This window comes from Pempheris klunzingeri, chromosome 11 (genome assembly GCF_042242105.1).
Source record: "Pempheris klunzingeri isolate RE-2024b chromosome 11, fPemKlu1.hap1, whole genome shotgun sequence".
In the NCBI taxonomy this organism is placed as follows: Eukaryota; Metazoa; Chordata; class Actinopteri; order Acropomatiformes; family Pempheridae; genus Pempheris; species Pempheris klunzingeri.
In genome coordinates this window covers 11,854,564-11,926,346 of record NC_092022.1, presented here as the reverse complement: position 1 = coordinate 11,926,346, position 71,783 = coordinate 11,854,564, and the positions used below count along the sequence as shown (strand labels likewise).

The window sequence follows — 71,783 nt, the reverse complement described above, 5'->3', positions numbered from 1 at the left end:
ATCAGGATTTGTCCTTTAACTCCCACATTAAACAGATTTCTAGAACTGCCTTTTTCCATCTATGTAATATTGCTAAAATCAGGCCCATCATATCCATAGATGATGTAGAAAAATTAGTACACGCATTTGTCACTTCTGGTTGGACTATTGTAACTCATTATTATCAGGCTGCCCCAATAAGTCGTTAAAGACTCTCCAGCTGGTCCAGAACGCTGCTGCTCGTGTTCTGACGAGAACTAAAGGAAGAGACCACATTTCTCCTGTACTGGCTTCTCTTCATTGGCTTCCAGTAAAATCTAGAATAGAGTTTAAAATCCTTCTCCTCACTTACAAGGCTCTTAAGGGTCAGGCTCCATCATATCTTAAAGAGCCCATAGTACCGTACTACCCCACTAGAGCACTGCGCTCCCAGAATGCAGGCCTACTGGTGGTTCCCAAAGTCTCCAAAAGTAGTGCAGGAGGCAGAGCCTTCAGCTATCAGGCTCCTCTCCTGTGGAACATCCTTCCAGTTTGGGTTCGGGGGGCAGACACCCTCTCTACATTTAAGAGTAGACTAAAAACCTTCCTTTTTGACAAGGCATATAGTTAAGGGCTGGATCAGGCCTTAGACCAGCCCCTAGTTATGCTGCTATAGGCTCAGACTGCCGGGGGAATCCTATGGTGCACTGAGCTCCTCTATTCTCTATCCTCCTCTTCCTCTCCATCATTATGTCCCATGTCAGCCAAATGTCTGCCTCTAACTTGGTATCTTCCCCGGAGCCTTTCTGTGCTTTCTCATCTCTCAGGTTCCTGTGGATCCTGGTCCTGGTCCTGCTGATGTGGTTCTCTGGTTCATGAATCACTGCTGCGGATCGTCGGCCACTCGTCATGCTTTTCAATAATATCATACTGCTAATCTGTTAGTCACATTCCTATTGTTAGTGCTATAGTCACTGCTAGTATGTTGGTTGCTGTTTGTGTTGTCTCTCTCTGTCTGTCCAACCTCCACCCAACGTAGACCCCTACAGAAGCTGCCCACATTGAGCCTGGGTCTGTTCGAGGTTTCTTCCCGTTAAAGGGGAGTTTTTCCTTGCCACTGTTGTTCAATATAATAAATAAATGGTCTAGACCTGCTCTTCTTGAAATAATGTAGTGTCAGCCGCTATTAAAGGTGCCAAGAGTCTGATGTTTGGACAGATGCCAACTCTACAAGACTATAGTGGATCCAATGAAACTGGACCAAGGAGACATTATGACCTCAGATGTGGCCCAGAGACTAAAACACTCACAATGCCCATGATGGAAGTGGCAGGGAACAATGGGACTCAGCTGGTGTTCAGATGGTGGTCAGACAGACACTGAAGAAGCCATGTCCCATGTGACGCCACCAGTGGACACTCTGTTGCAACAACAGTCATACAATTCGGTGTAATGAAAACAGACCTACATTCCTAGAATGCAGAAGGCTGGCACAGATTTGCACAAGATCCCCAGAGTCTTCACCCAAGAGAGATGTATGTTAAGACCACATAATGTGGACCCTGACAATGATTCTAGCGCTCCATATCAAGCAGCAGTGGCAGCACTGACCCAAGAATGTAGAACAAAGTTTCCCACTAGAATGAAAACTTTTCACATCACTGCTGTTAAACAAAATGCCGGGCAGATGGTTGGGGCCTTCTTGGAACGCCTCAACTGTTATGTTCGACACTGGTTGCAGATTGGAAAACCACGATTTTATGGGGCAGCAGCTTCTCACTGCATAGGAGGTCCACCTGAAAGAACATTTTCTGATAACATTCAAATACCAGTAAAAAAAAAAAGAACTGCATTACATTTAAGAAAATACATCCCCGTTGTATTCTCTTTTGTTGATTTGGCAAATGCATTTTTCTCCATAACTGTGTATCCAAACTGCCATTACTGGTTTGCATTTTTGGTCAATGCCCAAGGCTACATGTTCACATGATGCCTACAAGGCTATGCTGAAAGTCCAGGTGTTTTTCCTCAAGCCTTACATCGAGACCTCATGAGTTTACCTGGGTGTTCCACCTTACTTTACTTATGTTGATGACCTCTTAATTTGCAGCCATCTGTAAGTCAGACAATGTTGCTTAACTCAGCCACTAAGCTGACGGAGGACAGAAGGTCACTGTCCAAATTACAGTATGCATCAACTGATGCTGCATCCTGTAAAGTTGCTACATGGGACATTGTTGTGCTTCTGCTTTCACATCCAGTTCCTCAAATCTTGCACACAGAGGAAACACCATACTCCAGGGACGGAACTACATTAAATTTCTTACCACAGGCTGCTGAGTTGGTTGCACTTACAGAAGCCTGCAAATTGGCTAAGGACAAGTCTGTCAACATCTACACCAATATGCATTTGACTCCATTGAAAAATAAAACAAAATGGCCATCATGTATTCCTTTTTTCTGTTTTTGATCAAAGCAACAGGGAGCCACTGCAGAGGCATGAAAGAGCCGCGGGTTGCAAGCCTCATCAGTTCTAACAAAGAACCAGTATTCGTAAGCAGCACTCTAACTTAAGTTTCCACCTATTTGGGATTTAACATCCACCACCACTGCTCTTACCACCCACAGACTGCAGGAGCAGTGGAACATGAAAATGGGACAATTATGGCTAAACTTGTGAAATGTTGTGATGAAACTGGTTTCACATGGATTAAAGCACCATTAGTGCTGTTTCACATGAGAAAATTACTCCGTCCTCAGCATGGATTGAACCCATTTGAAATACTGTTTAAATGTCCACCTAACGCTGGAATTGACAATAGGTCATCCACAATAGGTCTGTGATATAATCCTGAGATGTTGTGCCTACCTCTCTGCCAGTGTTGCATTCACACACACTGCCTCAGCTGGGCTACTTCTTAAAAGTACAGTAGTCTGTCAGCATATTAACAGGATGTAACATGATAAACTTAGCACACAGGAAAATTTAGCTGCTCACAGTAGTCTTTTCTTTTTCTTGTCAGAAATAAATCCTCTCATTTGAAGATTACTGGATTGTGCCCCCCCTTTTAAGAGAAATAGGGAGCAAAAGAATAAGTCAATTTAAAACAAATGACAGCATCTAGTTTGAGGACAGTAGGAACATAATCTGCATCTCACAAGTTTTAACCTTAACAACCTTATGGAGAAATAAGTAGACAAATGGTACAGGAGTAGGACTATGATTGAAGAACACTGATGTGACCTCAAGAGCAGATTATTTCAGACAAATAAAGATCAGTGCAGTGAGAGGAAAAAGCATCGTATGATCTTAAATCAAGATAGGACTGCGACAAGAAGAGGGCTATTTCTCACGAGCTGAATTTAAGAACTATAGGAAAATGGTCAAAATCTCGCACAGATGTTAAATTGAGCTCAGTTAGGTCTTGAAGAAATAGGCCGGACAAAAAAATTATTATTATTTTAGATTTTTACCTAATTTAGATTTTCCTTTCCTCTGGGCAGATCACATGCACACACACACAAAGAGAGATCATGAGACAGTATAAAACATTGATACAAACCACCAAACTGACCACATCTCTCACCACTGAATTGCAACCACAGACACTTTTAAGATAGACACTTTTAATTTGCAATTTGTCTTTTAAAAAGAGATGTGGGGAGGGCTGACAGTGGACCCCTTACCAGTGGGGAAATGGAAGTATGTTAATTAAATATAAATAGCAGCATGTGAGAAGCATCATTCTGAGTAAAAGAGGATGCTGGGAAAGCAGAAGTCAGGCACAAAAAAAAAGAAGTAATTCCAATGATAGAAAAACATCCAAGCCCGGCTAAATTTTGCAAAAACACATTTGAAGTCTCCCAAAAGCATGTGGGAAAATGTGTTATGGTCTGATGAAAGCAAGGTTGAACTTTTTGGCCATAATTCCAAAAGGTATGTTTGGCGCTAAAACAACACTGCACATCACCAAAGGAACACCATACCCACAGTGAAGCATGGTGGTGGCAGCATCATGCTTTGGGGCTATTATTCTTCAGCTGGAACTGGGGCCTTAGTCAAGGTGGAGGAAATTATGAACAATTTCAGTTACCAGTCAATGTTGGCACAAAACCTTCAGGCTTCTGCTAGAAAGCTGAAGATGAAGAGGAACTTCCCAAAGCATACTGTTACGACCCTTGCTCACGGGTTGCAACAAAGGAGAGATTCCACACCAAAAAATAGCAAGGAGATACTTCTTAACTCAACACAAGTCAACATAAATATGAACAAGGTAGCTTGTCAGTGGTGTAGGATGTGGATTGGTGAAAGAAATGAGTGTGGATGTGTGTAAACAAAGAACAAAACTAAACAGCAATGGTTTTCTGGCCATGTGGTCAGCGAGCAACTCAGCCCCAGAGAGAGAGCAGAAGAACTGAGAGGGCCTTTTATAAGGTGGGACCACACCTACAGGTGTAGCCAGGCAACTCCGACGCCAACTTCTCCAGACTCAGGACAGAGAACTGCAGGGTAGCAGACACCAATCAGCAAGGCCGTCACAATATATCCAAACCAACAAAAGAATGGCTTCATCAGAAGATGATTAAAGTTTTGGAATGGCCCAGCCAGAGCCCAGACCTGAATCCGAATTAAAATCTGTGGGGTGATCTGAAGAGGGCTGTAACTTTAGAACAAAAGGTACTTAAAATATCTGAATATTACTTTTTACACCCATTTAGCAAAAATGGCATTTCAGTCAAAGAATCAGTAAAGTAATAGAAAGTAAAATCTATGGCATAAGCTTTATTGATTGTGATTGTATTATCACTTGTATCACATACTGCAAAGTAAGAATTGTAAGTGACTAAATTAATCATTTTTAATAAAATATAATTGTTACAACATTGTAATACAAAGACTCAATTGCCAACTTTTAAATTCAGACATGCTCACACCACTGTGTACACTTTGCTCAAGAGTGCAAAGTGACAAATACAGTATCTGTCACAATACATTCAAAAACATTTCAACATAATTTAAGTAACAAACTACTTTTTTACTTTTACTTTTCTACTTTATTACAGAAATGTAACAATTGTGGTGTTTGAAAAATATCCATAGCCAAACCAATCAACTCAAAGGTGATTCCCAACAGAAGGTATAATAGCTAATGGAAATCATAATCTGATGACAGAAAAGGCAACATAGTCATACGGTTGCATATTGACGTGACACTAATCCTTAGTAAATTAAATGTGACCATAATCACTAATGATCCAGCCATGCAGCACAGGAGACACCCCAGTTTCCCACCAACTTGAGCCAGCTGTTGCACTTTAACACCAACTGTGCTTGACTTGACGTACTTGACTTTTGTGTACGTCAGACATCAATCACATCAATTATACTAGGCTGGATTATTAAAACCTATTTGAACTTCTCCAACATTGTACTGTATATCAAATAGAATAAGATTGTCTCTTTTTTTATCTTCTATTTTTTCTATCACAGTACATATGGGAATCAACATTGTGTATTTAACAATGAACAAAACCCCCTGAAAAAAATGAAAAACAACATATTGTGGAGGGTAAATACTGTATGTGGAGGTTTATGTCTGCTAGATAAAAGGAGTAGGATTATTTTTTCTTCCATACCAAAGTAATCTATTTACAGAACAAAACCTCCCCACTCAATATGTTTAACAAAGTGCTAAAGCAGTAAATACCCTACAACATATATCTTCATTTTATGCATTTTATTCACTTCCTTCTTTTTTCCTCAAATTGAGGAAGCATACAGACATGAGAACGCAGGTCTCACTGACTCGTCATGCACTTGAACCTGTTCCTGAAGTAGAAGATTTCGTTATGAAGGTTACCACCAGCAACGGAAGACGAATAGCGGAACTTGTCGTAGGCCTTTTGTGAGTCTGTTTTACTCCAGGGTAGTACGATCTTTGATGCGTGACTTACAATCACGTCACTACAGGAGCCAATGTGGAGGGAGCCCAGAGCGTCAATGAAGAACTCTGCAGTGTGAAAAGAAAATGACAGTTTTGAACAGCAGACAGTCAAAGGCTTTTGAAAGACTTTCAAAGACTCAAGAACATCTTTTCATGGCAAGCGGTCAGCAAGGTATTTTGTCCTACTTCACACTAATCATTAATCATTTAAAGTACTATGTACTGTATAATTAGCTGATGTATTTTGTACTTCGTTCATTCACAAGTATGATTTTCCCAGCGTAACTAAGATGTGGATGTATCAGAAAAATGAGACCTGCCCAGGTAATATACGGCCGTTTCAAAGACCAACCTGTGTCAGTGTTTTCATGAAGAGAATATTGCTAAAATAAACTGCTATGTTAATATATTTGATAGCAGATGTTACAGATAGACTCACCCAGATGAGCCTGCCGTGCCAAGCGGGGGTTAAATCCCACCTGCCGCACCTTGTCTGTCCTCCCCATGAAGAAGTTGATGACAGCATCAGCTACCACACATTTGGGAAATCCCTCGATGACATGGTGGTAGCCATTTCTGATGTGCAAACAGTCACCCTCCTCTCCTCCTTCTTCCACTGAAATGGTGTGACGATAGGTTGAAGTGTAACCTGTCACCTCTCTCACTGCACCACCAACCTGCAGTAATAAAAAAATCATGTTGAGTTATGTAATACACTTAAAGACATGGGAAATAAATGTGTGTGGACATATGCACATGCATAGTCGAGTCACACACTGGATAACAAAAACACCACATAATACAGAGGGGAACATAATTAAAACAAAAGCAAATTCAAAGAATTTGAAAGTGTTTTAAACACTAAAAAACTATTTCTGGAATGCTTCAGTTTAGTGACATATCTTCGTCGTCTATCGTCATATTCTTTCTGAAAAAAGGCACCAATATAAGGCAGTGACTCTCACTTTAGAAACTATGATGACCCACAACCTCATCATGTTTGATGAGGTTGATCTTTGCACATGCCATGCATGTGCAAAGATCAAAGAATAGATAACTCCTCAACTAGCACTACAGGAAGGACGTTGTTTACCACTTGCAAGAAGAGATTTACATCTCAAAAAACACGATAAAAGATGCACATGTGGCACAGGGTCCCCCACCCCTCCAACTAAAAGAAACACAATTCTTTTTGTAAAATGCAGGAAGCTAAGTTTATATGCCTTGTTTTTTTTTATTTATTTGAGTATGTGAACTGTGATTACCATCAGGTTTAATCAACTTTATTTTACAACTTCTTGCTTCTGGACATATATTCTTTTCATGGATAGAGGTCACTACAGTGTACAGCTCTTCAAAAGCTGTTTTCTTGTATATGCATGAGTTTTGATGTCATAGTTGCAAATTGCTACTGCATCATCTCATACGCTGCTACCCAGTGCCAAGCCATTACAAAGAAAGAGTGAAACCAAGATGGTCGACAGACAGCCAGAAACACCAAGTGGCTCATTTTTTTCTGTTCAAACCTTCTATAAAACCCTTGCAGGTAAGAAAAATATGGTGACATCAAGTAACACCTAAGGAGTCATGCAATTGCTAAATTTTCCAAGTATTGATTTTATATTGGGAGGAAATTATGATTAATCACATGTCCACTGAATTGTACATCATGCATCACTAGCTATATTTCAACTACTGGACATGAAAATATATCTTTATGTAAGTTCAAACCTTGTTTTTCATGCCTAAACATGAATAAAAACACTTTCTGAGGTTATCATAATTCATGCATGAAAGGGATATACTGAATACATGCTCTATGCTCCAAATTTACCAATCAGTATAAGGCTCAAGTGCAAAATTTCGGTCAGTCGATCAATGCAGCACATACTGCCACACACATTGTACTGTATCCAGGCATGCATCTCACCAGATCTAGAGTGGTCTTTTCCAGGATGTCCACCATTTTCTCTAGCTTGGTGTTTGCAGTGAAGATGAAATCATCATCCACCCAGAGCACATACTTAGTGGTCACTTGAGACACTGCCAGGTTTCTTCCCGCAAACCAACCCTGTATAGATAAAGGGGGATCAACACTCATGAGCTGCACTGTTTAATAATCACGATGCACAATACTTCAGAGACATAAACTTCCTCACCTTTCCAAATGGCATGATGTAACGTTCAATGTGAGGCCCAGTCACTGGCTGAGGGTGTTCATTATCATCTGCTATTACTATGGTGACGGTGGGATAATATTGGCGTATGCTGTCAATGAGATCTTTGAGTTTGTCATAGCGTAGAAAGGTCTTGGTGGCGATGGTAACAAGAGCACTAATGTTGTATTCTGTGTAGAAACAAAATGCACACACACGCACAAAGAGAAAAATAAAAAATGATCCCAGGTGACCTTCTGTGACATTTGATACTAAAACTGATAATGTAACTGCTCACAAACCTGTTTGGTATCCAGAGTTGTAAAGGTTGGGGATGGTTCTATGTCCAATTTTAATGGTGAAAAATGACTGGTGACCTTCAGTTGCAAACTGAACTGCAGAACAAAACAGTAACTGTGGTAAATCCAGGTTGGTGTGTGATTGGTGTCATAGCCATAACCATTACTAAATTTGTATCTCAACCTCATGCAAAAACTATGGCATCTCTTTCTGCTCAGACAGATTATGTTTTATGTTTTAACTGTCTGTTGCATTTAAACTTACTTCACCTTTGTCCCATCACTTCACTTGGCAGAGAATACAGTTAATTCAGAACAACAAAGTATATTTCACAGATTAAAAAAAGAAAAACCCTATATTGATTCATGCTTCCTTTATCACTCATTACTTATTGATCAACAGGATGAAACTCTGAGGCTGAATAGATAAACATGACATTTTAGTTTTAGCATCATGCTGGTATCCACATGCTAACTACACCTGTATCTGCTGTCTTGGGATGGAACACAGTGTTTGTATAGGTGACAAACTGCAGCTGCCTGTTCAGAGCGGAGAGTAGAGGACTCGACAGTATCATGTGCATCTCTCCCTCTCCTTTAACGGAGACCCCATCCACTGCAGCAGCAACAGCAAAAGTCCCCAAAGTTGCTGTCAAATGTACCTGTTACACCATTTGAATGGTTTTAGGGGAAAAAGAAACATAAAAGTTTAACATGTAGAAAAAGTGGGTAGGTCTGTGTGACTTAAATTTTCAAAATTAAGAATTTACCAGATAGCTTGATCTTGCATCTCCTTTCAGACCCAAGCCTATGAATAGAGAGACAAAATATTACTGGGGATATCAACATGGGACGATGGTGAAACATTTTAACTAACAGACTCAAATAGAAAACGCAGCACCAAAAATAGCTTGTGTCTTGTGTCATGTTAGATTTGTTGGTACCAGGAATGATGATGGTTTTGAGGGCTCGCACCTCCACTCCCTGGGTGGGATACTGAAGAGGACTGTTGGCCTCAGCTACAATAAGCACATCTGCAGGATTGTAGGACCTACAGAACATAATAGAAAGAACCTGTATTGCTTTATCACTACAATAAACACCATAGTCCTATTGATTTACTTTCACCTAAACCCGGTTCAATAGTTTAACCATATATGGCACACAGAAAGGGCATATTGCGAAATTGCTGTATTTGCTTTGTCTTGATGATGATCTTTGGTAGAGGCACTACATCAAAATCTACATTAAGCTGAACTGATGAAATGTCTATTTCAAGTCTTTGAATAATAAATCCAGTCGCCTAAGCTAGTACTATGAGATTTCCTGTGACTTGTATGAGAATTTCTGGAATGATGTGTAGATTAATCAATGAGTCAGCTGACATAGAATTTATTTTGTTGATTAATAAATACAATTTGATTATTCCAGATTGTTAAATGCAAAGATGTCATGCTTTTCTCTGTTTTATATCATCGCAAACTGAAGATCTTTAGGATTTGCTTGTCAGGCAAAGCAAGCAATTTGATGTTATTTGGGGAAATACCTCTGGGAATTTTTGGCAATTTGCACTATTTTCAGATATTTTAAAAATCAAATGATCAATTGGAAAACATCAATGATGAGAATAATTAACAAGCTCCACTAATACTGAGAATCTAGGGAGATTTATATGCAAACAGTAATATGAGTTGTTGTGCACTGGATGGAGCTAGTTTAGTTATTGGCAGTATTATCAATAAGATTTAGCACTTATCAGTGTACTTATCGATATCAGTAAAAATTAGTTATTAATTAATTATTAATTAATAATATCGGGGCACCACCCTGGTATCAGGGACCAATAACAAACTGGAATACAGTCTCAAAAGGGGTTATTCACTTCAAAATGTTGATATTTAAATCACTATCTCACATTTATAAGAGTGAATAAAAAGGGGCCTCACTTAAAAATGGCGATATTTAAGTTACTATCTTACATTTATAAAGTGAGTGGAAAGGCATGAATCCGAGCACTGACTATCTCAACCAGCTGTTACCACAACAAATATATGCACAGTAATCACAAACAACTACTCTTTAAATGCATAACAGAGTTTATTCAACAAGCACAATGATTTGTGATCAATAATACTAGTTCAAATAAACATCTGCTATTCAACTATCTAAAAGCAGCTATTGGTACAAATTGTTAACACTCAAAACAAGATATATATACAAGCATCCAGCATGTGTGTGTGTGTGTATTTGTGTGTGTGTGTGTGTGTGAAGGGAAAAGGGGGGGGGCAAGGAGGAGGCCGCAGAGTGGTGACGCAATCACGTGCGTGAATACGTCACCCCAATATGGCGGACGCTCGCGAGATGTGACTAGAGGGAACGAGAGTACAGTGGAGACTGAAATCCCTTCCCTGAGCACTAGAGTCAGGGCACTACTAAGTGTGTAATAGCTACTGTAATTACCGGCCTTAACACTAGGGGCAGGCTGCTGCCGGGTGTTGTAACGGCGGTAGTTAGGAGCTTAAACACTAGGGGCTGACTGCTAAAAGTGTAATGGCGGCTGTAATTACAAGTCTGAACTCTAGAGTTAGACTGTAATGGCGCCGATCGTGCCTGTAAGGGACGGTATGAACGCGTGTATGTATGTGAATGTAATGTGGGTTAGTAGGAAGAAAGAGGAAAGGAAAGCATTCAACACAAAACACTGAAAATCTGGTTTTTAACCGTCACAGGAGCGCACAATAACCGTATGTCTATCACTCAGCGGCTCGATCAGCAAACTCTGTTTACCGATGGTGGCGCTGGTCCTTTAACTGATAGACTCACGTTTACTGACTCTCCACGTGTTGGTTATAAACACAACAAAGTCCCTGCGTGGGCTTACGCACAAAACAACGCAGGAGACAAAACAACAGCAGCAAACACACAGCTGTAACACGGGACACGGCGGTCCGGCACTTTAGCTTATAAGCAAAGGTAGCACACTTAAATCCTATCTGTCTCTGCCCAGACACAATGCCTCTTACTTGAAATCGCTTCGCGAGCAATTAGTGTGTGCAAATCCTGCACGCCTGGCGGGTTTCGGTCCGGCTCGGGTGGCGGCGAGGAAAGGGTCCGTTGAGTCGCTGTGTTAGCGGGGAACGGCGCGCTGGTCCGCGTGTGGCAGCGTGGAGCAGCGGGAGTCGACTTAGAGGGAGAAGAACGTTCGTGATCTTTCCCTGGAGAGGACAGCGTACCGTCTCTCCCTTCTGCAGGTAAAAATTGAGGGAAAAGCTGCGGGTTGCTCGGCGTTTCTCCTCAGGATCCTAACGAGTCCGGTGAAGGACACAAAAACGAAACTGAAACCAAAAAAACAAAACGGTGCGAAAACAGCCGGTTGCTCGTCCAGCGAGTGTGGGGAAGGCTGTTACCTAGGTTTAAAGGGGAAAAGACGTCCAAACAGAAAACACCCCCTGTAGTAACTTTACGTTACAGTGGAAAGGCGGTGTGTCTTAGGTGTTCACTGCTTATAAACGTTTAGTGATGTCATGGCCGTACTGGGAGTTCCTTGTGGATTTGGGGAGTTTTCCCCCAATGAGAACTCCTGGTGTTGGATCCAGGCCACGCCCCCTACCTGAGTTTATTGGAGGCAATGCCGACAAGTTTTGGCGGCCGTTTATTTTATGGCCCTTTGTTCACCGTCTGTTCCTTTGTTAGGCTTTTCCAGGTACATGTAGGTCGCTCTTTGTCTGGCCATGCGGCAAGGCCCAACATCCCCCCTTTGGCCTGAAGAGTGGGGTGTCGGCCACAGTCTTTAGGGCAACCAAGAGGGCCAACAGTCCATGTGTCCATGTGTTCCTGAAACAGCTACAAGGATTAAACAGTCCATTGAGTTCATGAGGTTCATGAGGCAGTGGTGTCTGGGCAGACATTGAGGCATTGTCTGGGCAGACATCATCTAACTGACTATCCTATTCAATCACAACACATTCACAAGTCAACATTACAATCTTTTGCTGCTTCTTTGCAATTTCTCAAAAATGAATTTAAAAGAATTGAGGAAAGAAGGACAGGATAGATTGTTAGAGGTTAGTGGCTTGTTCTTGTGATGGTTTGGAGCAAGTCTGTGGGATGGTGACAGACTGGTTGCCAAATTGTGGTGTGACGATCAGTAGGAAGTCTAGCCTGCAATTTCTGGGTGTAGGTTCTACCTCCAGGAATGGAGGCCGCTCCCCCCTTTCGGGTGTAGAGTTTCTCTCTTCTCCTTGGATTGAGGCGGGTCCCTAAGACTTAATCTGATTTGCATGGAGGCAGTTGTAACACTGACGTCCTCTGGCTGGTACCGGAGGTGCAGCGGAAGGGTCATCTCTCTCCCAGTCATCATTTCACGGGGAGTGACTCCCATGGAGCAGTGCGGTGTGATGGCCACTAGCACCAAGGGGAGTTTCACATCCCAATCCTTGCCACTACTACTAACATACGTCTTATATATGTTAACTATGGTGCGGTTAGCACGTTCTACTTGGCTGAATGACTGGGGGAGGCCTGGGATATAGAATTTTACTTCCTTGTTACAGTCACTTTTCATGTCATTCTCCTTCCACATGGTGATGTGTAGGATGAAACTGTGATGGGCATAGTTTGGATAATCAATTGAGTAGACAGCCAGTTGCACCATAGCCTGCTTGGTGGCTTGTTGGAGGGTGCTAATGACTGAATGCCCCTGACGGACAAGATTGCCCAAGAAAATCACAAAGTGGGAGTCTGGGAGATGCGGAGTGGTGATTTCTGGCGCCCCCCTGTATTCCCTCTCCCATCCTACCACGTAGCCTTTGGCAGTGGGGAAAAGGGGCGCCTGGCCTAGTCATGTTAATGGAGGCTCTGTGTCAGATCCCTCTGCGGGATCAGACAATGCCGGCTGGCTATGCGGCATCTGCTGTTTTATTGCCTCAGTCACCCATCTCCTAATACAGTTTTCCATTTCCTGTTGGTGAAATGGCTCTTCGGAATATTCTGAATTTCTCCCTGTATACCTGCCCTCTTGTGTGGTGTATCGTTCGAATTGAACTTTCCGCTTTGGCTGGAAAGTATTTCGTTTAAATTTACTCTGGTCTCGGGAGTATGTCTGGTTTTCAAACCTATGATGCTGTCGGTTGCTCTACTGGCGGAAAGGTTGATGTCCCTGGGTTCTATTTCTAGGATCGGCCATGGCATGAGGCATTTTGTTGCCTTCAAGTGCCAGCTCGTCTCCTGATGTTTGGATCCCCAGGACTCTGGCATCGTCCTCGTGTTTTCTCACAGGACGTGTGTGCGTCTCCCACGCCAGTTGGGCATACTGTCTAATTTCCTGCATGCTAAGATCACGGGTTCTACACTGCATTGTGACATCGTATCTTAGACTGTCATGGAGGTTGTGCAGGAACAGGGATTTGAAAACCTGCTCCTCCTCCAGGCCAGGGGCATTACGTCCCTGAAAGTATGCAGCTCTGAGGCGCCTATAGTACTCTCTTGGGGGTTCTCGCCTCCCTTGCATGATTGCAAAAGCACTGAGAGTAGCAGATGCTTGGTCAGCATGCAAAGAGTACTCTTCCTGCAGGGCCTGACAGAGGGCTGAGTAGCGATCACGAGTGGCAGGCGGGAGTGTCTCCATGAAGACGTGGACACTCCTCGCTGTGGTCTTCCAGACCAGCTTGAGCTTCTCACGTGAGGAGGGAAGAGGCAAGTCAAGCAAGCACCGGTCTATCTCCCTGAGGTAATCGTCTATATTTGATTCCCGACTGCTGGGATCAAAGCGCTCTATGTCTCGCGCAAGTGATTCAATCTGGCGTGTGCGCAGACCCTGTTCTCGAGGTGGACCTGGACCATCTGAGTCATCGGAGTCTACAAGGTCACCATAGTCAGCATGGCGGTACCGATTTCGACTTTCCCTGCGTGATGGGGAAAGAGTGCGGTTACGACGCGGGGGCAGACTATGTGACGCGTACGCTTCAGCAGACTGTGGGGGCTCAAAGTAACTCCGCCGCCCATGTGGCGGGGAAAAATTTAAGGTTGTGCGGCTGTGGAGGGATTGCTGCACAGGGAAAGAGGCACCTGGGTAGGCTGAGCGAGGCAACGGAGGTCCTCTGTAACTATCTAAGGTGACTAAGTCAGTGGTGTTGTCACTGTAGGCTGCATGCCTCCTAGATGCGCCACCTGAATTAACTTGGAGGGCATGGGTACTTGGTCTGGGATCAAGGTTCTTAAGTGGGACAGCCCCCCTTGCCCGAGCTACTTCACGTTGCAGATCCTGCTGTCCTGGGTCTGGACCCTGGATGACTGGGTCTTCTGCTGGGTCTGAGTCAGCGTCGGCTGGGTTGTCAATGGCTGTCCCTACCTGGGTGACTATGGGTTCACTTCCTGGTTCTGCTCGTCTGCGAGCAGCCTGGAGTTGTAAATGCAAGAGATTTGTATCGAATCGCAACTGAACACAAGTTTCTTGTGTCTGAGCAACCTCAGACTTGGCAGCCAAAACTTCCTGTCGCAGGCTAGCGTTTGCTTGCTGCGCAGCCCTATGGCTGTCCTGCAGCTGAGCTAACCGCTCTTGGTGCTGCTCAGCTAATAGCTGAGACTTACGCTGATGAAGGAGGGTTATTAAACCTAACAACTCCGGGATAGTGCGCACAGGTTTCCCGGTGGGGTGGTTAATGTATTCCACTAACTCCTTCAGCTTTTCATCACATGTCTTAACATTGTAATGATTAAGATGGTCTCTCTCTGCTGTAGAGAGGTTAAGGAGACCAGCGACCACATCCTGCAGGGCTGGGTCGTCTGACTCACAAGTGTCAGCTCTCGGCTCACTGGGATGACTCATTTTGCTATGCTTTACCTAGGAAAATACCCAGTAGCTCTGACTAATAGTGTGATGGGTTACTTTGCTGCTGTAGATGCACAGGTGAGGCTTCAACCTGTGTCTTACACAAACACTGCTAAGTGTACACGTAACAGTGCAAAACAATGCTCTGGCACACCCTACTCTGTTACTCTGCCGACAAGTTTTGGCGCCCGTTTATTTTATGGCCCTTTGTTCACCGTCTGTTCCTTTGTTAGGCTTTTCCAGGTACATGTAGGTCGCTCTTTGTCTGGCCATGCGGCAAGGCCCAACAGAGTCATCACCTTACGGAAAAAGCTGAGACTGACTGAGAAAGAAACTGAGTCTACCAGTAACCAGGTGCTGCTTAATAACTACCACAACCTGCAAACCTAAACTGCTAACCTACAAAGAGCATTACAAATAACCCCACAGTGCGAACTGACAATAGGTCGTTAAAGGTTGCATGCAAAACGAAAAAATGTGGTATGAGTGTAATAACAGCAACGCAAATGCCAGTGAACAGCCAGAATGTGACCAAGGCCTTTAAATAGACTGCACTGTCAAGGGTACTGAGGTGTGTGGTGTGTTAACTGATATATTGCAGCATGACTCAATAGATGTCTTGCTAAACTTTGGTCAATCTTTGCTAAATCTTGTGTGTCAACGGGCCTATCCTTAATTCACAAAGACTTTACAAAACCGTTATCATCTCTACTAACAACAGCTCTAAAATTGGTTTAATCAAACTGATAGTTACATTAATAAACAAGCGTATGTTCACTAACAGTCAAGTGTCACAATTTGGATTTTACCTCCTCTGAAAGCTGCTGTACTCCTGAGCTCTGTGACGCCTTACGCCCTCAGGGTCAGGATGTGACTCCAAGAAAGCGAGGTTGAGGTTGTGGGCCCATACACGTGGGAACAGCAGATTGGTGAAAGGCAGTTGAAAGGTCTCATCCGCCAAACATACACATGTATTTTGAGCCAAACGACTGCATCAAGGAAAAAAAATGTACTGTGTGAGTTGATGAGGATAAAAAGTTGAGCTGGAGCAGAATTTGTACAAAATGACAGGCATGCTAACATACCTTGCCACATCTTCCTTTATATGGTAGGCAATGTCGTGATTGCCACTGATGGAGTCTTGAATTTTCCCTTCAAGGAGTTTCTTTATTGGACTCGCCTGTCTTTGCCGTATGTCCACTCCTGAGTTGGTCCAAGGGCTCCAAGTATGAAACAGGGCTAGTAGCAGTAATCCACTGACCAAAGTCAGTCCTAGACACTTCTTATAGATAACACGCATCTGGAATGAAGATAGAAGGAACGTCCTTGATTTTTCAGTTCAGTTCAAAGCTGGCTTAACATCTATCTGGAGCTATTGTCAGAACAAGTCTTCTAACCTGCTCAATTGAAGTTAGCTGGATCGTGTAATGCATTGTACAGTACAAATATTAGACATAAAAAAAAAAAAGTGGTGGTGACATGACATGTAAACAGGATATTGCAAACAACCAACTGCAGGAAGCCCCTTGTGGTGATTTTTGTTTTTTTGCTTTGTTTACTATTAATAAACTCTCCTTGAAATTCTGCATTTGGGTCCACGCCTGCCTTGTGTCCCGCAACACAACATGCTTTTAAAACTACATGCATGTATATCTGTATACAATATACAATAGTAGACTGTATACAATTCTATTAAAGTACATCAAAAGAGTGTGTTAGATATTTTTGCAGAGCTATTAAAAAAAAAGTTACAGTACTATATATACACAATATTTTCATACCTTATTTTTAATATATTGTATGTTTATGGTTACATGAGACAAACTAAATTACATTTATGAGTACCTAGATTGTATTTTATAGTTGTTCAGTTATTTTTTGCTGTGCTCATTTTTCGCTCTACAACTCTACAGAGCTGGCCGGGGTTACAATTCTGAACTGTTACTAATTAAAACATTTCAAGAACAAGAAAGATCAAGATGTGGTTGCTTCAGAGAGGAATAGGAACTTAAAAGGGAGTGTGTTTGACTGCATATATAATCATTAAAAACAGGTTCAGTGTTCACTACATACATTGACTGAGTATTTTTAAGATAGAGGCTTTCACAACTGACCATATATACTATACCTATCTTTTATTACTTGTTTACCGAGTTTGGGTGTGAGCATAAATAAACTTGTAGCCTATTAATGAAACAAAATTATGGCACTTGTTACTTAACGAGTTCTCAAACTGCAACACAAAATCAACAGAAATTAAACTTTGAAAACTCAATGAGTGCCAAATTCTAAAGAAGTGGAAAGTGGGTTAGACAGTTGAGGGAGGAACCCCTTTCACTTTCTCGCAAAAATAGCGGATATAAACCAAAAATGTTTGCGCGTTGAAGTCCTACATACACCTACATTCTCTTTGGCAAATATTTGTCAATATCAAACAAGCAAAAAGAGGTGAGACCAGTATTTCAATGCGATATGCCGAACTGTCTAACAAGTCTATCAAAGGCGGACAAAAAGACAGGAGGAGAAGAGATCGACTTATATCTTACTGTTGTTGTTTCATAGGAGAGCAAAAAATAGTTCCTGCGCTTTCAAAGTCACGCTCAGATACAATTTGTGAAAAGCTGAGTCTGATCCGGGACTGGCGTGTCCGTGCACCTCTGGATTCCTGGTTCGCACTTCTTGCACCACGCGTTACCACCATGGGCAAAGTACTTTGCATAAGCAACAACAGAACAGCAATTGTATTCCTGTAGTTATATTTACATAGGCTGCTGGTAAAAGACGTCAATTCAGCCAGTTTAACAGGTCGAAAGACAAAGATTTAATCCTCATTAAGTCGCTCCCAGCATTGGAAGTCACAGAGCACCGCATACTATCAGGTCTCCATGCTGCGCCCTGGATTGAAGGTGTGGGAAGTCTTCTACACCTGGACAAGCGTCATGTGCGCTGGCTCATCTTATCGTCACTTAACTGGGTGATTGTCCTTAATCGTGTCATTAAATTGTGCACCTACAACCATGATTGCGACGCAACTCTTCTGAAAATATGCAACTTAAGTAAGAGATGCGATTGTTTACCGAAATATGAGATCTTTAGGATAGTTAGAAATGTACTCTAATCACATAGTTCTATAAAATATAGGTTATTCGAAGTGGGTTAAATTAAGGCAACCCAACTGAGCTCTTCTGAGTCCTGCTTTAAGTTAATAGTTTGTCATGAACCAGCAAATGAGTCTGGGCTCCTTCCAAAAACAATTTACCTCTCACATCCATAATAAAATAATAACAATAAAATAATAATAATAATAATGATAAAATATTGTAATTTGTTCAAATGATCATAATGCAGTTGTGTTGCTCAGACAAAATCAACAGGGCAATCCATGACCTTCCTTTGAATTTCTCCTTCCTTATAAAGCAGTCTGCGGTCCATGAGTAAGCAGCTACGGGAAGCAGATACAGAGTACCACATTCCTTTAAAATGACATTGGCTTTCCAAACCTGAGTCAACATACCTTATCTTATTTCGATGGGAGTATTTGACTCAAAAAACAGTACTTTAACTTGGGTGTGAAATCTTCACTGCAGCTGCTTATGGTGAATTTTTAACTATGATCACTTTCTGTTGTTTCTTTAGTGTACATTTTGTATTTTTGTGTCTTCATGGAACCAGGATTCTGTTGTTCTACCCTCCTTTACCATGATTAGTGTGTAGCATGTACTCACCCTGCCAGTCCATGTAAGTGATGTAGTAACCCCATCACTTAATGCTGAGTTCTTATCTATTCGTCTTATTGTTAATGTTGAGGTGATATGAACCATTTGGAGCCTGTCTGTGTTTTATTATTGTTGTGTTTTGCTTTTTTCCCCCCAGTTCACTTCTGTTTCATTCTGGACAAATTTGATATTAATCACTGTCTTCATGTTCCAAATTGATGTAGTTCTGTTTATTTTTACCTATACATGCATACTGATTCTAATTGTATTTAGTGCTCATGCTATCCAGCTGCTCACACAGAGTAAATACTTGATGCCAGGGAGCACACCGCCCTTTTTTTTAGATATTTCCCTCTTCCAACACACCTGATTCAAATGAATAGGTTGTTATCAGGCTTCTGCACGGGCTCGATGATGAGCCAATCATTTGACTCAGGTGTGATGGAGCAGGGAAAAGTCTAAAACATGCAGGCGAAGGACGGAGGAACACTGCTTTATAAGCCTCATTCACCTCTCATGATAGTGGTAGAAGATGTGGATCTTTTACATAAGTAACAATTGCAATATCACAATGTAAAAAATACTGAAGTGAAAGTCCTTGAGTGAAACCAGCAAAATGTACTTAAAGTATCAAACTCACAATCTAAAATATCTTCTTTCAGGGTGTTTAATCATGGAGCCTTCACGGTTGTGAAAGAAGCCATTTTTAAAACTTTATTATCATGTGCAGTAAGATTAGAAAAATCATTTCAGGGGCACTTCAGAGGCTGTCCTGTTCGATTTTGTCGCTGGGAAATTTACACCTTTATCATTCCTGAGTACATGCTGACCTCGTGTGGATCCCAGCATGGCTGTGCACAACTGAGCTGGTCTGATCAGCAGCGACACTGAAAACACCTGAGAAGGTATGTTGGGCCTTTAATCTACAGCCGTGTATCATAATTATTAAGTTGGTCCTGTGTTTTGTATGTAAAAGCAAAATACTTTATAACCATAGCAGTTACACAGTTGCAGTGATGTAAAAAGTGTAGTATTTCCCTCTGAAATGTAGTAGAGTAAGTAGAATAAACTAGATGTGCTAAAGTAAATTAGAAGTACTCACATCTTGGTGCAATACGAGTTGCTGACCTTAGTTCCCTTCTACCAATGAATATGAATGAATGTACAGTGACACATGCAGCTGTGAAAAGGCTTTGTTATGGTGACACCTAGTGGCCAAGATTGATAGAGCAACTGCCTTTTCTCTTTCTCTCGCCTTCCCTCTCAGCATCTCAAAATTACACATGATGATGATGATAATAATAATAATATAATACAATAATAAATAAATACATCTCGTAAAAATCAAACATTAGTTAATTGCCATTCGTGCATTTCAGGATGTGAAAAGACAACTTCCTCTATACGTCACCGCCAGCCAACCAATCAGAGGCCGCATTTTCGGAGTTTAGCCCGTGATGCTGAAGAATGTAAATCCGCACAATGGCTTTACTCCCACTAATCATCTTATTTGGCGACGCAAAATAGGGACGACTTCAATCAAACAAAACAGCGGATGAATGTGACCAGCATGTGACATTTGACAGTTGTAGGCAGGCTTGTGCCGTTTTTCAGAGACAGGAAATATTTTGCTGCTTAAGGAGTTGCAAGCACATCGTGCTCACAAATGACTGATCCCCCAGCAAAGGTAAATAACACACACATACGGGTGCAGATTTAAGATTTAACATATCTCTGCTGATGGAAATAAACACGCTGCGACGGCTGTGTATGAGGATAACAGCTCAGCAGAAATGCAGACGTGGATCTAGCAGCTCATAGCAGCTCAGTCATGTGTTTTTAGTAAACGGATGTTATCCCTCGATTAGGGTAAATGGATTGTTGCCTTATTTTATTTATCGTTAGGATAATGAAAGATATACATCATGCATTCCGAGTAGATCTTTCCAAAAGCTGCTCTCGCCATGTTAATCGTTAATATCTGCCTCAGATTTGGGGTCTTTAACCTCATCCGTGAGGCAACAGACTCCAATGGAAATATTTTTTGGCAGTGACACACTGACGCTGTGTCAAGTGTGAAGCCCATGACCGCAAATGACCTCTCCAAATGTCAAAATGACAAGTGAAATTCAAGTGTTGTATTACAGCTTAGTTTAAATGTATGTATTTGAAGCAATAAAGCAAAAAAGAAAAAAACAAAATGGGAGGCCTGAGAGACGGTGCCATCCAGACAAATCCTGAGGCTTCTGCACAGACAGTGATTAGTGGGATAAATCACTGTGACAGCACCATTTTACTGGACTGGACTGTACACTTTCTGATTCACAGTAAGTCCTGCATTCGAGATGAAATCATTTGGGTTGGGAACAAACACTCACACAATCAGTTCAGTGTCGGCGTATTGACTCCAGTAACTGGCAAGTGTACGTGGTCTGATTTCCAGCTTAGTGAGACAGTTAGCTGTGGTATTAGATTTGCCTGTCCAACTTTATTGCAAAAACGCACTTTAAAGTTTTGTTTTAAGGCAACATGTCCCTGTGAATATGGGAGGAAGAGATCAGGCTCCAGGGGGAAATGCCTAAAATGTGTTGTAGTCTTGCTCTGAAATGAGCATCCAATGTGATTTAAAGTGTACTCAAGTCACATCACATCTTTTTATGTTTAATGGACACATCAAAAACATGTCTTACCGTGTAAATACCATCGGCGTTTACGGCCTTTTCTGACAAAATGATTTGTAAAAATAATATTGAAGGTTCTTGAGGTTCTAATCTTTAAAGCCTCACTGTGCAACTACATATAATATGCTCAAAATCATGCTTTTTTTTTTTATACGAATAATAAAATCACTCAATGATAAGTAGCTGAAGAGGGACATTTATGGACACTTTTGTCAGTCAAATCGATCCTGGTGTGTTGTGTTCCCATGTAGACATGCTGTAAGTGGGACATCACAGTGCCGGAGACGGTGTCGCCATGAAGGGCTCCAGCTCCAGATGGGCCTTCTTCCTGGGCTTCTTAGTGGGGGCCTGCAGCATTTACTTCTTCCTGCGCCAGGTGTGGTTTGAGAGGAGCTACCCCATACTGTCAGAGGCTCAGGAAAAAGTCAAAGCAGTGGGGGAGAGACCAACCAGCTGGGGGAGGGAGGGAAATGCTCTCATCAACCCGGTCCACCGTCACCATGCAGGTACTTCACAATCGTTCACACTGTTCCTCTACATATAAAATAATTTAGGAGTAACAATTAGTTTTTCTCCATAGATTTGTAATACAAATAGTATTTTGCAGCACTGGCTCAAGCATAATACGTGTGTGATTGTGCATTCACGTTTGTACAGGTGAGATGCTGAACTGGAAAATAAGTTGTGACCTCATATGATGAGCTGAACTGTGCCACTTTTTGATTCTTTAACTGTCTTCAAACTTTTTAATCTGTTGAGGTATTGAGACTTCTAGGCACGACTATAGGAAGGTTCTACAAGTCTGATTCGTACTAAACTATCATTCATGTAGTAAAATGCAGTGAAAAGGAAAACACATGGGAAAAATGTAGAGTAAACCAGCTGGATATGGAGAAGGCATGCCCCTGTGTGAGGAGCGCCAGGGTAGCGTGGCATTCCTGGTACTACATATTCAAAAGCTCCACTGTATACTAGTTAACGTTTCTATGTATTGTGCTATGTCCCTTTTAAGATGAAGACAGCCGGGTGGCAGATATGTTGTACCAGAAGGTACGTGTCCTCTGTTGGGTGATGACGGGGCCCTATAACCTGCAGAGCAGGGCCCGCCATGTCAGGGCCACCTGGAGTCGCCACTGCAACGTGGTGGTGTTCATGAGCTCTGTGGAGGACCCAGACTTCCCCACTGTGGGCCTGGGCACTAAAGAGGGCCGTGACCAGCTCTACTGGAAGACTATTCGAGCCTTCCATTATGTCTTCGAGCACCATGCGAATGAAGCAGATTGGTTCTTAAAAGCAGATGATGACACCTATGTGGTGGTGGACAACCTGCGCTGGATTCTGTCCAACCACACCCCCGAGGAGCCCATCTACTTTGGCAAACGCTTCAAGCCTTACACCAAGCAAGGCTACATGAGTGGAGGGGCAGGCTATGTGCTCAGCAAAGAGGCCCTCAAGAGGTTTGTGGAAGGTTTTCGGACCAAAGTTTGCTCTCACACCACTCCTGTAGAGGACCTAGCACTGGGGCAGTGTTTGGAGAAGATGGGCGTTCTGGCAGGGGACTCCAGAGATACTATGCATAGAGAAACTTTCCACCCATTTGTGCCAGAGCACCATCTAACTGGCAAGTTCTCCAAGAGCTTCTGGTACTGGAGCTATTGTTACTACCCAATTGTTGAGGCAAGTCCCTTCACTTCTATTTTATTTCTGAGCCAGTGCTGTGAAATGTATGTAATACTGTATGAGTTGGTGAAAATGGTCAAAGCAAACAAATATTCATCATACCTGTGCTCAGATTGCCAAAGAATGAGGTGTCCAGTGAACTATTGCATACCATGTAGCTGCAGTATCCCCAATTTGATTCTCGCAAGGGACCTTTGTTGCATGTCATGCCAGTCAAATAAAAGCAAAATACCTTTCTGCAGAGCGGGTTAGCCTTATTGGAAAGGGGCAATTCGGATTACGAAGACATGCAATTCAGTGGGAGGCCACTTAAGAAAAAATCCATTAGAGAGAATTATTCTTTTATTTTGAAATTTACAGTAGGGACATATTTTCTATCTGAAAGTGAGCACTGTGTAATATACCATTTATTTTGATGAATTAAACAAAATCTAGGTGCTGCTATAATTGACTCATCAGATGGATAATAACTAAATAAATGAATATGTGATTATCTGGCACTTTTAAATCCCGTACCTGACCACTGCATAGAATGAGTGGACTGAAATAGAAATGAATTCATTTTAAAGTAGATGATTGCAGCAGAGACAGTGCCCTGTCAACAAAAGGAAAATTGGTCAATTTGTCGCTGATGATGCAACTAATTTATTATTATTTGCAATTAAAATGAGACGGGTCCATTACTGATTCTGTCACATGCTGACTGCTAGTGTATGGAGCTGCTTTGTCCTCTTGTCTTTGAAGAGGAAACAAGAAAGCAAATTTACTTTTGATATTAAAGTAATTATTTTCTATCAGACTGTAAACAGGGAAATTGGTTGTCTGAGAACTGTCAGTGTATGACAGTTTATATGAACTATGTTTATATGAAGGATGAGAGGCTTTAAAAAAAAAAAAAATCCTTATGATCAAAAACAAAAAATACCAAAGCCAACAATGACTTGTTCCCACTAACAAGGCTGTTCTTTATAGCAGATCTTGATAGGTTACAGCTCTGTGATATAGACCTGTTGTCCAAAAACACATAAATGAGCCACATCATAAACAGAGTTAAACTTTCATACATCCACTTCCTGCTGAATTTTCTCAAAAGCGCACAACATTTGTATTGGTCCACAACTCAAAATGGTCCCCAACAATTGCATATTTACTCCACTAGAAACATTTACAAGAAACCTCAGTGCCCAGCTGTTATAGGAAATTACTTGTCTTTTTTTTCTTTTAATGGAATGTATTTACGAATGGCACTGCAGGTGAACTGCACTTTTGTAGAGTAATTCTTGGCTTATGTTTAAACAAGTGCTAATGGAGAAACACACGAGAGGTGCCATATGTAGCATTTTTATACAGGAATGGATCATTTTTAGATTTCTTGCAATGACTTTGTTCTAGTAATTGCAGCAATTTAGCTAACTGTTGGACTCCTCATACCAGTATAATTGTCAGTTACTACTTTGAAGACTAGAGACCAAATTTGCTTTTAATTTGTTCTTTATAATCTGTGAAATCTAATTGCAGCAGGGTGGATGATAGAGGCTGAATTTTTTTTAATTAATCCTGTTTGTTTCATAAGTATTGTATAAAATGCTTTTAATGTGTTGTATATTTATATGCGTGTGTGTGTGTGTGTGTTCCATCCTACGTGCTAACATCTTTGTATTTGTGTGTTTGCATGTGTTCGTCCTCAGGGCCCGCAGTGCTGCTCTGACCTGGCAGTATCTTTCCATTATGTAGAAGCAGAGCTGATGTACACACTGGAGTACTATACCTATCACCTGAGAGCGTACGGCTACAGGCCACGCTACCGGCCGTCCTTGCGTCAGGGTCTGAGCCTCGGCCCACTCTCACAGACAACCGTGACGGTAGGACTTAAAGGAGTTCAGGAGGTGACAGATGGAAGGAGTCACACAACTTCAGCCTTCTCTGTTAGTGGAAACCAAACTAAAGCGGAGATGGGGTTAGAGGCCGGAGGGAGGGACAATTCAAACTCTCGCATCAGTGATAACAGGACTGCAGTGACACAAGGCCAGCACCACTGATTCTGTGTTTCAGTTGGGGTTGACTGCACGTGATTGTGCTGAGGTGGTTTATTTCCTTGCACAGTATGTAATAACTAACCAATGTTTTCACCCAACAGGGCTTCCTTGATCTGATGCGAGAGTATTTTCTAGCCAGTTTGGCACTGTAAGTGCTCACAGTGTGAGTGGTTCATATTTGAATAACGATTCAGTGGCAGCTACGTATGGCTGATATGAATTCATGACGTTACAGTCACAGATGTGTGCTTGGAACGATGCAGGAAGAAACAAACATAGAATATTTAATGTGCTTTACAAGTTACTGATGTGAGCCAATACAGTTGCAGATGTATGAAGATGTTATTTTTTACTCATTTTTGTTTACATCCTACATGTTTTTTCTTCTTGAAATGGTGAGTAGCAACTAATGGCAGTGTGTGTTACAACTTCAAATGTCTTAGACTTTTTTTCTTTATGGCCTTTTTTGTGTTAAATCTGATGTTCTGGTGTTACTTTTCTGAAGTTACAGAAAATGTAGTTACATTTCAATTTTGTTTTAACTTCCTGAAACAACATGCAAAATGACTAATTTTCTAAGCCTTTGTGTCTCTGTTTGCGTTCTTCCTTTTCATTTCCTTTTTGAATCCCCTGCAGGTAAACATTTTATGCTGACTCTATATCCACAGCCAGCAGTTATACAGTGTTTGTTTCAGTAAGAAAAGCAACAACCGTGCTGTGAAAATGTCTTTTCTCTTTACCTTTGACTGACATGAGATGCTCTGATGTAGAAGTGCGTACTTGAAACCCCCCCCGTGCTTCTCTTTGAGAACACTATAGCTTCTGATAAGCACGGTATTATACAAAACTCCACTGAATCCCTCTCGTCAAATCTTTTTATATAACCCATCAGTAAACATTAAAGGAGGTGTGATTGAACATTACTGTCTGCACAAGAGCTGAGCTTGAAGAAACACTCACAAACAGCTGCAGGAAAATGCACCAAGGTTTTAAATGAATAAATTATGTATAAAAAATTGTGTTTATTTTGAACTTTGAAGAAAAAGAACAACATGATAAAGAAATAGAATGTATCAGCTGTCACTTGTAATTATGTTTTGTCTTCAGATAAAACAAGTACAATCTGTGTAGTTTATGGTCACTTTCATAGGCCAGCTGGCAGGTTTTCAGTGTGAATCACATCTTTTAGTCGTTTCCATCAGACATTTAGTTCACTGTTTGTGGTCTCTGTGATCTTCTGTCATTGTTGCCCGATGAGAGAGTTGCTTCAGTGTGAATGCTTACAGCCCCTGAAGAAATCTGCAACAAAACACCTACATGTATTAGTCTTAATGTATTTTGAATGTGTAAAATTATTTTGTACATCATAAAAATAAAGCCAACTAAATATTCACTTTTTTTCAGAAATGAAAAGCATACCGTGGACATATAGAATATATGTATATAATTTGAGGCAAAAGTGCTCTTTCAGACTTTAAATTTTGAACAACAGAAATCTTCAGAACCTCCTCTGTCTGTTCGGTTTCATCATTTATCAGCTGCTTAAGTGTTAACTTTATTTTTCCAAGCAGTGGAGGTTGTGTGATGTTCCATCTTCTGAGTGAAAAAAGAGGCACTCACTTCAGCCTGCACTTGTTGAGAAAAATGCCTCTCCTCTCTGGATACTCTCTCCTCCAGGGACCATTATCTGTGAGAGCAGGCATTACAAGGCAGTCCCACAAGGATATTCAATGCATATCAAACCAGAAAAAAGCTTCAGTCAAAATCTGAATGTCCACAAAAGCTAACAGGACTATTGTGGCTATTTGACTCTTGTGAAATACCACACTCACCAGACTCTGAGTTTCTCCTTCCCATAAGACCAACAAAAATGTCGTGCATTTCCCCTGATGAGAAGAATGAGAACCATTCAATTTTGTGTTTAAAGACGGTAACCACTTTATATTATTATGAAATCACAAGGGTCTTACTTTTTTGTGGTGACTGCACAGCGTTTGCATCTGATGAAAATAAAATGAAATGAGAAGAGAAGCAGAGAACAGAGGAAAGAAAAATCCAGACCAAATGATAACTTAAATACCGAATCTAAGACAGGGACAGAAAAGTCCATTGCCATTTTTTTTACGTTTGGTTTTTCAGTTTATTAACATTAATATGGTCATTATGATTATTAATATAAACTTGTCATCAATGTCATCAGTCGGGTAAGTCCGTCAGTCGAGAAGACTCACCGGCATTTCTTCTGCCCATCAGACCCACAAAGCTGTCATAATCCAAATCGCTATACCTCTTCAGAATGTTCCGCTTGAGGCTCTCCAAACCTATGGTCTGCTGCAATTGTGAGAAGCAAGAAAATCAGTCTCGGTTAAAAGATGGTATGTACATCAGCTCGGTCATTGCGCGCCAGTGAACCTACATCTGAGGATGATCTGCGCGATCCGGGCTCCTCGCATCTGGACTGGCTGATTCGAAGTTTCATGATGAGGAACAGAGTCACTAGCAGCAGACTTCTCCTCATTTTCTTAGCACCACCTGTGCGAGAATATTTACAGTTATCTTTTTATTAGGTTGTGTATCCTTAAAGGCAAAACATGATGAATATCGCCTTTTCAGCATGGAACCACTTGTACCTGTTGCTCAGAACTGCGTAACTGGCGCGTAAAAGCGCGCGACATAAAGTTTACAAAGATATAGTGCAGGAAAGTTATTTCAATGTAATTAATAAATTGTTGCTTTGATTATTTAACCATTGCCTTCAGTATGTATAAAGTAAAGACAGACAACAATTTTACGCAGAACCCTAGTGTTTCCTCTCCAAAAAGTCATGGCAAACCTGAAATCAACTTCTTCATAACAGAAAAACACAACTGTTGAAAATGGAATAAATATGTAAACATTTTACTTTAAGCATTTTTTTTTTCTTTTACCTGTTTTCTGTCGAGCAGATAATTTGGTAGAAGAGCCAGCTGCGTGCGCCCTCGTACAGAGAAAAGTGGGAACAGATAGATCCTGCAGTGAGATCCGGTTAGGATAAATGAGGCGTCCACGCTTTGGGGGTAATAAATAATAGCTGGATACCTGCGTAACGCCAATCAGCAACTGGAGCGTAGGTGGAGTATCAGGTCTTGTATCACGTTGTGCTGAAGGTTACGTAGTCTACTCATTGATGGTCATGATGTTGCTGAGAAATGCCCCTCCCCGCCCCACACCAAAGACGCACGCACACCCACCATAAAAAAAAAAAAAACATCTCGAGGACATAGGTTCGTGAATTCAAGCCCACCCCTGAACGTGCTCCAATCCATCCGCTGCTGGATTGGGCAAACAAGGGGGGGAAAAACCGCATCGTATGAGCTGATCAATTTGTTTGAGTTAAAACCTGAGCTTGTGTGTTCAAAGTACAGCAGGCTCATTTATCTGTCTCGTTGCCATCTCATATGCACACATGCTCCTCTAGGTGCCTTTTTTGCTCCATTGACCAGTTGACATGGTCACTGGCAAGATACTAATCTTTTAAGGAAGCAATTACACAGATAACAGCTGCCTCTGGATGTCACCATAGAAGATTGTGATGTATGTGACTAGATAGGCTAAACAGCTGTGTCATGCAGTCATGCAGAAAATGTGCAGTTAAAACAAACATTTGTTCAGCAACATCTGGGCAGGTTTTGGTTAGTTAATGGAATAAAGTTTAATTTTCCACCATGCTATTTGAATTTAAATGAATCATAATTAGGATAAGTCATAAATAATCATGCTTTTGATAGTATTCAACAGCACAACTTAATATTCTGTGTGTTGTTATTACATACAAACACAACAAAAGAAACTGTATTTGCTGATAGCACAAACGAAGAAGTGAATATTATCAGTACAACAACTAATTAGACAGACGGGTAGGCTGAGTCCTCATAACTATAAAATCCAGTCGTGCTGTTTGGACACATCTTCATACTAATATTGACACTGTGAGTGATTCAGGGGGTCACTTGAAATTGTTTTCATGGCTGCTTAATTCTCTCTTAAACGTCTCTGACAGGTGGTGAGATGAAGTGTCTGACTGGTAACTCGGATAAGCACCGACTGTGTGACACTTTTTTTCTACATTTACCTCCAAGGACACCACATGATTTAGTTTCTCTGACATTGTAGTAACGATAATAACGGTATCATATAAATCCTGAAAAGACATTTATCTATATCATGAAAAATCTTTTTTTTCACAGCAACTGAAAACAACTTCGATTTAGGGCTTATACCAAGCCTATAATTTTTCTTGCAATTACACAAGCAATTACGCTTGAGTTGGTGTTTGTGCACATATTCAGAATGCAAACAAGCATGAATATTTTAGCAAAGCAAAGTTTGAGATCATAACTGTAAAACAGGTGGTGGGGGGGGACTACTGCAGATATCAATGGCTGTGGCCTCTGGAGACTGAGGCCTGATAGAAGAGGGTGTGACAACAACAACAAAGCATCAGGCACAAATCCAAATAGTACATCTCACAAAAGGTTAACACTGCTATGTTTTAGTCATGACTTCCCATTTCCATATTTGTCCTGTTCCTAGTTGCATGCGGGTGAAGTGAGGGGGTTGCAGCAGTGCAGGGGTTCGGGATGGGAGATCTGACAGAAGTGTGGAAGTAATTAATTGCATTTTTACATTATTGATGAGTGTTATTTTATCCCCCTTGGTAATCAAAGCAACCCTGTTTTTGGAATAACAGAGAGCCTAGGAAAAATTGCCATAGGCTGTTTATGCGCAACATGCCATGGCAGGGGATGTTTCTCATCCAACCGAAAGGCAAATGGATATTGGGTCGGATGTGCTGCAGGGCTGGACGTCCTGCTATACATCACAGGTAGTCACATGCCCTGCACACTGCTCAATAATATGACATGCACCCTCTGCTGTATTGCAAATGGACGTCGTTCATTCCCAGCTCCTGCCTCACAATGAAAACTGTTGCACTTTCACTAAGTATGAGCTCCCCTCAGACCTGGGGACAGCTGTGACGGTGACAGGGAAATATCTCACCCTGACAGGTCAGCAGGACGTTCACGGTTGACTCACTACCAGCATGTAGCCCATTGTGGCTATAGGTGGAGAAAAGATGCAAGTAAAAGAAAAAAAAAAAACCCAGCTCAGCCCCATGATGTCACGTTGAGGTCTACTTGTGACAATACAATGTGACAATCAGACAGGAAAAATCTTCCTTTGAAATTATTAAATACTGTGAAAAATAATTGACCGGTGTCACCATTCTCCTATTCAGATGTTTCTGTGTGTGTGTGTGTGTGTGAAGAGCAGGCTGTCTGAATGTCAAAATGCTCATACAAAATGCTCATATAAAAGGTTTCCCTTAGTTTCACACCAACAAACTTTCATTGCAGTTTCATTCAATTTTCATGCGTTTTCAATCAATAATGTTGTCCATTCATTCTGATTTGCTGTACTCATTTTTGAAATTAACACCTTGACACACGTTAACACGTAGACTGAGACTGACCTTGCTATGGAACATATATAAGTAGAGAAATTGAGAAGGAAAATATTCTAAAAAGAACCCGGACTGACACAGAAGCACATTATGTTGTGGAATCTTTTATTTCACATAATTCAAATTCAGCTCTTCAACATGGCTACGGCTGTACAAGACCTCAAAAAATTACTATGCAAGCCTGGCAGTTCAGTTTGTTTGGAGGTCCATGTAAAGGCATGAGAGTACAGATTCACTTCTCTGTGTAGTTGTGTATCCGGTGGAGGAGAGCAGCAAATAGAGCCTGGAGTACAGTCACACTGTTATTCCTCTCCTGTCTCTCTAATGGAGCTGCCAATCATCCATTTGTGCAGGCTTTCATGGCCTGAGAGAGAAGATAAAGTAAGTTTCACCCTGGCGATGAGAGGGGACGGTGATGCGACGGCCCTTATAAGGGAGAGATGTTATGAAAGAATGAGCGACCAGAGGGCGACAGAAAAGGAGAGTGCATGGGGGTGAGAAGAGAGAGTGAGCTTGCAAAGATGTGAGAGAAATTGCATGGTGTAGATTTATTTGGGTTAGATGCACAGCTTGGAATCTCTGGCCAATAAGTCCAAAGGGGATTCTGCATGTGTGAACACAGTAACAGGAACAGTCCTTCACACACTCTGTGGCCATCCCTGCTGTTCGCTCTTGCTTGTGGCGACATGAAGACTAAAATAAGCGTATCGAGATGATTTCAGGCCTCTCCATGGTAGATCATAAGACACACCTGTCAATAATTGAGTTAATGGGCTCTAATCTAATGGGGGGAAATTTAACTTAGAGTCCACTTTGTACTTCTCCTTGGGGCATGCAAAATGACTTTGATGGGTGCATTTTTTTTATTCCACCCACTCCTCCCTGATCTCTGACTTGCGAGGTCCTAAAGTGTCACTTCCATCTAAATGTTAATTTGAAGGCTGTTTCTTTAAGACTGGCGTGGATGCTGATAGGCTTTGAAAGTCTATTTGCATTAGACCACACTGGGTATGTGAAACTGTGAGCTGTGGAGTTGCAAAACCAAAACACACTCTGTTTTTTTCAGTGTTTTCCAAAGAGCTCCTAAAAGTGTTTTTCTGCTCCGTTCTTGTCAAAAGGTTTTTGTCCCTTTTAATCTTCTCTCACTGATGATGGTTGGCACTGAGACCTACGGGAGAAAATAAGACTCTGATGATGCAGTTTAGGCTCTTGAATCTCTCTCTTTTAGATTGGGGGACTGTTCTGGTCTGTCTTGTAACAGTATTGCCTATTTTCTACTCATCATGCTGTGAAAATACTTTAGGAGATACATCAGCATCCTCACAGAGACGCTTACGCTGTGTCCCGCCTACATCATTTTATTTGCACTGTAGTTGATAGAACGGGTGCAATCAGATGCTTGAGCTGTGTTTTAAACCCTAGAAAAGTGTTTTCCTGATCCTGAAAGGGTGCAGTAGTATAAATCAGACAAACTTTGTACATTGTTAGTTTGTTGAAGATGTTTTTGTTTGTTGCCAAAGGGTTTTACTTTTAATTTGACAGTATTATGAAACACATTCATATCTGAGTTATGAAGATTTTTTTATTTGCAGAGGGCTATCGAATGACAACGTTTTTCTGTTATGGTGAGATGTGATGGGTGCTTCAAGTTTATTTCTTCTGCCATTTGGCCATTACTCTGCTGCCAGCGCTGCCAAACCTTTTGGCTACTACTGACACCACACACAGCTTTGTTTTTGCATTCAGTTTGATTATTGTCTGTTGGTATTCAACTCACTGTATTCCTGCAGAATCGCTCTTGATTTGTAATATTTACAGCCTTTGATTGGAGACACAAATAAGTGAACAAAATGTAGATTATTGTGGATGTAGATAGTTTTATTATGATGAATAAAAGATTGATTTTACCATGTCTTTGAACTTGTACCTCCTGAGGTGCATTTGAATTATGATGTGATCACTCAGTCTGTAAAAACAAAAGTGAAAGAACTGTAATTGACTGTTTGCAGTCAATTGCAGTCTTGGACTGAAGAAAACAATGTGAATCAAAAGTGATTTCCCTCTCTATTTTGCTTGTCTTTTTTTAAATAGCTGCTGGCTTACAACTTCACCATTTGTTCATATACCTACAGTGTTGTCAACATGGCCACAAAACTAACAAATCAGAGGCTTTATTATTTACTGTTAACTGAAATTTTGCAATAGAAGTCACTGAAAATGTTATGCTTCAGTTAAGCTTTCAGTCATTGCTGCTCCTTGAAAATGACCGTGAGACCTGGCTCTGAATTGATATTTCGTGTTGAATCCATGTTGGAAGTGTCTGCAGGATGATGGCGGTGTAAAATAGGGTTTATAGCTCATTACTGTGGTGGGAATGAGAGCTGTCAATATTGCAATTGAGCTTTCATCACACCTGGATATGAGAATGAGAAATACTGCCCAGATGTGACCTCTCTTTGCAGCTTATTTCATTCTGTCCTGCCTGCTCATAAAATTGTGTCAAGGGAAATTATGGAATCACGAGATCAAATTGTGCAACATAGTCACTGAGACAGAAATTGGAAACCATGAAGCACTTTTTGGCTGCATTATTTACCCTGTGACTACATTTGGACATTTCACGTTAGGAATTTTGTGATTTGTTACTTCCTGCTGTGTATGTGTTGTGTTCCTGTGTGCATTTGGATCCATGTAAGCATACTTTTGTTTATAGATGCAGTTATGAGAGGATGACATTTGAGTGAGCATAGACACACACAAGCATACAAATACCAAACAAACTGCGCATGTTTTATTCAGCTGTGATGTGATGTGACCGAGACCCATGAGACAATGTGGAAAATTTCCCATGACAGTTCTGGAAATACAATAGGCAACACTGATCTGAGCGCTTTTCTATAGGAATAATCTCAGTCATTTCCTGAGGAGGTTGGATTAGTTCTTTGTTCTTTTTTCCTAATATGGCAAATACGTTAAATACATAACACCTTTTAAGAGGTTTGAGTGTATGATCCACCTCTGGCTGATGTCTATTGTGCACTCATAATTGCCAACTTTCAACACAATACATATTATAGATTGCTGTAATGATAGGACTGGACCAAAGGTGAGTCCTGCATAAAGGTAATTTCAGAGACAATAAAAAGTCTTGGCGTTGAATGACCGCTAGCATTTTTGCGCTCCACTTTGTCTCTTTTCACAGGAGGCCAAGTTAATGAAAAACATTATTCATGGGGCACTCACCTAATTTGCCGGCCACATTACCTTCAAGAAACAGCTGTTATTGCTTTCATGGTATAAGGGGTGAGCTATTGATCAATTCTGACACATCAAGAGAGTTGTGTTTCTCTTGAAGGCAAAGCTACTGCAGCTATTGACAGCATGTCATCAATGAAATACAAATAGAGGTGTCCTTGCAAGAGTGACGTCAGAATAGCCTCAGGCTTGAGTTTGATTTGGGGTTGTAGTAGATACTCAAATATTTAAGACTGTGATAAGTAATGATAAATCAGAGGTTTACAATTATAAAAGGAGTTTAATGCTCCACTATGAAATATTTTCAGATTAATGTCCCAAACCCAAAAATGACTTATTACCTGCTTTCGTGATGTTGTTTTGTATTCTGACTACCTATAATAATCTATAAACTCAACTCAGCTCAAATTAATTTATATAGCACCCTCTATAAATGCTAACGCTGCTCTCTCTGAACAAAGTGATGATATGTCAATGACTATGTTAACATGCACAAAATATTCAGGGTTTTGCCCTTATTTCCAATAAAGACAATATTCCTATTGAGCTGTTTACATGGCTCATGAAAATAAATATTCCACTAATATTCCTATTTAAATACAGCTGTGCATACTGCAGCTCTCAGTTGTATTTAACAGGGGTCCATGCCCAAACGTGATTTATCACCTCAAAATATGGAAAAGTGAACCTGCTTGTGCCATTTGGTTTTTTTGCATCACAACAGGATTTTCAAAGTTTTCCACCAGTGGCAGCCTTGTGCAAATACTGCCTCCCTCTTCCATACCTTCAACTAAGGGTTAAAGTGGATTTTTAATGTGGTGTGCTATGGGCGCTCCTAAACAACCGGGCCAGAAGTCAACAACTGGGCTGATTCCTGGACCAACTTAACATTAAGGTGCTGGGATGGAATAATCCCTTTATTCTATTATTATCAATACCCATGGTCATCACACAGCAGCAGAAATGATGAGGTTTCTCCACATTCAGAATGGTCAAGGCAGCACAGCATTTTCCATTTGGAATATCTAAATGGAAAATGCTGTTTACATGACCAATGTCAAAATCAGAATCTTTTCATATTTGAAATAATTGTGAGAATATTTGTGTGCATGTAAACATAAGCAATGTTGTGTCTTCATAAATGTTCCACGTTTGATTAAAATTGAGTATTTTGCAATTGGTTTAAGTGTCAACTGAGAACTGTTTTGTGCATGTTTCATAATTAATTGACTGTTCATGTGTGCTTGTCTGTGTAATTGTGCATGCTACAGCATTCTCATTTTTTTCTGTTCAGGATTCATATGTGAGGAGCAGACAGATAGATAAAAGCCCCACCAACCCCACTACCTCAACACACACACACACACACACACATAGAAACACACTCGAACATAAAGATGACTGATGGCCCTGGGCTCTCCTCTGTAAATGACAAGTGCCATCCATAACAGGCAGGCAGGGGCTGGTAAAGTGATTATGTTCATAACACACGGTGTCCTGGTAAACACAGCTGGCACCACGTCTGTCACGCTAGACATGAGGGCAAATTGCTCAGTCCATGTAAAATTATGGATTGTATTTTAGGTTCGTCTTAACAGAGGGTTGTCATTGACAGATGGATGGACTACACCTTTATTCCACCTCAGTTACTATAAAAACTGTGACTGTCTGAGCCAGAGGATGTGAAAGCCAAGTACGATAAAGACTGATAAGATACAAGGAAAAGGACACTTAGAGTCTATCATGAGCACGGGGAGCACATTATAAACCTGTTATACATCACTGATAATAACATGCATTATAATTCATTAGAACTGTATAATGAGATTTTTATCTGACAGTACCATGTCCTGATTAAGATGAATGTTATGTGATTAGCTCGTGATAATACAGCATCTAGAAAAAGAAGGTGAAAGGCAACTGGACTCTGGTTGAAGGACCTGATTTGGATGGGTAATACAAAATAAACTTATCGCAGTAGGAATAGCACAGTAATCATTGATAATATTATTAGCTTGACTTGTGCTTTTCCCATAAGTCACAAGTCAAAAGGCCCTTTGTCATTAAAAAATCAAAACCTCTACACATCTGTGGCACTTACAAATGTGATGTCATGTATTTTTCCTGTTTAGACCTCCTCTCAGGATTGTATAGGTGTGTACAGACTGTTAATGTTCATCTGTTCACTATTGTCATTCTTTTGGTTGTGTCCCAATTCCATAGAGCTTACTAACTGGGTGGTAATATAAGTCATAAGTCATACTATATTGCTGTTTTTATACATAAATGAATGTACTTGTGAATTTTGCATGCCACAGAGAAAGTCAAATGTTTGTTCAAAGATTGTATACTGTTACTTTTCGGTATGCATTCTGCATACCGGTACACTACTCCCTTTTATGTGACATTTTGTCATTGCAATCAAGTACAGGTGCAACTAATAACATAAATTTCAGAGATTTTGTATTGCACATGCTGGTCTGATAGGACACTTAATGGAATCTGTGTCATTAATATTCACAGCTCAGTTCCATTAAGTGCCATTTTACTTTTATGAAAAGACAAAATTGCTGTGAAAAAGGTCAATTCCCAGTCTAGCTGTGCTGAACTTCAGCCTGAGCAGAGGTCCAATCAACCAGAATAACTGCAAACATCTGTGTGGGTGTGATAGTTTAGTAGAATGGAAAGGACCTAGGTGAGGAAATATATAATAATGACGTTCACAGAGGCATAATTATAATAATTACAATTATTGCATCTTTTGTTAATATGGCATCTATGATTCTATTCAAATCTATATAAACCACTAAAAGGTGAAACATTGATTTGGTTGAATTTATTTCAGCTGGGTGTAGCATGTCTGAAATTATGAAAACAATAAGGAAATGGAAAAGAAAGGACTTGGAGGAAATCATTCTTGAGGTTGCATATTATGAATAAAGTTGCTTTGCACCAACAAAATATCCATTATTCTCTTCACTCACATTTGTTTTTCTCCTACATTTTTGTACACTTCCTGTTAACCTTTCTGACCTTTACCTCAAAGATAAAATATTTTTCATAAAAGTCAGTATTTTGAATCAAACTCTATCAATTCCTCAATTATAGATTTTAGTATAATGTTTAATACAATTGAGTGTGAAAGTGAGATATTGATGTGGACCTAAGGAAAGGGAAACACAGGGGTCAGAGGACAAAAAGATAATTAGTGGGTGGCTGTCACAACAGGATACTGTTGAATGACAACATTATTTGTTTCCTTCCGCCAGTAACTCATCATCTAATTAAAGGTGGCACCCTATCTTTCACATTACATTCAGTGTCCAACCATCAAGCATCAATGACAACATTTCCCCGTCTGCCCCACCATCGTTTTCATCGCCATCATTTCCTGAAATGCTCCAGGGTTTACATTGGCTGTATTGTGGGAGATTTAAATAGAACATTCTTGTGAGGACATCTGTGACTCACTTTGCCTTTTGGGTAACCACATCAGCAAGGAGCTGTACAGTATGGACAGTAGTAGATCAGCAGGACGGGAGCTTCAATACAATAAGGTTATTGTGTAGAAGTGGTACTTTGTCCTCAGTTTTCTGTTAATTGTAAAAAATTACATTTAAAAAAATCCTTCCACTTCTGCCTATCACTTGATCTGTCACATGCCTCCACGCCTGTTGTTATTAACACCTGTGCAAGTCCAATTGTCTGCTATGAAAAAGTAATTGACACAGTAAAGACTGTTTAAACCCCACACCGTAAAACATCATCCAGGAGTTTAGAGGAATTAACCAATCTGCTCTTGTTAACTTAACATAACTATATAAAATGTTAATTCAACTTAAAATGTTTGTTCACTTTACACAAGTTTTTATGACTTGGCTTGAAATGATGTGTTGAATGATTATACTGCTTAAAGTTCACACAACTCATTAAATTAAGTTTCCATCCATTGGAAAGCAAATTTAGCAAACTTGGCAATGTTGTTCTTTCGCTCAATACCCAAACCTGATGACCATTGACAAGGGTTAGGGTAGGAACATTGATTGAGAGGTAAATCGAGAGGTCTGCCCTCTATAGTGGTCTAATACAGCGCCTGCATTACGGTAGAAGGTGAGGGTTAGGTGTATTGTAAGATGAGTGACAGGCAAAGGCAGGTCCTGGGTGTGTGCGGACCTCCTGCATCACAGACTAACTTTAGGGATGTGGTATGTCACCTCTCAAGCAGGGAGGAACCCAAAGCTGGTGCGGGAGGTTGTAACACCATATGGTTATGGTCATTTCCACCACCTCACCATATCTGCAGCACAGGACTACATGGTAGTTAAGAAACTCTTCGTCACAAGGAGTCAGGTATGGATAAGATTCGCCCTGAGATGCTGAATGCCCTGAACATTGTTAGGCTGTCTTGGCTGAGACACCTCTTCAGTGTTGCGTGGAGGTCAGGGACAATACTTGTGGAGTGGTTGACCGGTATTTTCAAATTTTGAGGGTATTGCACTGCCCAGTCTCCCTGGGAAAGTTTTACTCCAGGGTGCTGCAAAGGAAGCTCAGGATGATTGTCAAACCTCGGATTCAGGAGGAGCAATGTCTGGCTATGGAACAATGATTCAGTTTTTTACCTGTACAAGGTTGTTGGAAGGGTCATGGGAGCACATCCTGTCTATGTGTGTTTTTGGAGAAGTCTTATGACTGTGTCCCATTCAAATCCTGTGTCAGGGGATGGTTTTGGTCTTGATCTAGACAAGACTAAAATGTTAATTTTGCATTTTTGTCAACTAAGAGGTAATAAATGAATATCACTAACATGGACTTTTACAAGCTTGCAAAATTAACACTGTGTATTACACATTGTTTAATGTCTTGTCATAATTCAACATCTGACTGCTATTCCTCTCTGTTGATGCATTTTGTCTCTGTTTAGCACATGTGTATTCAAGCACAGATACTATGGCCTGTTTGGATCTTGTTTAATTTTGCTTTGAATACTTACATTTTGATTACTTACATCAAATGCCCCTATTTGACTTTTATAGCTTATATACACTGTTGCCCATAAAGTTGGAATAAAATGTTTTTTTCCCTCTTCTCATGAAATGATTGTGACAATGCGATTTATTCTCAATAAATAAAGTGTATATCTTCTCAACTGTATTGATCAAACTCTTCCAAACATATCACAGTGAAACTTAAACCACAATTAACCTTTGCAAACTGTGTATTCAGGCTTTAACAAAATTGGGAGTATTGAACAATTATTCCAACTTTATGGGCAACAGTATACAATTGATGGGTACTTAATAAATGCGCAAATTTAGATTTATATTTCATTCTTTTTCTAAAGTCATGTTCTCGCTCAAGGACTAAAGTCAGTGTAAACACACTGAGTAAATTTTCATTCATCACACATTTTATTGAAGCATCTTCATTCACTTCTTGAAAACAGTTAATTAGATTCTTCACAACTGTAGCTTTCGTCTTGAGCTGCTGACATGCCAACACAACTGAGCCACCCAGCTGCTGTCAGCTCAGCCCTCAACTTCTGATCCGTTACAAAGATGCCTTGTGAGACCAAAATATTAGGCAACTGTCATTTGAGAGCTCTTAATGATGAGCATACAAGGCTCAAGGATTACTTCCCCACAGCTAAATACCCCCCCATGTATCCAGAGCTCACCTGAGAGGATGTGGCTATTTTGTGTGACCCTGAGTGGGAGTTTGGTTATTGCATGGATTGCTGAGTATTAACTTAATTTCCCTGAAGAGGACAAGATATTAGTCTGAGGAATGGTCCTTCTATCTCTTGCCTTCCTCAGATGCTTGTGATATGTCAAGTTTCAGCAAAAATGCTATCACCACTGGAGGAATGATCGATGTTTATTACCGCAGGATACCGCCTTTAGTTCGAATCGTAAGAATATATAAAAACAAAGAACATGAGTGAAACTGGGGTAGATCCAACAGACAGTTGGACAGAATGAAGGTGGCAAATTCTGCTTATAAGAAGCAGCTGTTGTAATTAATGAGAATATAAACAAGTGTAACGTTCCAAGTGGCTGCACAAACATTGATAATGACATCCACTATTTGAAAAAAGCCACAACAGGCTGAACTGAAAAGAATAACCTCTACAGCTGGTCCCAACACAATTTTGTGACTAAGTTCAGAAAATGAGATTATGAACTCGTTTACTCCGCTGTGCCTTCTATCTTTCCTCCCAGACTGTCTGTGGAGCCTGGACTAATTATCTCCTCACTGATGCACTTGAACCTGCTTACCCATGTTTGTGCAGACAGACAGGAGAGCCCAAACCTGGATTAATCTTAGCTGTAACGCTGAGAAAGATCCGGTGTCATGCTGATGATGTGCTGTTCCATCTTACTCTGCTACTGAAATGTATCATCTGTGGTTTTTTGGATTTGCATTGTGATCACATGCTTGAGCTTGCTCACTCTGTAGTTGAAATGCAGCGCAGAGTGAGTACACACTTTTACTCAGTGGCATCTATTTGCTCAGAACACATCTCATAAAAATTAATAGCTGTCATGGCTTTTTTCCCCTAATGCCTAAAAGCTTTTTAAACATTTTCTGCTTAAATTAATAAACTTTTCCTTTTGAACACCAATCCTTCCATCATTTTCATCATTCAGGTTAAAGACTAATATCCTGTAGATGATTCATTCCCCTGGGAAATAAGATCGTGCATTGCCAATGTCCGTGTCTTTCAGTAGTTAAACGATACTCTTGAAGGGTTCAATTAGAGGTGTAATATTCATCCATTTAGTACAGTAAGTAAACAATATGGAAATGTGTGGTAAACATGAATACATTCATATCTCTTGCTTTTCAGTTTCTCATGCCAATGTGTCAGATCTCTTATTCTCTGAGCTTATTCCATAATGAAAAGAATGTCTTATCTAAAGCTTAAAATAATATGCATAGCACACAATTCAAACATTTTTGTCACGCACAAAATTGATTCTGATTGTTTTATCTCATTCTTTTCCTTGTGGTTACAAAATTGCCAAAATGAATTAGTCTGGATTCAGTTAGCAAGCAACTATAGAAAGGTTATCAAATTTAAAAAAAAACAATAAAGCGTTCTTGTCTTCACATCAATAGCAAAGAAAAGTCTCATATCTTCTCTTTTTACGCTTACAACATTTGTGATGCAAAAAGAGAGAAGGGGCCAGTGGAGAAGAAAGAAAGAGAGACCAAAGAACATGGTCTCTCCTCTCAGGAGCAGACTTCCATTTAGAGAAAAGTGCAGGTGCCTCAGCTACCTCTTCAGATTACATTTGAAGATCCCTATCTGACCATCTCACTGTGTTATTGCCACATCTCAATGCATAGAGCTTTCAAGAAACGAACTACTCGGTCTGTCTTGTAAAGCTGTCTACTGCAAAACTAGGCCATTATGCTTTTTTCAGGAGTCGTGATCCATAGAAATGAAAAAAAACAAAAACAAGCTGTTCTAAAAGGAGGAACGAACAGGGTGAGGGCTCTTTCTGTCCCCTTTCCAGCTTGTTCTGACAAAACTAAACTTGATAAAATAATAAATATTAGATAAATAATAATAATAAATAATAAATACCTGCCCATGGTAGAGGTATTGCTAATTCAACATTGAGAACATTGTGTACTGGGATTATTGACAAAATTGCATAAAAGGTAGTGTGATATTTATCTAACATCCATCCGTCCATTTTCTATACCGCTTATCCGTCAGGGTCGTGGGGGGAGCTGGAGCCTATCTCAGCTGACTTCGGGTGAGAGGCGGGGTACACCCTGGACTGGTCGCCAGCTAATCGCAGGGCCACATACAGACAGACAGACAACCATTCACTCTCACACTCACACCTACGGGCAATTTAGAGTTACCAATTAACCTAATGTGTATGTCTTTGGATTGTGGGAGGAAGCCGGAGTACCCGGAGAGAAGCCACGCTAGCATGGGGAGAACCGGGATTTGAACCCTGGACCTTCTTGCTGTGAGGCAACAGTGCTGACCACAGCACCACCATGCTGCCCCATTTATCTAACAATACGACATTAAATAATCTCAAGTGTTTAAGTCTCAATTTTATACATAACAATTCCCTTTCTACATCAATAGAATTACTGTTTAACAGCATGGCCATATTCCCAAAAGTAAGTGCAAATGCACAATGAGTTAAACTGATAACAGCATACCATCCAAAGATCCATCTCTGAGTAGTGACATTTGATGATTTTTTTTCTTCTGGTACTGCAGAATCCTATGGGTCATTTAGTTTTACAATGTCTTTAACGAGCGTGGCAATAAAGACAGCACAGCATAGCAGCCATCTGTCCAGTCTGCATACAGTATTTTCGTATGACTATGTACAGTATTGGCTTTTCTAAATATGTTCAGCGCTGCTTCATATAATACATGTAACACACTGTGAATATTCAGAAACAATACGTGCTGTGCTGATCATCCGCAGTAATGTAGTGTTACCCACGCCGGATATGTGAATAATTTAGACTGACTGTTCTATGCAGAATGAACAGCTCTTTACAGCTACAGCATGCTGCATTATTTCAGGTGGACCTGCTTCCTAGTCATGACAGTAGGACCATCTAGTGGCTGAGCTGTGTATTGTTACAGGGTCCACAGAACTGCAGTCGAGCTGTCACACTGTTTAGGAATGCTTGAAAAAAGTCCCAAGGGCATGATATGAGGGCTGTCTATTATGAGAAATCAGCAACGCTCTCCACACAGAACAATGCTGCTCTTCATCAGACAGCACAATGCAACACCAGTCAGCTACTACTCCTGCTAGCTGCATCTACAGCTCACAAAGAGGATTCTGTAATGTCCAACTGCAGCTGGGTTGAGAATGCCTCATTAAAATGTTCCAGTGTTTATGCACATGTTTCTACTTGATCCATTACAAAAGTAAAGTGCATGGTGCAAGGATTACACTGAGAGGTGTTTCTACAGTCTGCCCTCTTACTGTATATATAAAGAGAGGGCAAAAAATTAGAAACATCTCTCAATATAATGCCACCAAAAAGGAACACTATGACCTAATAAAGATGTTGTGGCAGACCAGCAGTATTGAATTACATTAGATTATATTGGTGGACCTGATAAAGCAGAAAATAAGTACACATGCAGCAATACTGGGAAATATTTGTAAAATGGTGCAAAATTCATTAAGAATATTTCCACTGGGAACAACAGATAGTGTAGTACAGTATTCTGTAGTATTCTATGGTATGGTACTGTATTCTATGCTAATCTATGGTATTCTATAGTACGGTATGGTAATCTACGGAATTGTACGGTATTCTATATTAATCTATGGTATGGTGTGGTATCTATGGTAATCTATGGTAATCTATGTTATTTTACAGTGTTGTATGGTATGCTACAGTAATCTATGGTGCTCTACGGTATGGTACCGCAATTTATGGTAATGTTATTCTATAGTAATGTATAGTACTCTATGTTATGGTAGAGTATTCTATGGTTATTTATGGTACTGTACGGTATCCTATGGCATGTACATTATGATATGGTTTTATATGGTATTCTATGGTATTCTACGAGGTCACAAACAACAAAGACTTGGTTTTGATTTGAAATATGTCCACATGAGTTTAGTAGCTTTGCAATGTGTCTTGGCAAACTATGAAATATACATATTAAGTACACTTTGACATTTAATCAGTTGCTGACTGGTGAAACTAATATTTTATTATACAATATAAATTGGGCTTTATACTGAAAGAGCAGCATTATTGGTTCATTATTTAAGGCTCTGTATCGTAGGAAATGGTACTTTTATGTGTTAAATAAATAAGTGAATAAAATGAATTTTAAATAAAACACTTTCCTACTGTACCTCCCCTTGCCAGTCACTAATCATGCATCACCATTTTAAACTACAACCAGACGCCCATGGTGGTACTGTCAAAGACTGTGGGGAGAGAATTAATTTTTTCCAAACCTTTTTGACTGGTGACCTCTTAGAATTAATAATGCTTGCTTGCAAACCTTCCTCATGTTGAATTGGTCTATTAGTCGAGAGCTTCATAAATAACTTTGAGAGGCCTAAAAAGGTCGAACTTTCAAGAATTTCACAATAAATTTGCTCACTAACAGAACATTGTTTCACTTCTTTTGTTTCCCATTAATCATTTTGTGTCCCCACATCTTGTCAGTGCTCAGAGAGGCCAGGACCTCACTGTTTCAAGGAAGATGTAAAAGAATGTATTTTGAAGGCAAAAAGATCAATTTTGTTAATAAAACATGAACATAAGTAATTTTCTAATTCACAATGCAGTAGATGCTAAACCGGGTATCTATCTTTTGTTAAAATTTGAACAAATCTCTCCTTTGTTTGAAAGGCACTGAGATGTAATGATCATGATCATCTCCTAGAGACAAGTCCTGGAGTTTCTCCCTAGAACGATAATAATAAAGCAACTCCTAATTTATGGGAGATATGTGATTCACAGCAGAAATCCCTGCATTTATAATATTTTAAATTCTGTAGGCACAATCACCACTTATCTGTCAATACACCCAATGAAAAATTGTATTATTGTCATGCTCATGTACTAGGACTGTAAAGCACAGAGAGATAGAGACTGTAGAAGATATTTCTGGTATTTTTTTGATTTTGAATTCTGATGTTGCATTAAAGCTGTTGGTCCACACAATGACTGATTCACAAAAACTCTGAAAACATTCGTTTCATTTAATGATTTATTGACATTTACTTTTTTCCCACCATGGTTTCTCTCGATACCAATAGTATTTACCATAAAGTTTCTTTTTCATTTAAATTACATTTATAATGTTTTACTCACATACACATTTATTGTTTAATTTTCTTATTGCAATAAACAAGAGTAGCCAGAATGAGTCAGGTATTGCTACAATTCGCCATACAAACTCCTTGTCCCCTCTGACAATGAAATTCAAAAATAACTTTATTGGCAAGACAAAATTACAACATAGCCTCTCCATCTCTCTCTCTGCTCTGGGAGAGGCTGAGGGCAGAATAAGGCTAAGGCTAGTAGCCTAAACACAGCTAACATGAAATACCTGCCCAGAAAATAGGAATCTAACATTTATTTCCCATATGTGAATAATGAGGATGAGTCAGTGGGAATCATCACAGTATGAACATATCAAGGACAATATGAACATATCTGTGGTGCTGCTACTTGGCTGACCTACCAGTGACAGGATTGCAGTACTTTTATCAGGTAGGGTCATTGATCAAGTCGCTGATAGAATCCAGGATGACTGGTCAATTTTCCCAAACCAAACATGTGCAGGTTTTTGTCTCCGTTATTGTGTTAAGCCACTTTATAGCTCCAGGTTGCCTCTGTCTCTGATTGGTGGGAAGTGGGGAGAGAGCAGTTCCCAACACACACTAGAATACATATGGTACACACACCAAGAGGAAGGAGAGCACGGATCCTGGAATAGTATCTCACTCACAAAATGAACTCTGTAAAGTTTCGTTCAGCAACAAAAAGAGCACAACGGTGGAAGCTGACCCCAAGCCAGCTTCTTCTTTAAGTAATGGCATTGATAATGTTCCTCAGGATTTGCACTTAAACACATTTCTCACACACAGGAAAAAAATGCAACTCAGTAAGTCCAACTAAAAAATAAGCCTGTTGAACAAATCTAGCTTTAATCCCTTGATACCTGGCATTGTACCCTGTTCCCCAAGCAGAGATTACCATAGTAAAAAGGCCCTTTAATATGAAGGGTCGGTCCCTAAGTCCAGCTACACTTCTGTCGAGCTCTGTCCCTCTCTCAATCCCTTCGAGGGCATGTACTCCACATGGAAGAACAGAAAAGTCTGTCAGCTGGCGTGCTCCCAGTTTACACATGACTCCAGACAACATGTCACAACATGTCACAATGATAACAAGTCACTCTGATAAAAATTGCTCATTGCATTGCAATATTCAGACAAAGGTAAGACATTAGAGCTCATTGCTTCTCAATGAAAGGGCACAGTGTACATCTCGTTCAGAAAAGGGTGATAGTTTCAAGCTGTCAAGCAAGATAGGTCTGCTGCTGTTTAGCTAGCTGTTGTGGCTCCCCGCTGAGTCAGTTGGTTTGCCTGCCTGTCTGAGTCCACACTTAATATAATATACCATCCAAGAATTCCACTCCTTTCCTTTTTTCCCCTTCACGGATGTAGTTATTACCATTTCCTACCTACAAAAATATTTTTATTGTGTTTTCTATTTTGATCTTTTTTTACGTGTGACATAAATGCAAACCAACAGTCCAAACCAAACAAAACAAAGTGCTCACCAGTCTTTGTAAAAGAAAACAAATCATGGTGTGTTTCATGGCTTTCAGTTGTAAGACAGGAAGTATCAATAGATGCCTTGAGCTGGACATCTCCGGCTCCCGCTCTGGGCAGACTCGCTGGGCTTCTGGCTCGGCTGTCACTCCAGCTCAAGATCATTTTTCCAAGAACGTGTTTGGCTTTCATCTTCCTCTCTATAATTTGTTCCTTTGAGCATTATGGTTGATGATGTGTCCTCTGCTATAGAATAATTTGAACTTTTGGAGATGAGGGAGGTGATGAGGAGGAGGAGGAGGATAGGGCAAGAGTAGAAGAGTTCAACCCGGTGATGTAGAAGCCTGACCCTGCAGGACCATATTGCGAGGCTGCATGCAGAAACAGCACAAATACATCAATACACAGGGTTGCACCTAATTCATACCTCCCCACCTACGCAGTGAATCAGCCTGAGAATGAAGAGCAGGGAGGTGTGAGAATGTCTCTAACCTTCTTTTTGATGGCTTTATGTGAACAGATGTGTCACTAAATACGTATGAACTATGCTCTCTCCAGTACAGTATTTCTCATTACTGTAAGTGAAAGAGCAAAGTCTTTCCATCAAACACGATCTTAGCTAAACATAGTGATTATGTATCAAATACAGCAGTACAGTATGTACCAATATGTGACTTCTGCTGGTTCTCCCATCCTCTCTCCCCTTTAGTGAGGCCCTTCTCTGACCCTTATGGAGGTTGGCAGATATGCCTTGTGGCGTTTTTTGTTGGTACAGTCTATTTTCAAACACAGATTCGTTTGGGCCTGTGTGTGTCTGCATGCTGCCTGGGGTCAATCCATCCACTGACCCATACCAGCCCTCCTCTCACCTCATCCGCTCAGGAAATGACAGGGGAGTGCAATCCCCTACAGTCACTTTTCTGCTCTCTTAACCCCCCCAACCGTCAGACATGTTCAGATGCGGCTACCACCTGCCTGTCAGTAGAAGTCATGTTGTTTCTAGCAAGGACCTAATGTCACAAACTGAAGAGTTGCTGGCCTCCGGTGCAGAGGGGGACATGTACAGTACCGTGGAGGCCGCCACAGCTACATGTGGCGCACACAGCGAAGACCGATGGAAGCAGCTACCCTACTGACATAACATTATTGTTTTTGAGGTGCATAGGATGAGAGGAACACGTTGATGACAGGAGAAAACCAACCTGGCCCAGAATAATTATGTAACACTACATGTGGTTTAATGGTTCTAGAAAGGTCTGCATGTGTTTCTTCTGTAGGTATTGAGGCGGCCATGACAGGGCCACAGTGCAAAGGAGAGGGACCGGGGGAGGTGAGAGATGTACAAGGGAGTTCAATGCATAATGAAAACCTCTCCTCTGCTCATTCCATCACTCAGAAGTCTTTGAAATGGAGGGAGAGTTTCAGGTAAAGGGAAGAGAGACACACACTTCTACTCCTTTCCGCTGCTCCTTTCCCTTGTTTTTCTCTCAGTTCAATATTGAAATGGTTGGATTTTTTTTCCCCCTATCAATTGCTGTTTGTTGATCATGTTTATATCTTCACAGTGTGCTTTTGAAGTGGCTGTTCCTGACTGGCGGAAGTCAGAGGGTGATGTGTCAGTAGGGGGAGAAGAGGATTGGCCCATGGGCGGTGCGTATGGGCCCGGGTGCAGGTCTCAGGATGGCGTGGCTGAGAGGCGGGCCTTGCAATAGGTGATGATGCGGGTGGGGCGCAGGAGCTGCTGCACGGAGAGCCAATGGGTTCGAGGATGCCGCGGCGGCCATTGCTGCAGCAACAGCCAAGGGGTTGGGCAAGAGCCCTGCACCCAAAGCTTTGGTGAGATCCTTGGAGAAGGTCAAAGAAGACTACAAAAAGGAGGGTGCACAAAGAGACACAAGACAAGAGAGAGGAGAGAGGGGGGGAAATGATTAGTTCCAGAGGGTCAAGAAACAGATACAGCCCTTCCTCTCTTGACTCATTTGATCTGTCCAAATGCAGAGATTTCAGTCCAGTTGAGTTAATGTTTTCAGGAGGAGGATACAGCCGAAAACAGAATAACTGGCAGGCTTTTGTATGGATCAAAACAGCTTGCTCTAACCGTGAGGCCTTGAGACCATGAGGCCTCGCAGACCTCATGTTCCCTATTCTCACTGTCTATCCGATCTGTGGATCTCAGGTTTGCTGGCTGTGTCACAGGAGGAGTCAGAATTCAGCAGTGAAACTTGAAAGATCTTACCGTCAGATCAGCTCCCCTGTGCTTCTTGTGTCGGCTGAGGAGGGGGTTAGGCTTGCCCGCCATGCCGTCCCGGTGCCTTCGACTTGATATGTGCTGAAAGGAAAGAACACAGAGCACAAAGTTATTTCCACTTTCCCTTTGTAAAAATATTTTCCATATTAGAAAAAAAAGCCATCCATCTGAAAAAGCAGTGTTATGTACAGTTTTACAGATTGTATCTTGAGACCATTTTTGAGACTCTGGATTTCATGTGCTGTTATTAAAAAAGAATTTGTTCCATAATTAAATAATTATGCCAATTAGAAATGCCCTCACAAAATACTTGATAGCATGAAAAAGTCATCTGAAGACTTATTTCCAAAGAGCAAGTTATTCTGTGTGTAAACTATTTCACAGATATATATCAAATACTATGGATTCATGATATTTTTGGATAAAGACACATACTGTGGATAATGTCTTCCTCCTACCTGTTTCAGTTGCAGTTCAGAGTTGACCCGCACATTGCAGATCTCACAGTGGAAGGTTCTTTCCTGAGTGTTGGGGTCCACCGGCCCCCCTCCCTGCTCTCCACTGGGCTTGGGGCCTAAGCGAGGATATGCCTTGATGGGGCCCAGCCCGCTCCGTGCCTCCAGGATAGTTTTGTGTTTGGTACCTGCAGGTAGACAGATACACACACACACACAAACAAAATCACTGGTCAGTAATCCCATTAACCAAGACAAAATAATACATTTAGAAACTAATAGGATAAAATGAAAAAAAAAAAAATACAGAGGAGATGAATCACTATCTATAAAATATGAGGCACGCTGCTTCCATCTGTCTGAAGTAAAATGAGTCTGGACAGTGTTACTCTGCAACTCAAAACACTGATGGGGAAACAGTGACAGTGACAAATATGGAAGAAAGGAAAATGTACGACCGGCTTGATTCGCCAATAAATTACCACATATGCACAGCATACAGAGCGTGTCACTGTATAAGGCTGTAGTGCTATGTTTTTACCACTAGAGGGTTGCAGTCAGACAGTTGTACAGCAGATGATCTGGAAGATGAACTTAAAGCCCTCTATAATGTTCACATTTCAATAACTGGTTGGTAATATTTGATTCAGCGGAGTGGGTGAGATAGGGTCATATGGTGTGCACTGTAGTAAATGCTATCACCACATGTTATATCATAAATGACAGTGCTGGACCTCTGAACGTTCTTAGGATGAATTTGTTGCCAGACACCTGACTTTTTTAATGTTTAAGTATATGAAGAAATAGCACAATTTTACCGAGGTACATTATGAAGAGCTGTAGTTCAGTTTTTCTATAAGGTTGACGCAAAGATATTTAAAATTTGATTCTGAATGAGGTCCAGCTGCTCAACATTTGATACAGTCACATTTGTAGCTAAACATTATTACTGCTGAGCAACCACGCAAAACAATTAAATGAAAAACTCATTAGAAGTGTTTCTTGGCATTACCAAGTAATAGATAGTAACATGTGAACTCAGGCCAAAAAAATATAGCAAACATTCAGAAAATTAAACAAAGATTTTTTGTCAAATGCCACATTTTATGTCATACATTTATGTGAAATATTTCTTTATGCATTGTTTTTTTTAGTTTGATCAAATTTTACTCTGAGTGGTTTCAAATGGTCTGTTAAAGGGCACACCACCAATGTGCCAGAATGCTTTCTCATTAAATAATCACACATTTTGTTCTTGACTGAAAAAAATGAGTCATGCCCCTCCATCAGTCCCTTACCCTCCAGCCCCCATTTACGGCTATACCTCCCTACTCTCAAAGTAAAGCATCCTACTGTCTTTGGCTCTGACTTTGAATTTGAGTCACTCTCTAAAATCCCTTTGAACAGAGTTAAGGTTACAGAAGAGAGAGAAATCGTTGGGGTGGGGTGGCTGGTGGGGAACATGGAGGCTGTGGGCTCCATTGGGGAGGAAGGGGCTGGAATGACGGATTTCGCTCGTGGCCAGAAATGTGCTCTTGGGGTGTCTGCTTTTGCCTTTGTTCTATTTTGGTCTGACAATGGATGGCCCAGTGGATTTTTTGTCTTTGTAAGGTTGACTCACAGTGCAAACCAACACGCAAGCAGACGACGCACACTTAAAAACACAAAAATAGGCTGTGGGTTGACAGGAAACTGTTGCACAAATGCTGAAATAACATTACATACTTGTTTTTAATGCTGTTCATTCTGTGCCACGCATGCTGCTCGCGTCTGCACGACATATGCTTTGATTTTTGAACCTTTCATACATGCAAAGTTTTGATTTTGAGAATGAGTGAGGGTGATTGCTTCCAGATCATTTCCCTCATAGAGTTTCAACTGTCTCAACTCTGAGTCATCCAGGATATGAACTTTGGGGCCAACTAGCTGACAGCAGGCTGTGACCTATGTATGATCTCTCTTTATTCTTACATGTGAATGTGCATTGCAAACATGCTAGTATGCAGATCTTTTATAATATACTTGTTAGACTGATAAACAAATAGTCAACGCATGACGAATCATGGATTCTAAAAGCCTTCCAGAAGATAATATAACCATCATGGTGGCAGTAATTGTACTTTTATCGACTAATACTTTATCCAACATAAAGAGGCACTATTGGCTGCTTTCATGTCTGGCTGAGCTGGCAGCACCAAACATTACTCAAGGCAAATGGGATACAGTTACACCGAGCCAGTCCCTCATTGTCTGTTGTGTCTCCTGCCTTTTCTTCAAATGTAGGAGAATGTTAAACTCCCTAAAATAAAGAGAGGAGGTCTGCAGATACAAAATGTCATCAGAGGGAAACAAGGTCAAAAGGAAAGCTAAGTTGGTAGGGCATATAGGATTAAAGCAGGCAGCAGACACCTGGGGGGTATTTGATATTTCAAGCCCTGAGAAAGTGTCATCATGTGTGAAAGCTGTTTGAATGTTAAAGCTGGTATTGTGGTGAGCTCATCCACATAACAGCCTATTTTTCTTTTACTCCCCTGCTTAAATCACTCATGCAGTGGTTACCCACCTTAACCATCCTCCTGTGCAACTTTTTCAAGTGGAAGGCTATGGGGAACAGCTTTTATGCTGCGTGCTGCAAATGACAAATCATGAATGTTTGAGCAGGGGAGAGATTTCTTTTAAATAACTATGCCATGTGTGGGTGGAGAAAATGGAGTGTGTTGGCAGAGTGCTATATGAGAGAGTGGGCACGCACAAGCGAGGCACCTTGACGGAGCTCCTGAAACCAGAAGATCAGTGCTTGGTTTCATGGGTCGAGCTTGTCAGTGTCAAACAGATCAGTTATCTGCTGATCAGTGTTCTTCTCGATACCCTCCACTGGGTCACAGTCAAGTCATTAACTGAGATGGTAGCACCAACAGTTAGTATTACAGTCAGGTTAATAGACTGTGTGTTTGCATATCTTTGTGCAAATTTGAGGAGCCGAAAAGTTAGAGAAATAATGCTTATTTCATTTGCTTTTATTTCATATTGTGAGCTGATTCAACACATGATACAACCTCCACAAACTTCACTAAAAAACTGTTTCATTCTCCTAGGTAGCTGGTGTTGTAATTACCGTAACAACTCATTAAAATATCAATGATTTTTCTATCAAAAATGTTCGGAAAATTGTCTTAAAAGTAGTGGTTGTGCTACTTCCTGGTGTACTTGATGACCAGCAATAATTAGTCTAGTCTTAGAAAGAGTGTAAAATGTAAAAATAATACTGACATAAAGCATGTAAACATGTATACTAGATATATATAAAATATTGTCTCTTAAATATCTTTTAAGAGCACTAACACTTGTGTTGTTACATCACTAGTTAATAATACTCAGTCTTCAGCTACAATAAAATTATATTCTTTACAAAAATAAGTCTTTAAAGTAACCCACCAAAGTTATGATGGATTTCTTGTCTTAAATCAACATTTTTTTTCCCACTGAGCCCACTCATTGCTTTTACATTATCAAAAAGTGTATTACATTAGCAACCCTTTTTTTCACTTTTACAGTACTTAAAAAGTCGCCATTAGTGAGACTTCCCGGTAAAAAACTCCATTTGAGAAAGTCACAACAACTTATTCAGAGGTCGCTACAGTACATGGATCTGTCATGGCAAAACTCCTCTGAAATTCCTTTGTTTCCAGAAACGACAACAACAGTGTGGTTTGAGTAAACAGAGAAGAATTCAACCATAGCTGAAAAGATGAAGGAGAGAGTTCCCTTTCCAGAAACTTAATCAACAGACGATACAAGAAAAATGATGTCATGTGGGATTAACCCACACGGTTTGATTTACAGCTAATTGCTGGAAAGTGCAGTGACACTACAGCAATGTCAACATATAAGAGCTCACAGGTTAACCCACCTTTGTTGTGAGCCTCAAGCTGTGACAAGGAATTGACAGCCACCTTGCACAGAGAGCAGTACAGCAGCTTCTTTGCCTTGTCCTCCTCTGTCTCTGGATTGGATGGGCTGCTAGAGGCCAGGGTGCCGGCGGCTCCTGAACCTGGGGGTCCACATCCGGGCTGCTCTGAGCTGGCGCTGCTATTGCCACAGCCTGGGGGGGAGGAGGAAGGGGGGATGAGGGGGGGAGTGGGGATGGGCAAGAGGGGGCACACTGAGGGCACGGGGGAGTCCATGGGTGGGGTAGGCGGGGTGGTAAGAGGGGGAAGGGGCCCCGGGGCCAGCAGGGGCCCATTTAACTGTGACAGAGGTCGTGTTTCATCTACAAAAAGAAGGAGAGAAACAAACAAAGAAATAACGTAAATGTCAAATGCAGTGTAGAGGAAAATCAAACAACTGATTTTGTAAAAAGTACGTAATGTCAACAATAAAATGTTTTACTATTGACCATTAAACTCTGCAGTGAAGCAAAGTTCCCCTGAAAAAAACTCTCTGCTAAGTCAAACCACATAACCACTCCCAGTTGACTGTGGACGGCACAGTCTGCTGTGTAGATCAGACAAACCAACTTAAAGCACTTGTAGGCGGAAGTGCTTTTTATTTCCTACTGTACAGCCCATAATTAGTTCAAACGAGTTCTTTTTAATTGAAGTTACATATCAAGTGGATCATAGGAGGTAAACGCATGTCTCGTGTGTAAACGGATGTGTTTGCGTTTAAAGTGTTTTTGGCTTTTTGAAGTTTTTCAAGGCAATCTTTTTACTGATGTGGTCTCATCTTATAGAAGTGTTCCCGAAAGCAGAAATAGGAAACAGATACCTCAGCCTGTGCGTATTTTGACTCTTTCCTACACACCTGTTGCTTTTGGCTGCGGTTAAAGCAAAATGACACTTGCTTTGTCACAGGGCAAAACTTCAGGTCCAAAGAAATATTAAGTGAGCTCTCCACACACTCTCTTCTCACTTTTGTCTTTGCTCACTCTCTGTAGTTTTGATTCCTCATTGCTGCATGCGTTTGATTGCATGATGGCTACTTTTTTCTTTTTTCATCACAGAACATGTTTATACATACATTTCCAGACACATGTTTCTGATCAGCCACTCCCATGCGCAATGCCTTCGGTATTCACTAAGCAGTGGGTGTTGGCTGAAAAAAGACCCCCTAAATTTGGGTGTGGTATTCAGAAATCCCCCCATCAGCACGGACCAGCAGGCCCTTCTCCAAACTCCACAGGATGTAGCGCCGAGGGCAGGCAATGGAAAAGCCCCGCTGGATTATAGTATTATAGGGATAACATGGAGTATTTCTGGGAAGAAAACAAATATCGACCATAACTGCTTAATGTCCTTTTAAAGAGCCCGACATGCTTTGTCATTTTTTCACATGACAGAGTCTCTATCTGTCATATATATGTATACATACATATGCATATATGATTATTTACCACTCTAGAGTTGCTCTGACTACTGCATTGCATCATCTCTGAAGAAGATGCCATTGTGAGTGCTTTCCATTCCACTGCTGTCCAAGATGAAAATTCTCTCTTTTTTCCATATTGGAAGTTTCCAGCTGCAAAGCTGCTGGCTGCACAGAGAGTTTGTCAAACAGATGTTTCACTAAAAAGAAAAAAAACAAAAGATTTCTTACTCTAACTCAATATGGCATTGAGGAGTCCATAAACCAGACCTGGATCAAAGTGCTGTGTGAGGGTGAGTGCTCTTTGGAGATGTTTGTGACTCATAATGTGCTTACTTTGCCACATTGCTGACTGAGCTGGTAAAGTTGATTGCAGAGCTTGTACCTACAAAAGCAGGAAGGCTGAATGATAGAGAAGCTATCGTAGTCCTCTCCGATATTGTTGTTGAATTTTGCCCACACACAGGCTGACACGTACACATTTGCATGACTTCATTACAAAGCCGAGAAACCACAGTGTCCATAACATGTGGTTTTAGTTAAAATCAAGTGGGGAGAAGTAGAGGTGGTAGGCCAAATAGTAATGAGGGATTTCATGATCCATGATGGCTTGGAGGTCTGCCACACTAAACCATCACATCCAGTCACTGTTTCACCTCATACCTCAGTGAGCATCTCCTACACTCATCCCCTTAGAACAAGTTCAACTTGAGGCTAAACCCTTGGGGCTTCTGTAGCCACAGTACTGTAATTCACTGTCTGTCTTAGCTACACAAAAATGTTCCTTTTTTCACATTTGCTGACTGATTCCTTCTAGATTTGCTATTGTATTCTCCCAGAGTGGCAGATTGTTTATATACCATAGATAAAATAAGTTGCTATATTTTTCTTGCCCTGTCAGTTACTTGAGTCTCCAGAAACTAGGGACACACTCTAAGTCTAATTAAACATTGATAAGGCAGTTGACTGACCTTCCTCCTGCTAGCTGGCCTCATAGTCAAACAGACGAAGGCAGTATTCACTGGGAGAGGTCATATGAGGGAGATAACTCAGTCCAGATGCTTTACACTAGAGCCTGGTGCGTGAGAATTGCCTTAATCCACTTCAGGAAATTAAAGCTATAGTATGCAATCCATGGGGAGAAGGTTTTGTTGATAAAGCCATGGGATTTAATTCAGACCAATTCAAATTCAGACCAAAATAACTTACGTTGCTTGCTGCAAGAGTCAAAGATCATCCTGATTCATTCAAGTGTGAAATTATCTGTGGTCTGCGATAGCCTCTTGGAAGTGTAAAAAAAAAAATCTTATTGTGGAATTAGTGTGGAAAGCTTAATATTAAGGACTGCCCATGTAGGAACGTGTTCTTTATACATGAAGGAACATATAGTCAGGAACCACATAATTTTTCCTGTCCATACTTGTACATCTTATGTCCATAGTGTAAATATTTATTTATCATTACAACATATATTTATTTGCTACTGCTTATTTTTTACTGTTGTTTTCTTTACTCTTTTTTTTCTATTGTTGCTGCTGTAACATGTGAATTTCCCCATATGGGGGATCAATAAAGAAAAAGTCTAAGTCTAATAATGAGTAAACTTTTTGTTATATAAAATGCAAAGATGAGAGCAGAACAACAGAGTCATTGCTGTAATCAAGCCTGTGTGTAGGAGGAAAATTATGCATTGATGGATATGATTTGTTTATTTTAAATGCGGATTGAAAGCAGTGCATACTTCTATGTGTGTGTGTGTGGGTGTCTTGGTGTGTGCAAGAGATCAGGAGTAAAAGTTACTTAGGCAGGGTGACTCTGTCTACTAAAAGTACCCCCCCACCCCCCAGTGCCCATTCTTAATGATTAACGAGCTACGAAACCCAATGCTGGCCTTACCAGAGCTGAGCCTCATTCATAATGCAGTCGGGTGCCTTTTTCTGCGGCTGGCCTGCATCCGAACTCTGAGTCACACAAATTCGCTGACAAGTGAATTACGTCTATTAGATACTTATGTTGACTATTGCAGGTTGATTCCATCAAATAACCCACTTCAGAGCAACAAAAAACAAATGAATTTCCTGGAATTTAAACTCCAACAACAAATATAGACAAAGCATGAAAAGCGTATCGGCTTTATGTAACTCGATATTACAGTCACCTCGTAGCCATGCAACTCTAGCCCTCTCATGAAAGTCATCTGTTTAATTGACCTTGGGCGTGTGCGCGCCCTGCGAGTGTTTGTGTGGACTAAAGAGTGCCATAATATCAGGGTGGTTTTAACAGGCCCCTTCATTAGAGTGGGAGTGTCAGACAGCAGAGGGACAAAGAGGAGGGGAAGGAGGGAGGGAAGAGCAGAGTCTCTCTCCAAGTAAACAGCTGCCTCTCCATCATCCCCAGGCACAGCCAAACCCTCAGCTAACCAGGCCAAATCCTCTAAAGCCAAGGGCCTCCTCTTTGGGGCCAAGTCACAAACCTTTTGAGGGCTGTAGAACTTGTGATCTGCTCTGATAGCCGTAAGGTTGAGGAACCAACAGCATTTAAACAGAGCGCCATAACTGACCTTTCACTTTTTAGGCCTTCAGCGAGGTCTTGTCCTCTTTACAGCCATCACCGTTGACTGCATTTGATATGTTAATGAGAAATGATGCAATATAAAAGAGAAGGTCATCATACCAATGCTAGACTGTACTTCCAGTGAATCACATCTGAATGTCTCAGAAGACTGTGATGTTGCATAAAATCACAGATTGACAAACTGATCATTTGCAGGCAAAATCACGCAACATCAACAACAAATACTGCGCTGTGTTGCACTTTGAGAAATCTCCATCCGTGTACCCGCATGGGCCATTGTTGTTGTTTGTGTGTATATACTGTATTCGTGCACACATTATGTGTATAGCCTATGTATATTTGTCAGTTTCAAAATAACTGCCCTGCAGTGACCCATGTTAGTTTCCACAGGCCAAACCACAGTGTCCGTCCTCCAGACACAGTTTTCCCAACTGAGGCCACGCACAGCTGCCTGCTCCCAGAGATCTGTCCCCCTACCATGGAGCAAAGGGACAGAATCTGAGAACGTGCATACACGCACACACACACACACACACACACACACGCACACACACACACACACACACACACACACACACACACACACACACACACACACACAAGAAAGCAAGCATGCAGGCAGGCCAGGGAGAGAAAAGGTTTCAGGGTCACGAGACAGAGTCTTGGATGGAAAAAGGCATTCTTTCACATGTTGCTACTTTCAGATCTTGATCATGGCAGGCTTGTTTTGGCTCTTCGTGATCTTGGAGCTCACTCCGGGAAGTCTCACTAATGGCGACTGGCCTGGAGGTGATCTCAGATCCCCCATGATGGAAGGAGAGTGAAAAGGACTGGCCCTAATACTATTCTGGGATCAGCTAAAAGAAAATATTAAGAGTTATTTTTATGGATAGAAAAAGAATCGAAGACAGTGAAATGCTAAGGCCTTTGCTCTGGTATATTGCTGCATTTGGCCTTTATTGGGCCAGAGTTTCATCTTTTCATTCATCGTGTAATAAGGTGGAAATGTCTGGTGAACAGACAGCTACAGAAACTTTTGTAAATGTCAACAAAACATGGCTGGTCTATTCATTGCCTCGTGTGTGATCCAAGGACAGAGTGGTGACACTGAGGGAATGGAAAATTCTGGGTGGAGAAAGGAGAAGGGCAGAGGCACACAGTACCCAGCCTCTGAGTTATAGCTTGAAATAGGAAGATGAGCAAGACAGGGAGAGAGAAAATAAGACTGAGACAACAAAGACAGAGCTAAAGAAATACTGCTAAAGAAAGAGCTTGCACCGCCTCAACCATGCCCTGCATCCTTACAGACTAATAAATTAATCTACCAACATTGAATTACTTTTCATTATCAGATCAGCTGCTGTCTCGGTCCTCTCAGATGCTGGCTTAGATTCTGGTCTATGAGACTATTCCACAATGGCGTCATCTTTATTTTTCTCAATCAGTCTTAGCACTCATTACCAACACCCAGAGCTTGGGCAATGTGGTCTATTTTGACACTGTGGAAAATTGTGTTGCATTGCTCAATAACTCACCCAGTAGAGTGCAAACACAAACACAAACATTTGCACAGTGGGAACAGTGGGGTTCCTTGAAAAGATGCCAAGAAACTGCCATGTTGCTGTGCCATGTGCATGCCAACTCACGTGCTCACAGTCTAGATGGATGGACAACAAACCAGTTTCACATTGCTTCACTCAGCAAAGCATTGCTGTGGTTAGACAGGACTAATACAGAGGATCGTATGTGGTACAGTAATGACGCTTGTACTTTGATCAACCTGTCACTCAGAGAGCAGGACAGCTGACATCTTGTTTTCATGTTGGTTAGTCAACTCCTCTATGTGCTATTCTGTTAGCTGGACAAAATCAATCCTGAATTAAAATAAAAAAGGCCTGTGATGTGTATCTCATATAACTCTGAACATTTATTCATTTGTTTGAGCTACATACTTTATCTTCATAATTTGTGCTTTACCCAAGTAGGCAGTATTTCCAGCAGTGAATCTAAGAAGATACAACTGGTTGTAATCAGGCTCTAGCAGATGCAATGAATACATACTGAATAGTATTCATTCCGTTAAGTTTGGTCTAGGATTTAGGCTTCTCAAACTTATTGGAAAATGGGATCAGACTCCTTCTGTTTTTAGTTCCTCCTATCAACCTGTTTCTCTTCTTGCATCTAATCATTGGCTGTTTTCAACTAGCATTTGCCAGAGCTTACGAACTGCAGCTGCATTCAGACTGACTTTGATACACTGCTTTGAAGTTAAGTCTGAATTTAATTCCTCTCTGTAATTTAAAGTGTCCAGGGCCACAGAAAAGAAAGTTCAGAACCTTCATCTGTGTCTTACATCAGAAGTAACTTCCTCATTCTGAATTTGTCTTCTGAACTAAAAACACATTATAAATATAATTAATAATTAATTTTAAAATGAAACAGATTATTAAACTATCCTGGCATTTTGGCAGCTAAATGTTTTGTTCAGCTAATAAGCTTTCATGGCAAAAAAATCTCTGAATGTGAGTGATTATGTAAGACTCTATTGTCAGTGCAAATAGTTTGAGGTTTGAGGGACTGTGTTGTTAGCCATATGCTGTGCTGCAACCACATCAGACCACACAGAGAGACGAAATGTTCAGAAGAAGAGCGATACACTGCTATGTTGCTGTGATTACATGCCTTTGTTATTCTTGCATATTTTCCATTTCATTTTCCGGCAATGTGATAAACCTCTGAACATCCTGCACACACTGAATTGATTATTTCTACAACAAAATTCAAACAAGCACTTTTTCTTTTTGTACCCCTATTAGTATTTCCAGCTCTCTCACCCGCTTTGCTGGGTTCACTGTCTGGGGCAGTACCAGCGGCTCCGGGTGGAGACGGGGCGGAGGTGGGGGGCACATTGGGAGGCTTGTCCCCCTCCTGAGGACGACTCTTAGAGGTCTCGATGCCTTTGACTCTTCTGGCATGGCGGTTTCCTTTGTAATGGGCTTCTGCCTGGCTCTATGGGAGAACACAGAAAAAAAAACAGGTTTATGTTTATATTTCCGAGAAGTGAACTCCATTGCCAACAGGTGAATAAAACATTGCAAGCTGGATTGGACTTACTGTGACACACACATGCATGCATGCCATTATGATGTTATTCAATATACTCTGAGAACTGGAGCCACAGACAGCAGGCAGGTTTACAGAGGATAGACAGATGGATTACAAGCATGGGAACAAAAAGATGCAATGATGCAGTGATGGATACATTCAAGACCTAGACTTGTTTGTCCCCCTTATCTTGTGGTCATCTTAATGTCAAGTTTTCAAAAATACTTTATCATGCATCTTTTTTTGGACCATCTGTCAGTTGTGTCATTGAACATAAATGCTCAGCTCAAAGGTTCGACATACATCCCCTACAGACTAAACCTCTACATACACCCTGACAGTACTTGGCTCCAGCTTTCATTAATGCAGCCACGCTGGCAGACATGCCAAACGGGGTTGAACACAGGGTCAGTGGGATGCCACATTATCTGCCTGGAGGGCCCATAAGTCCAGCAATGATACTCCCCTCTACCCCTATAACACACACACATTATTACAGTACACATTACCAACAACAACAACATTAATACTATGATCGCCTTCAGCTGCTCACTGAACAGGGTCGGGCTCTTGCACAATCCCAGACTTAGTGGCTTGCTTGTGGAGTGATTAACATCTAAATATACATATACAACAGAAACCATGTCTGTAATATGTCATAAAAAGATGAAAAGGTGATGCATATTCTAAATCTTGTGGATTTCAGGGACTGAAGTTCATCCTGCATTTCAGCAAAGAAAAAAAATGGTGCACAGATCTATTACAGAAGCTGGTGTGGCTAATCTCCTGAATGAAGGCTAGCTACTAGCTAATGTGTTTGTTCAGACAGTAAACAACCGAGGTGAGTCATTCATCAGGAGACTACTGGGACATCAGGGAAGTCTATCTCTAGTCCGTGTATGTTTCTATGTCTGCACAGAGGAATGTGAGCTGGGGACAACATGGTGGATGAGATGCAGGGTTACTATACTGAGCTGTCGCCAGCGGTTTAGCTTCACAGTATGGTGACTGTGAAGCACACACATAAATACAGACGCACACATAAGACGCGCAGGGGGTATTCATGTAACCCTATTTGCCATCTGTTCGCCCGTTCTTTATCTCCCCTCTATCATGATTTAAGTGTCGCTCAATTACAAACACAAATAAGCTCCTTGCTGACACAGACATTATGCCAGTGCTGCACTTGAGTCAGATAGCTCTCTGCTATTTCCACAAGTATGTCGACTGAGCAGATGTCGCATGCCATGTGCTGCGCTGGCCAAGTAATGTTTGTATCAAGGGGCCAATGATGAAGATGATTATTAAGTGGCGAGATTACAGTTAGTTGCCAGGGAGAGACATGGTCTTGAAGAGCAACTGACAGCTGCCATAGGTGTTGAAAGGCTAGGAGAAGTTGACTGACACATTGGACATCACACTGACCACAGGCTCAGGAGTGGGGATAGACTGGCCTGGCAAAGGAGGCAGAGTTGATGATTAATGTTTATGAGCCCGGTCGTGTATGTTTGCTGTGTGTGTCTGATGGCATCCAGGACGTGAGCTGGCACTGTAAACCATGGGCACTTGCTGTAGTGATTTAGAAGGTCACATGTTTCTTGTAAATCATGATGACAAACTGGGCTCTAGATATAGCAGACCCAGTGTAACTGCACCCCATCAAAGGGGTCTTAAGGAGCTGCTTTAGTAAAGCCTGCAGATCAAGGTGGAGAGAGCTGTGGGTGCAAAGGCAGGTGGGTCTGGTTTGGGGTGGGGGGGGGGGACTGATCTCTCAGATGAAGGAAGGAATGAGGGGAGATATAAAGGTATATTGTAGTGCATGGCAAAGCGGCCAGAGAGGCTCTCTTAACCACTCCCACCAAGCCAAGGGGATCAACTGCCAAGCAGATGAGCTGAGATGGAAAAGAAGGGAAAGAGAAGAACGAGTGCCTAGCCAGAGAACTACAAGACAAGGAGGGTGATATAAAGAGCAGGACTGAGAATGTGTGTGATAAAAAAGAAAAGAAAAAAAATCTCAGAGAGAGGAAAAGATGCTGCATATCAGCCTGTGATGCCTGTGTTTCATTATGTAAACAGTTCAGACTGAACAAGTGCTTTCCTGCATGACTTTCGTTCTGAGGGGAAAGCTGTGATGTTACAGCATCGCCACAGCTGCAACTCAAGATGAGACAAAGAGGGGGAAATTAACAGATAGACTGGGACAATGACTAACCGGGAAACAGCGAGTGGGCAAAAGAGGAGGAGAGCGGTGAAGTAGAGAGGAAGAAGAAGAGAACAAGGGATGCAAATCAGCCTTGTCTTGCTGCAGCAGCTGTGACGTTGGTCAATGCAGTGCGACCAAGCCTGTGATGTCACTAATGCAGCACGCCACCAAGGTTATTCTGCATAAACCACCGTTTAACACCTCACACCACCCCACGACGCAAGGACAGTGGGGCACAAACCCTCCCCCCATCCTTTCCTCCTCTCTTCTCCTTCTCCTCCAAGTATCCTCTCTTCCTCTTTCCCAGGATGCACTGGGGCTGTCAGAGCCAGACACTAATCCATGCCCTTGACGAATGCATCTTATAATAAGTAGTGGCAGGCAATTTTAGGCATTTCCACACTGTAAATAATGCAGTATGAGAGAGGGAGACGGTAGCTGAGAAACAGAGACAGGCAGAGAAAGAGAGAGGCACAGAGAGAAAGATCAAATGGGACGAATGAATGATGGTAAAATGATGCGTGAAATGAGGGAAGCACGGGGTGGGAGCGGGAAGGCAGAGCTGGATCCTTTGAAGACAAATACATTGATCATGACATTACATGGTAAGCCCCCATCGCTTTCTTTGACCTAAGCAACCCAATCAACTCACAGATGAAAGATTAAGAGGGAGAAATGTCAACATCAAGGGCAAAGTAATCTTTTTTTTTCCAAGACAGAGCCCTGAACTGGAAAAATGAGGCGGGTATGGTAACATAGGATTCTTCGAAGTGTTTCCCACTGTATTATTTTTAGCCATGAAATATTCATCCTTACTTGACATTATGATGAAGAGAACAGTGTAGGGAGGGAGTCATTCTATGGTGATATGGGGGACAGTTTTTCTCCAGTTGAGCTTAGTAGGACAGCACGAACTACACACAGCCTGCTGCAAGTTTGACATTGCTGATATACTGCAGCGTGTGCTTTTTTCTCGTGTACACTGCAAGTGCAAGTAACTATGACAGCAGACTGTGTATGAGTGTGTGTGTGTGTGTGTGTATGTGTTTTATCTGTCAGGAGCCAGGACATAAGCCAGGGCTGCTGTAGGTGGCACCTAATGTTACCTCTGAAGACGCGAGTTTCAGTAGAGACACCAAATGATCATGAAACCTGAACCTTTACTTCACATGTATTGTTTTTGCTTTATCTCATATAGGTTTAGGAAAGCAGACTTGTTAATGTAATTTCCAGTTCCTGGATTTATTGCATGTTAACTGGATATTTTGTATAATCTACAATTTGTGACAGTTATATTAGTCTGTTTATGTTATTTGTGTTTATCGTTGTAAAAAAACATTCTTATGCTGTCCTCTTGGACAGGTCTCTCTAAAAAGAGATTTTAAACTTAGCAAGATTTTTAGATGGTTAAATGGAGGAAACTGAAACTGAAACTGAAGCCCAATGATTTGTAGTGGTGATGTCACTGTGAGGAAGAGACGGGGACAAATTATGTCCAGGTATCACTCACAGGTTCATGTCAGAAAATAACAATTATTGTTTAAGAGTTTAAATATAGCCTGCTGCTATATACAATATTTATTATCCCTCTCTGCGCATGCTTTCCAGTCAGAAATTCTCTGCCTTTTTTGACAACACACAGTGCTGTGCTTGTTTGGGTTATATTTCAAGCTGGATATGACGACAGAAACACAGTAGATGCTTCTCTTGTAACTTTGCTCCATGTCTTGTCTCTTCCTTTTCTGTCATCGTTAAAACAATATATTAACCAATAAGTCAAATATTTAAATGTTTCACATTCTTCACAGATTCACTGTATATCCTAACTTTATCCAACAGGACATTTCTTTACTAAAGAAGCCTCTATCTGATCACTAGCTGTTGAGCTGAAAGTATTTCATCATATAAACATCACTGTATAACTGTTTCCTGTGCCTATGATGATACACAGCAGAGAACTCGGCAAAGAGTAGGCTCCAGATTACAGCCCTGCAGCTCCCTGACCGCATGGAAACCAAGATTGTAGACCTGAAGAGTATATATAGCACCGGTCCATTCCTTAATGTTGTGTATTGTGTATGGATGTACGCCCTGGCCCTGGATCCTGCACCACTGAATAGGGAGAATGACAGCCAAATTATACACTGCGCACATGCTATCTGGCGCTGACACTGTCATGTGTCTGTCATATTCATCTAGAATAGAGTGGAACAGACTGAAAACAGGTTGGCACCACTACACACAAAATACTTCCATATGATTTTTGTTTTTGTTCATTAGTCGTCAGTCATGTATGGAAGTTGCCCATGGGTATAATGTACCATTAAACTGTCATTATAAGTCCAGATATAAACTACACCATATGGACAAACAGATGAAACTGCTGTTAAAATTAATTACTGATAGAATTACGCAAAAGCATGACAAAAAAACAACTTGCTGCAGTTAATTTGGCAGCAAGTTGCTTCATAACATGCTAATGTGGAATTAACTTTACATGTGTTCAAGATCTTAATCAAGCTTTGTCAGTGGTCATGAGCAAGGAGAAAAATCTCTTTGAAAATGCAGGGAAAAACTCCTGTTTCTCTCTCTCTGCTTCTGCAGCAGCTCTTGAGACTTTGTGCTGCAGTCATTATTGCTTCTACTAACTCTACACTGTAACTGAAACAAATTAAATTCCAAAGGGGTCGCAACTGCCAGAACATAGCCCAAACAAATGTACCACATCCTCTGTGTCAATGTGTGCTCTCAGGAGAACAAACAGGATAGAAAACCCTCCAACACATTTCTAAAGTAAATGTGTACGAGGTGAAAAGTGTACGCGTATAAACGGCAAGATACAGCACATTTAATGGGAAATGGAGACATCATGAGAGATGGAGGGAGAATGATACTGTGTACGTTCCTGTACCTCTGAGTTGAAGCGGATCTGGCAGACGTTACAGGAGATGACTGGCCGCTTGGTCTTGACCAGTGGGACTCCAAAGGTGTGGTTGATCACGGCTTTCTGCACCGGATCCATCTGATAGAGACAATGACAGGGAAATGGAGAGAGACAGAGAGAGAGAGAGAGAGAGAGAAAACAGTAGAAATCTGTGAGCTATAATTCATCCTCAGTTACAACTACTACTACAGTTCTGCGCTCCAGATGTCCCGGAGCTACAAGTCGACATGCCATGCCTGTCCATCGCAATGATGCAACAAATGAATGTGCTATGCCCTCCACCTTGGATGGTAGAGACCACTTTGGAGTAAAGAGGCCCACTCCCCAGGAGACTAACCCTAAAACTCTAAATGACTGCATGCAGGGGTGAATAAAGTCTGCAGACAAAAGTTTTTACAGCGTCTGTCCACTGTTTACTGTATGTCTGTGTTTATGTTCAGCAAACAGTGGCCAACTGTGTTGACAGTGTGTTGCTACAACTTGAGACACCTGTTGCATCCTACCTAAATTCAGGCTTCTGATCAGGTTGTAGCTTCATTCTGTCCCTCTGCTAATTGTTTCAGCTGGGACGTCCATCATCTACTTGGTGTTAAGCACCTCGTATAAATTTAACTGACTCACTTTAGCAGCTATCCAACATGTTGGTGGCTAAGCTGCCCACTTAAACTCTGTCCCAGACATAAAAGACCCTGCCTGTACTGATCTCAAAAAGGCTCCATTCCAATTATTTATCTTTGCTTGAAGCTGAATTTATCTAGCGATCATTGTTAATTGACCTTAGCATTAGTCTGGAGTCCGTGGCTGGTGTGTATTTCCACCACAGACAAATTGTCGGTCACTATGTCTACAGCTAAAGCAGTCAAAATTTATAAGATGATGTGGCGCTGTATGGGTATGCAAAAGGAATGAAGAGAAACAAAAGTGCTGGCATGAAGAATAAAATGGATATGACGCTGTGTGCTTTGAATTTGTGAGGCAGTGAAGGAATATTCCAGAGAATCCTCCAAGTCTGATGCAAGACTGTTGGTTTGGAGAGCCCAACAGAGTCTGAATTACCCAATTTGGCTCATCACTACATTTAATTTGGCTAATCACCAAGCATTCCTTTAAGCTATCTTGCACCCAGAACCATAGTCTCCTCTAATACACAGATGGCTCAGAACTCTAGCCTGAGGAGTGAGGGAAAAGACAGGCTAAATGAATATTCTCATAACTCACACACACGCACACAATTTAAAGTTCTGCAGTACTTGTTACTTGGCAACTCCAAGGAAACATGGTAAACAGAGAAAGAAAGAAGTGGGGAGGAGGCCTGAGACATTTTGCTGGGTGACAGGACAGCACAGAAACACACCATCTGGAGGAGCAAATGAGTGAGGGAGTGGGAGAGGAAGATGAATTGGGACGGAAGAGAAATGGGGAGGAGAGGCAGCAGGGGGGGAGCCCAGAAAAAGAGAGAGAGAGAGAGAGAGAGAGAGAGAGAGAGAGAGAGAGAGAGGCCCAGGCCGGACATCCTCACATCACACATTCTTATCTTATTTGGCTCTCTTTCCCATACTCTACGTTCCATGACTCCCTCTATTTCTCTCCCCAGAAGCAGTTTAATGTTGCTGTTGCTGTTGCTGTATTGACCGGTTATGTTGGTGGATGATAACTGTCTGAGAAGCAGCATGAATAGGTCCGCAGTGAATATGCATTAGCTAGCTAAAGACAACAAAACAATGAAGCTAGTTTCTAGTTTCTAATTAAATCTTTCAAACTCCTGCCCAATGTTACCCAGACATCCACATTACAAGCAAAGTGAAAAGTTGCGTGTTGAATACTGTATGTGGGTGTCCGTGCTCTAACCCATCATCAGCCCTCTGGGGAAAGTTTAACAAGAGCTGAACAGGCTTGGTGGAGTGACAGTACACATGAATCATGGCTTCTCCCCTGACAGTAAGTTCAGTATTCTGGGTTTGGGTCAACTATGATCCATCCAGTTGATTCAGCTGTTAAAAACACTGTCCAGCTGCCAACAAGCCTTTTTGGACGGCAGCTCACATGGCCTCTTACCCAAAAACTCTCCAAAAACATGTCCTCATGAAATAGGAGAAGAGCGTTTTGATGTAACTGAAGAGGGATTTTTTCAAAACTCATCCTGAGTGTCTCGCAGTGAATTTTGAGAAAATTAGCAATTATATTTCATTCTGCATTAATAAATTATGATTAAATCCCCTTAATCTCTAAAATATAATCAGTAACTAACATGATCTTGATACAATTAAACTGAGAGACTTTTGGAAACTTTCATGTCACTTCCAGTACGGAGTTGTTTCAATGTGGTGAAAGCTCTGGCAAATGTATGCAAGCCACACAGACCACTGACTTAAGCATCACTCAGCGGTCATGTCAGCAGCTCCAAAATGGCCTTAAGACCATAACGCTCTAATGCCTTTTGTCAACACAGAGCTCCTTCTGTGGAGAAACAGTCCAACCAAGCATCTCCTGGCACTGCACAGTGGCATGCTTCTAAACTCACCTACATTCTCTTTTGTGGTCTTCATTTTACTTTCTTTTTCTTTCAATCTCACTTTCCCCTTCTTTGTTTCTTTTCTCCTTCTCCTATTCTAGTGTGTTTGATCAATTCCCTGCAACAAAATGTTTGGAAGTGTTGAATTCCAGCAAACAGGAATGCACTGCTGTGTGACTCTCGGTGGGACCACTCTGGCAGTCACAGTTAAGTCTGCACTCTGCCAGATAACAACAGCCTTTGAAGCTCCATGTTCTACAGTACTTTTGAGTGGAGCCCAGATTAAGACACGGTTGGGTGGAAAACAAACAAACAATGAAAATCTCCAAGCGTTTAGGTACTCACCTTCTTCTCCTCTGTGTCTGTAGAAGCTTGGAGCTGCATTGGTCCTCCTGTGTGTGTGCTGCTGGCTGAGGTGTGTGTTTGGGTCTCAGCTTGTGCCAGACTGAGAGTGTGTGGTGCACCTTCTTCACTCATTCAGCCTCCTAGTTGGTTGTCAATGTTGAATATATACTAACTCACTAAAAAATAGGGCTTGTGTCTAGTGATGCATTGCCAGCAAAGATTTCTTTGTTTTTCGTCTTTTGGCACACTCTCTGCTTCTCTTTGAAATTATGTAAGAGAAGAAGTAAGTGTCTGCTGTAAGGATTTTCTCAAAACTCTGTCTTACTGTCTCTTTTTTTCACTGACACATCACCTTACAAGTGTCTGTCCCTTTTTGTTTCAGCCTCCTTCTTCTCTCCCCTCAGCTGCTTTCTGTCTCTCTGCCTCACACTTCCCGTGTAGTGCATTTCTTTCACTCTGCGTTCTAGTTTTCTCCTCCCCTTCTTGCTCTCTCTCCCCCTTCTTCATGCACACTCGATCTGTCCAGATGCAGCCAGGATTGTGTGTCCCACTCTCCTCCTGCTCAACTCCTCCCCTCTTCCCAAAGTTAACACCATCTATCAAATGTCATCATCACCCACTGGAGGTTTGCCTGACCCGGCAACCCCCAACCAAACCACACATGAATACACACACCTACATAATACTCATCCTCTTTGTTTTTTTGCTATAGTGACAAATGTGTTTGCCTTTCATCCAGACATTGGTACACATAAGATCAGATAAAGCCCCAGGAGGAACTGGACAACACCTACTATAAATGGTTACTGTTTTGATTGATAAGCCTCAGTCTGAGGCCCATTACAACAACAGGTATAAGGAAACATCAGTCAATTAGTCTGGGGAAGATTAGTGCTGGAATAAAGGAGGATCCATGATGTTTGAGAGTGAGTTATTTAGGAGGAGATAAAAAAAAAAAAAGAGATGAGAGGAGGATGAACGGCAGGTGAGATTCAACAAGTCTGCATATGGCTTCGCATGATTAGACGCCGTCATCGAAAATTCCTGACTTTGCAGCTTGAGCAAGTCCACATCAGTGCAGGCAGCTCACCTCAGAAGTGTGTGAGTGTGCGTCTATATCAGGACCAGCTGCTGCAGATAAATAATTCAGCCTCGTCACTGTCTAGAGGCACATTGAGTGAGACAGGCAGGTACAGGACAAATCACATTAGAGGACCATTAAAGCTGTATATGGCTTTAGGAGAAGCCATTCCTCTACTATGGGGCTAATAACCCTCAATGTGAGTCTCATTAAGACTGTACAAACTCAGCACAGACCACTTATAAAGAGAGAATGATAGAATAACTAGCTGCCAGCTTAGTGCAGGGACATTTCTCAGTGTTATTGCTGCTATAATGCTGTGTCTTCATTGAAACATTGTGCATATCCATATTTATCACAGTGTGTTGGTACAGACAGACACCAGGAGACATCTAAGACACTAGAAATAGTGCCTTTAATGTGAAATGATCCTAGTTCGCCCCCCATTCACGCAGTGAAAGAAATGAGACCCAAGCAGAGTCATTCTTCAACAAACCATAACATATCGTCACTGATGTAAACAGAGCTACAAACACACTCTATTACTTTAGGTCTTCCTGTATAAATGTATTCAACTGCACAACGCTAAATTAAACATAAAAACATCTCTGGAAAAGCTGAGGGCGATGACATCCTCTGTAAGAATACATCAAGACAAAGCCCTCATTAGCAGCAACAAAAGTTGTGTCTTTTATTTCTACATTTTTACAGCATACTTTGGGCATTACATAGTCCTCCCCTAGACCTTCCAGTCAAATGTCAACTATACTATCAGGATGCGTGTGTCAGTCAGTTGTTTCTCCACTTAATGCAAAGCAGTTAAGGCATTTAAGTACTGTTTATGTGTATGTACCACTGTGCACTGGAGCTCTAAGGTCAGAATGTCCTCCAAGCCTCTCCTATGGCCCCATCTCCTGGCCACAAGGCTGTAAAACACTGCTCAGAGCTGGCTCGCAGTCATCAGCAGCAACAGCTTTTAACATTCACAACATCCCTCTGGACCTTCAGACATAGTTAACGTTCTGAAGAGGAAGATGTGGAGCAGAGGGATGTTACAGAATGAAGGAGAGAGAGTGTTCCACAGCTAGCGAGACAGAATGAAGAAAGAGCGAGCAAGACTGATTCCGGGGCTGTGCTGGCAGACGCAAGAGTGGAAACTGAGTGTCTGCATCATTTCAGTATCTCCATGTCTGCTTAATCCATGTCTGCTGGGTGCACTGCAGTATTAACATCAGTGAGAATTCTTCCACTTATGTCATGGCCCAATTGGGGAATATCAAATGACTGCATTGTTAAGATGTGTTTAACAGTGTCTAGACTCATGTTACTATCCCTGTAGTACCATACGTCACCGAAACACGTGCAAGATATTTCATATTAATGACAAGAGTTTGCTATGTTGCCCCTATGCAAATTGCAGCCTAATATACCAGGCTGGCACATGCAGAGAATAATCCTGTTGCAGACATGGTCCAAGAATAGCATTGCCCCACATACAGTACATACAAAGTTCACTGATTTTACATATTGCTGACGAGAAATGTGTTGACAGTCCCTAATGGAGTCTGGAGGTGCAGGCGGCGCATTATGCTGACTTGGTGAAATACTAAATATCTCTACGGCCTAATCTAAATGATAAGATGTTAGTCGGGGCCTAGGGAAACAGGAAGATCCTTCTCTGGTAAAATAGATACCAACAAACTGTGGTGGTTTAAGTACACAGCTATCCCGATGTCCTCAAAACTGCTCTTTAATCTTGTGCTTTGAATAATGGAATAGGACGGAGTGCCTATATTGAAATAATACATTCTTAGGCATACACTGCTTCCATTAAAGTGAGGCCTGTCTAACACCACAAGTGTTCTTAATGTAGGTATAGCAACACCTCACACTTTAGGACACACTAAAGCTAGTTGAAGCATTAGAAAAAATGCAACATAGAACATGCACATTGCATGTGAAAGCATTATAGAGATTGGAAGGCATTGTAAAACATTTCCCATATGCTGTGGAGAAACAGGTCCCTCTTTTGTCACCAGGTGAGTTATATGACCGATGCATGTGAGTGGTTGTTTATGTCTGTGCTTCTCCATTAACTCTCACCGTGTTGAAGTTGTGGAAGAGGCTCAAGCTGTGCGGAGGATGGGGGGTCTCCATGGGAAACTGCAGGAAGGGCTTCAAGTCCAGGTGGGGCTGGATCACCGTGGGAGTCCGCAAGAATGTTGGCACTGCTGCCCCGGCCCGGTTTATGCCTCCTATACACAGAAAAAGAAAGAGATTCTTGTGAATCACATGCATAAAATTACATTTTGGAACCGCTTCCATGTTTGTTTTCCCAATTAAGATAATTACTGGCAATAAATGTCTTTGGTGACATACTTAAACAAAGAATAAAATAAAAAATTGACAGACAGAGAGAAAAAAAATTAATTGTGTAGCTTATTACAGATTGCACACTGTTGTTTCCTGGAATGTGAAACTGAATTCCAAAAAGCACAATGAGCCATAATTGCACTGCAAAGCAATTACTTCTCTGTGGACAGAGCAAAGCTATGTGGCACCCCAGTGGAAAATGTAATCTCTAAA

The 71,783-nt window shown here is 41.3% G+C and overlaps 4 protein-coding genes across 4 annotated transcripts; 1 reads left to right on the top strand and 3 right to left on the bottom strand.

Annotated features, from left to right (window-relative positions):
• Nucleotides 1-4,784: 4,784 nt before the first annotated feature.
• On the bottom strand, nt 4,785-16,487 carry b4galnt1a (beta-1,4-N-acetyl-galactosaminyl transferase 1a). Its single transcript, XM_070839766.1, has 10 exons — nt 16,273-16,487; nt 15,997-16,176; nt 9,303-9,409; nt 9,129-9,166; nt 8,840-9,020; nt 8,362-8,454; nt 8,063-8,250; nt 7,834-7,974; nt 6,343-6,580; nt 4,785-5,969 (listed from the first exon to the last, which is right to left on the bottom strand). The coding sequence occupies exons 1-10, from the start codon at nt 16,485-16,487 to the stop codon at nt 5,758-5,760; spliced, it is 1,593 nt and encodes a 530-aa protein (XP_070695867.1). The 3' UTR covers nt 4,785-5,757.
• Nucleotides 16,488-20,542: 4,055 nt separating this feature from the next.
• c1galt1la (core 1 synthase, glycoprotein-N-acetylgalactosamine 3-beta-galactosyltransferase 1, like a) lies at nt 20,543-25,355 on the top strand. The gene is made up of 4 exons (XM_070840238.1): nt 20,543-20,590; nt 21,836-22,090; nt 22,597-23,261; nt 24,953-25,355. Exons 2-4 carry the CDS (start codon nt 21,880-21,882, stop codon nt 25,301-25,303), a joined length of 1,227 nt encoding a protein of 408 aa, XP_070696339.1. The 5' UTR covers nt 20,543-20,590; nt 21,836-21,879; the 3' UTR covers nt 25,304-25,355.
• A 961-nt stretch (nt 25,356-26,316) lies between these two features.
• tac3a (tachykinin precursor 3a) lies at nt 26,317-28,383 on the bottom strand. The gene is made up of 7 exons (XM_070840060.1): nt 28,228-28,383; nt 27,717-27,832; nt 27,532-27,631; nt 27,271-27,300; nt 27,133-27,186; nt 26,921-26,987; nt 26,317-26,599 (listed from the first exon to the last, which is right to left on the bottom strand). Exons 2-7 carry the CDS (start codon nt 27,816-27,818, stop codon nt 26,581-26,583), a joined length of 372 nt encoding a protein of 123 aa, XP_070696161.1. The 5' UTR covers nt 27,819-27,832; nt 28,228-28,383; the 3' UTR covers nt 26,317-26,580.
• A 16,452-nt stretch (nt 28,384-44,835) lies between these two features.
• On the bottom strand, nt 44,836-71,495 carry znf385a (zinc finger protein 385A). Its single transcript, XM_070838923.1, has 7 exons — nt 71,301-71,495; nt 65,227-65,337; nt 59,842-60,016; nt 52,980-53,339; nt 49,073-49,257; nt 48,603-48,695; nt 44,836-48,231 (listed from the first exon to the last, which is right to left on the bottom strand). The coding sequence occupies exons 1-7, from the start codon at nt 71,493-71,495 to the stop codon at nt 47,983-47,985; spliced, it is 1,368 nt and encodes a 455-aa protein (XP_070695024.1). The 3' UTR covers nt 44,836-47,982.
• Between the last annotated feature and the right edge of the window lie 288 nt (nt 71,496-71,783).

Excerpts from the sequence above, each read along its gene's own strand:
- b4galnt1a (XM_070839766.1), bottom strand. The coding sequence starts at position 16,487 with ATGCGTGTTATCTATAAGAAGTGTCTAGGACTGACTTTGGTCAGTGGA. Across the intron at positions 16,177-16,272 it reads ATAAAGGAAGATGTGGCAAG|TCGTTTGGCTCAAAATACAT; the intron begins GTATGTTAGCAT and ends TCCTTGATGCAG. Across the intron at positions 9,410-15,996 it reads TACAGCAGCTTTCAGAGGAG|GTCCTACAATCCTGCAGATG; the intron begins GTAAAATCCAAA and ends TATGTTCTGTAG.
- c1galt1la (XM_070840238.1), top strand. The coding sequence starts at position 21,880 with ATGAAGGGCTCCAGCTCCAGATGGGCCTTCTTCCTGGGCTTCTTAGTG. Across the intron at positions 22,091-22,596 it reads GGTCCACCGTCACCATGCAG|ATGAAGACAGCCGGGTGGCA; the intron begins GTACTTCACAAT and ends GTCCCTTTTAAG. Across the intron at positions 23,262-24,952 it reads GTTACTACCCAATTGTTGAG|GGCCCGCAGTGCTGCTCTGA; the intron begins GCAAGTCCCTTC and ends GTTCGTCCTCAG.
- tac3a (XM_070840060.1), bottom strand. The coding sequence starts at position 27,818 with ATGAGGAGAAGTCTGCTGCTAGTGACTCTGTTCCTCATCATGAAACTT. Across the intron at positions 27,632-27,716 it reads CGCGCAGATCATCCTCAGAT|CAGACCATAGGTTTGGAGAG; the intron begins GTAGGTTCACTG and ends TCACAATTGCAG. Across the intron at positions 26,988-27,132 it reads AAGGAGAAACTCAGAGTCTG|ATAATGGTCCCTGGAGGAGA; the intron begins GTGAGTGTGGTA and ends CTGCTCTCACAG.
- znf385a (XM_070838923.1), bottom strand. The coding sequence starts at position 71,495 with ATGCATGTGATTCACAAGAATCTCTTTCTTTTTCTGTGTATAGGAGGC. Across the intron at positions 49,258-52,979 it reads GCTTGAGGCTCACAACAAAG|GTACCAAACACAAAACTATC; the intron begins GTGGGTTAACCT and ends GTCTACCTGCAG. Across the intron at positions 48,232-48,602 it reads ACAGGGGAGCTGATCTGACG|TCTTCTTTGACCTTCTCCAA; the intron begins GTAAGATCTTTC and ends TCCTTTTTGTAG.